The sequence below is a fragment of the Lactuca sativa genome, chromosome 2 (genome assembly GCF_002870075.4).
Source record: "Lactuca sativa cultivar Salinas chromosome 2, Lsat_Salinas_v11, whole genome shotgun sequence".
Lineage (NCBI taxonomy): Eukaryota > Viridiplantae > Streptophyta > Magnoliopsida > Asterales > Asteraceae > Lactuca > Lactuca sativa.
The window spans coordinates 11,909,068-11,981,156 of NC_056624.2; the positions used below are offsets into that span (position 1 = coordinate 11,909,068).

At 40.5% G+C, this 72,089-nt stretch overlaps 1 protein-coding gene, 1 long non-coding RNA gene and 1 other non-coding gene across 4 annotated transcripts; 1 reads left to right on the forward strand and 2 right to left on the reverse strand.

The window, feature by feature from the left end:
* Positions 1-33,118: 33,118 nt before the first annotated feature.
* LOC111908489 (small nucleolar RNA R71) lies at positions 33,119-33,224 on the reverse strand. The gene has a single exon (XR_002855887.1). It is a non-coding gene; the product is annotated as a small nucleolar RNA R71 (small nucleolar RNA).
* Positions 33,225-50,632: 17,408 nt separating this feature from the next.
* LOC111908475 (cinnamoyl-CoA reductase 1) lies at positions 50,633-60,223 on the forward strand. Of its 2 annotated transcripts, none has more exons than XM_023904302.3 (7): positions 50,633-50,900; positions 51,012-51,155; positions 55,219-55,394; positions 58,526-58,711; positions 58,783-58,945; positions 59,320-59,527; positions 59,945-60,223. In XM_023904302.3, exons 2-7 carry the CDS (start codon positions 51,050-51,052, stop codon positions 60,111-60,113), a joined length of 1,008 nt encoding a protein of 335 aa, XP_023760070.1. In that variant the 5' UTR covers positions 50,633-50,900; positions 51,012-51,049; the 3' UTR covers positions 60,114-60,223. The 2 variants fall into 2 exon arrangements, with proteins under 2 accessions (XP_023760070.1, XP_042754915.1); XM_042898981.2 differs by having other exon boundaries at positions 59,320-59,489.
* Positions 57,880-58,462, reverse strand: LOC128132152 (uncharacterized). The gene is made up of 2 exons (XR_008230112.1): positions 58,330-58,462; positions 57,880-57,988 (listed from the first exon to the last, which is right to left on the reverse strand). It is a non-coding gene; the product is annotated as an uncharacterized LOC128132152 (long non-coding RNA).
* Positions 60,224-72,089: the final 11,866 nt, after the last annotated feature.

The window sequence follows — 72,089 nt, forward strand, 5'->3', positions numbered from 1 at the left end:
CCCTTCCGGTGCTGCCACTGCACCTTCACCAACTGAACCACCTTGTTCCTCAAGGTCTTCGTCTTCCGATCTATGATCTCTATGGGTTTCTCAATATAATTCAGGCTGCTATCAACCTGAATGTCCTCCATGGGTACAACTGCTGACTCGTCCACCAAACACTTTCTCAACTGAGAAACATGGAAAGTGTTGTGGATCTGACCGAGCTCTACCGGGAGAGCCAACCGATAAGCAACCCGTCCCACCCGGGCCAAAACCCTAAAAGCATCGATGAAACTGGGGCCCAACTTGCCCCTCTTCCAAAACCTGATAACACCCTTCCAGGGTGATACCTTCAGGAGGATCGTATCGCCCGCCTGGAACTCCAAGTCTGAATGCCTCCTATCGGCGTAAGTCTTCTATCGACTCTGCGTAGTCTGCAGTCTGCTACGAACCTGCTAGATTAGCTTTGTTGTCTTGAGCACCACTTCGGTGCTCCCAATGACCCGCTGACCGACCTCTCCCTAACAAATCGGGGTCCTGCACTTCCTCCCATAAAGCATCTCAAAAGGAGGTCGATCAATACTCGCATGGTAACTGATGTTATACGAAAATTCCGCTAGCGGAAGATACGTATCCCAATTGCCACCGAAATCTAGGATACATTCCTGCAGCATGTCCTCGAGGGTCTGAATCGTCCTCTCGCTTTGTCCGTCCGTCTAGGGGTGGAAAGCAGTGCTGAAATGTAGATGAGTACCCATCTCGTCATGAAACCGCTTCCAAAATCTGGAGGTAAAATGGACATCTCAGTCTGACACCACTGAAACGGGCACCCCATGCCGTACCACCACCTCTCGCACATAAATATTGGCTAACTTCTCAACTGATATGCTCTCCTAGATCGGTATAAAATGAGCACTCTTCGTCAACCGATCCACTATAACCCAAATCACATCCACTCCTCGAGCGGTCCTGGGATGCTTAGTAATGAAATCCATAGTGATATCCTCCTATTTCCACATAGGAATGTCTAACGGCTATATCTTGCTGTGAGGTCTCTGGTGCTCCACCTTAACCTTCCTGTAGGTCAGGCATCTTTCCACATACCAGGCCACATCTCGCTTCATGCAGGGCCACCAATAATCGGGTCTAAGATCTCTATACATCTTGGTTTTCCCTGGATGGATGGAGAATCGAGACTTATGAGCCTCGTCCATCAGCACTTGCCGTACTCCACCCAAGTACGGAACCCAGACCCTCCCATGAAGGGTCAACAATCCTTGACTATCATAGTCAAAGGAAGCTACTCGTCCCACGATCCTCTCACACTTCTGCCTCTCCTCCTTGAGGCCCTCAGCCTTTGCCTCTTTAATTTGCTCCAGCAATGGAGTAATTACTGCCATCCTCAAACAAATGCCTATGATCGGGGCCGCTACTGCCTTGCGGCTCAGAGCGTCGGCCACCACATTGGTTTTCCCTGGGTGATAAAGGATCTCACAATCATAATCCTTCAACACATCTAACCATCGCCTCTGCCTCATGTTCAAATTCGGCTGATCCATGAGGTACCTCAAACTCTTGAGATCCATGTAAATAGTATAACGGACCCCATAGAGGTAATGTATCCAAATCTATAGGGCAAACACCACTGCCCCCAGCTCCAAATCATGTGTAGGATAGTTAGCCTCGTGAGGCTTCAACTGTCTCGAGGCGTAGGCTATCACACGGCCTCGTTGCATAAATACTACTCCCATACCTGTGATTGAGGCATAACAGTATACCACGAAATCCTCTACTCCTTCTGGCAAGGTAAGAATCGGTGCCTCGCACAATCTCTGCCTGAGAGTCTCAAACGCCATCTGCTGCTCAGGCCCCCAACGAACGCCACCGACTTCTTGGTCAGTCGAGTGAGCGGTACTGCTATCTTGGAGAAATCCTGGATGAGTCTCCTGTAATATCCTGCCAAACCTAGGAAGCTCCGAATCTCGGATGGAGATCTTGGGGCCTCCCACTGCATCACAGTCTCTATTTTGTCCGGATCTACCAAAATACCCTTCTAGTTGACGAGATGACCAAGGAATTGCACCTCGCGCAACCAGAACTCGAACTTGGAGAACTTTGCGAAAAGTCTCTCCCTCCTCAAAATCTCTAGCACCTCTCTCAGATGCTCCTCGTGCTGCTTCTGAGTCTTGGAATACACCAAGATATTATCTATGAATACTATTACAGACCGATCCAGCATCGGCCTGCACACGCGGTTCATGAGATCCATGAATGCTGCTGGAGCATTGGTGAGCCCAAACGGCATCACCACGAACTCGTAATGACCATATCGGGTCCTGAAAGCAGTCTTCTGCACATCCTCGCCTCTAACTCGCATCTGATGATACCCGGAGAGTAAATCGATCTTGGAAAACCAAGACGCTCCCTGCAACTGATCAAACAAATCATCTATCCTAGGAAGTGGGTAACGATTCTTCACCGTTAACTTATTCAGCTCTCGGTAATCTATGCACATACGGTGCGATCCGTCCTTTTTCTTTACAAACAAAATTAGTGCACCCCAGGGCGAACTGCTCGGCCTAATAAAACCCTTGTCTAGCAGCTCTTGTAGCTGCGTAGATAACTCCTACATCTCCGGGGGAGCCAATCGATACGGTGCCTTGGCTATCGGAGCCGCACCAGGGATTAGGTCAATCCCGAACTCAACCTGTCTCTCAGGAGGTATTCCTGGCAAATCCTCAGGAAATACATTCGGGTAGTCCCGTACCGCCGGAACATCATCAACTATCGTCTGACCCTTCTCACGGGCATCTAGAACATAGGCAACATAGCCGACACAACCCTGCTGAAAATAACGCCTCGCTCTCGCCGCTGAACAGAAAACCGGTCCGCGTTGTGGCCTCTCGCCCTGAATCACCAACTCTCCCCCACTGGGAGTGCGGACTCTCACTAACTACAGGTCACAATTTATCACCGCCCCATTAGGGCTCAGTCAATCCATGCCTACTATGACTTTATTCCCTCGCAGGGGAATAGGGACCAAGTCCACTGAAAACGGCTCCTCGAATAACTGTAGAGAACATCCTCTATGTACCCTTGCGACCCTAACGGTCCTATCAGCTGCTATCTCAACTTCAAGTGGACAATCTAGCTCTCCAGGAGCTCTACTGAACCTCTTGCTAAGCGCAAGAGAGACGAATGATCGGGTAGCCCCCGAATTAAACAATATTGTAGCTGAAATGTTGTTCACGGAGAACGACCCTATACAAAACATATAACCATAAGGAACAATCAATAATAAATACGGATATAAGGGAAAAATAAATACCCCTCACCACGTCAGGAGTCGCTCTTGCCTCCTCTGCTGTCAGCTAAAAAGCCCTAATCTTTGCCACCGGCGCCTCAGCTCGGCCCTGACGGCCATCTGTAATCCTCAAAGTAGCAGGAGCAGGTGCTGGCACCTTTCCTGCAGTAGCCAAACTCGGACACTAGGACTTTTTATGTCCCCTCTGATTGCAATGGAAGCAAATTAGATCTGATGCTGCAACGACGACAGTAGTGGCTGTACAATCGCTGCTCATATGCCCGGTCCGACCGCACTCTTAGCTGCCGGTACTCCCTGCCTTGCACGCCCCATCGTGCAATCTCCCACACTTGCCACACCAAGCGTGGCTCTGCTGACTCCTAGCTCTGTGATCTGAACCCTTGGGCTTTTTGCCCTCACTCCCTGTACGTGGAGCCGCCTTCGATTTCCTCTTTTTCTCCATCTCAAGGTCAATCTCTCTCTCTCTCTCTCTCTCTCTCTCTCTCTCTCTCTCTCTCTCTCTCTCTCTCTTTCTCTCTCTCTTTCTCTCTCTGTCTCTGTCTCTATCTCTCTCTCTCTCTCTCTCGCCCTAGCAATCATGTCATCCAGTGTTTTACAGCTGGACCGGCTCACAAACAGGCGGATATCACTCCGCAGCATCTCATGATAACGAGCCTTCTTCATTTCCTCATAAGCCGCGTACTGAGGAATAATAAGAGTCCTCTCCCTGAACTTGGCGGTAATATCCGCCACTATCTCTGTAGTCTGGATAAGATCCTGAAACTCGCGTGCTAACTACTGCACCTCAATAACCGGTGCAAACTCGGCTTTGAATCTGGTAGTAAAGTCTGCCCAGGTCATGGCATCCAAGGTTGCATCATCCCCGATGGCATGACCAATCTCTTCCCACCAATCCCGTGCCATGTCCTTCATAAGACAGGACGCCAATCTGACCTTATCCCCATCGGGACATCTGGTAGTGCGGAAGGCGTTGGCCACGGCTGCCAACCATCTAGTGCTCGCTATGGGGTCCCGTGCCCCGTGATAATCTGGAGCCCCGCATGCCCGGAACTCCCTAAAAGTAAGTGTGCACGACCCCATCATGGCCGCCACCTCAGCACGGAAAGTGCTCAACCTCTCGTCCATCATCTCCAAGATACCCTCCTTGATCGAACCGAAGATCACAGGAGTCTGCTCAAGTATGGTGCGAGTAATCTCTGAAGAGAGAAACTCCCTAGTCTGCTCATCCAACTGCCCGGTCTCCGGGCCTGATCCTGATCCCCCTGCGGCACCTGAACTGCCGACTGCTGGTCTAGGGCGTAGCACCACCATTCTGAAACACAACATAATAAACGTCAGGAACACTGGTATATCTCGAGGGATCACTACTACCATAAGTTTCTTGGTCTCATCTCAGTTTTTCCTCGATTCAAGTACGGATCCTCTGCTTCCAGTAATATAGGCCCCTACTACCTTCCACATCTATCCTTACCTTCCTCAAGAACAACCTCGACTCCACCAAGTCACTATTACTGCTAATAATCTCTGCTACTCCCATCCTATGCTTGACCTAGGGAATTATCTGACTATACCTGATGCAATCCTCAACTGCTGAAAGCCTCCTTGTGATGCCAATTAGCCATCACCTGAATACCATCACATGCGGCGAGGCTCACATAATCCTTCAAGTAAAAGACTCATCCCTACAACGGTTAGACTCAGACAAGAGCTACGCAATAGGGCTAAGTCTAGCACTCTGAGACTATTCAACCTTGTTCACATGTGACATGACGCATTCACCTAATGGCTATCTCCCATCACTTAGAGTCCCACAAAACACAAAGCAATCAGCATTCAGACATAGGAGACTACTCAAGCAATTCTATCCTCATAATGAGAAACTATACTAGTATACAATGCTAAGTTCATATTATCAGGCATAACCTAAACAGGCTATCCTACTACTGACTACTCCATGTTAGCATGCAATTCTTATAAAGCTGAAACACATAAAGCAGACATATTAGGCATCCTCCTAGATCCTTAGTTCTATACTAGCATGCTGTTCTACTGATACTGAAACTGAACTCAACATTAACTATTACATACTGTTGTATGGGTAATATGGGAGTACTTACTTGAGCTCGGCTGATCGCATGCACCACACCCTTTTCTCTTTTCAAAGTCTTTATCTTTCAAAATTCTTTTTACTTTTCTAAAACTCTTTTCTTTCGAAAAACATTTTACCATTTCCTTAGTTTGAGTTCAGACACACCCGGAAGTGTGCTCGAATCCCTCAAACCAAGGCTCTGATACCAACTTGTAACGACCCAAAACACGACCCAATTTTTTTAATAATTAATAAAAACATCATGTCAATATCATAAAATAAAACTCGTACGTCAATATCTCAAAACCATAGCAAAGTATTATGAGAAAACTATATCAAGACTGTATCAAATCATATCTATGACAAGCTAAAACAATTCACAGGATAAACTGAAGTTGTGGTGTGTGTGATGCCATCAACCCGAGCTCTTCCCTTTACATGCGGAAGTACCTGAAACCAAAACTGAAACTGTAAGCACAAAGCTTTGTGAGCTCCCCCAAGCTACCACATACCATACAACAACATATAAACACATATTGGGCCTTGTCCACTGCATCGGACCGAAGTCCGGAAACTGCATCGGACCGAAGTCCAGAACTGACTGGGACCTTGTCCCCTGCATTGGACTAAAGTCCGGAGCTAACTGCATCGGACCAAAGTCCGGAACTGACTGGGACCTTGTCCCCTGCATCGGACCGAAGTCCGGAACTAACTGCATCGGTCCGAAGTCCAGAAACTAACTGAGCATTGCATAACATAAACATATCAAATATCATGAACACATAAACTGAATACTGCATCGGGCCGTTGTCCGGAACACATAACACATAAATCCTGCCTGAGCCACGAAGGCGTCAAACATACTGACTACTGCATCGGACCGAAGTCCAGAAACTACTGCTAGCTAAACGGGCTGACATTGTGGCCTTAGAACCGTTCCTACTAGAAGGAAACTCGCCTCGTACACTGGCTACTAAATGAACTGCTCTGAAAACCGACTGTTGCTGCTCCAGTAGCTCCCCGGCTACAAATTCCATAAATACACTCAATCAATTACTGATAACTGTACTGAAGGTAAAATGACTATTTTAACCCTGGTCAAAGTCAACCTCCAGTTGACGGGACTCGCCGAGTCTAAGGAACTACTCACCTAGTTCTGTCAAGCAGATTCCATACAACTACATTTGAATCCGCTCTATGGTTCCTAACTCGCAGATCTGAAATCTTGGAACCATCTGAACACGTAAAGTTGCTAACTTTACGTGTAACTACGAAGGAATGAAGCCATCCTACTCAAACACAACTTTACTCGGGAAAACTCATCCGACTCACCGAGTTGCTCATACAACTCGTCGAGTTCTAAGGCAAACTTCATCGGACTTGCCGAGTTGTTCTTCCAACTCGTCGAGTCGACGGCTAACTTCATATAACTTGCTGAGTCACCCTGTGGACTCACCGAGTTCATTCAACCCTTTTTCCATACAGGTCCGATCTGAGCCATGTAACTGCTACAAATCATGGATCTAGACTTCTAGGTCATGTTTTTCACGTAAAGTTGCTAACTTTACGTGCATGCATGGCTTTAAAGGCTTCATATGACCAAAATAATCTCTTAATGAGGTTCTAGGCTCAATGGGGACTTTAATCACAACCACAACGAAAACTTTATACTTCTATCATGCTATAAGTGTCCAAATCTGAGGTATAACCCGACCACAAGGCCTAATCACAAGGGAATTTGGGGTTTTTGGGGTTTAGGAACCACAGTTTAGGAACTACATAGATCTATATGATCAATAAGAAAGGTGTAGAATTTAATACCAGAAAACATGGCCAATAGAGTGTATATTATGAATCTACTTCCTCTTCCTTGAACTCTCCAACTTTCTCCTTCTCCTTCTTACTCCAAAGATGCCTTTACAAGCAATAAACACACACACACACACACACACTAAGAAACAGCTAAGGTTTGATAAAGAATGCTCTGAGGGTGATGGAGGCCGAAATGGGGGCTATAAGGACGTTTAAATAGGTTGCAAACCCTAAGAATTAGGGTCTCCTCCTGATTTGCCTACTCGTCGAGTCCATGCGTGGACTCGCCGAGTAGATCACTTAGAACCCGTATCCAACTCGACATCTACTCGGCGAGTTAGGGCTACAACTCGCCGAGTAGCTTTTCCTAAAAGAGCATTTAATCAAAATAAATACGTACCAGGAATGGGGCGTTACACCCTTATAGCCCCATCTCAGCCCCCATCACCCTCAGAGCAATCCTTATTGAAACCCTAGCCTGCATTTGTGAGTTTGAGTGATTTGTTGCCTTGTGTAGGGACTTTTGGTGCACTTTGGAGCAAGTGGAAGAAGGGAGAAGTTGAAGAGGTCAAGGAAAGGGATTTAGATGTAGGACACATTCATTTGTGGTCATCCATTCTGGTAATAAAGTTTCCATCTTGGTTATTTATCTATTAGATCTTGTTTGTCCCTAAATTGTTGCTTTTAAGCCCTAAAACCCCAAATCTTGAAGAGAAACTTTATTGTTGGGTTATACTTCAGATCTGGACTCTCATTACCTCCTTGAAGTGTTAAGTTTCGGTCATAATGGTGATTAAGGTCCCTTTTGAGCTTAGAACCCATTAAGAGCTTAGTTTGGGCATTTAAAGCCTCTAAAGCTATGCATGCACGTAAAGTTTGCAACTTTACGTGATAAGCATGACCTAGAAGCTTAGATTTTTGGTTTGGAGCCGTTGCATGTCTCAAATTAGGTCTGTATGGAAAAAGGACTGGATGTACTCGGCGAGTAGAATGATGGACTCGGCGAGCCCTATGAAGATAGCCGTGGACTCGGCGAGTTGGATGAGCAACTCGACGAGTCCGATGGAGATTGTTGAGGACTCGACGAGTTGTTCTCCAACTTGGCGAGTCAGATGAACTTGGACTTAGTATGTATGCATCGGGGAAGAACGCGTCGAGTCTTCGCTAAGCTCGACGAGTAGGATCGGGTGTAGAACTAGATCAGATGAAAGGGACTCGACGAGTCCGGTCAACCAGGAAGTTGACTTTGGCCAGGATGTTGACTTTGATCGGGGGTAAAATAGTCATTTTACCCTAAGATTAGTTATCGGTGTCTGACTTAGTGTTTATGGAAATTATAGCCGGAGGGTCCCGGTTCAGCAGCCAGGCGCTCAGCAAGCAGACTTTCAGTAGCTACTTCGAGGTGAGTTGCCTTCCAGTAGCGGTGGGTCTAAGGCCACAATGTCGGCCCACTAGTAGGAATTGTATGATTAGCTAATTGTCTCTGTGATATTCATCAAGGGTTGTCACTACCTGTGTTATGTTTATGTGTTTGTACGATATGATGCTATGTGCTAGCGATAGTAGGGGAGATAGTCCCAAGGTTACCGGTCGATAGGTCCGAAGGGGCAGTCATGCCCAGCCATGCTAAATAGATTATGTGATACGTGTTATGTGGTAGTGGTAGGGGTGAAATAGTCCCTAGTATCCGGTCGAAAGGACCGAAGGGGAGACCAGCACCCAGATATGCTAGTTAGTATCCGGTCGAAAGGACCAAAGAGGAGACCAACACCCAGATATGCTAGTCAGTATCCGGTCGAAAGGACCGAAGGGGAGACCAGCACCCAAATATGCTAGTCATTATCCGGTCGAGAGGACCGATGGGGCAGGTCGGGCACCCAGATACGCCTGACAATATTTGTATGTTATTTGGTTATTTGGTATGCGGTAAGTTGGGGGAACTCACTAAGCTTCGTGCTTACGGTTTTTTGTTGTTGTTTCAGGTAAATCTTCAGCTAGGGGGAAGGAGCTAGCGCAGTAGTGGCATATCACACACAAGCTCTTGTTTTTCCGCACTATGAGACATTCTGGGATTTGTACTCTGATATTATTATGATTTATGTTATGGTTTACAAAGTGCAGGACATTTCTTATTAAATGATATGGTTGAATGGTATTTTGTTACTAACGTTTTTGCAAACCACTTAATTAAAAATGAAATTTTTGGACCATAATTCTTGGGATGTTACACCAAAACCGACTGCCTTCGATTTCTATTTATAGGGATAATTTTTCGATTTTCACATCGTGAATCCTTATTTCACGTCGTGGGCTTGGTCAGACATAGCTCATTGCGTTCTTCATCCGTCCACTTGCTCCGTCAGGCTCAAGAAGGTTCCAGAAGTCATTTCACTTCGTGAATACTGTTTTCACGTCGTGGTCTCTGACACAACTTTGGGGTTCGCACCCCGAACTTCAGAAATTCATAACTTTTGTATACGAGCTCTGTTTTCGATGTTCTTTATATCCACGCGTATATGAGATTATGCTCTACAACTCTTTTTTAGACTCTATCGGCTAATTTTGACTTTAATTTTTATTATATTTATTTTTAGTAGGCTGGGACAGGAAAACTCCGTTATAAACTCATAGCTTCTTCATTTGACATTCGTTTTCGTCTGTATTTTTATCGTTGAACTACTATCGACGAGATCTTCGATTCTCGTTTAGATTGTTCCGACTAAAAAATCACTTCATCGTAAATTCACTATTTACGTCGCGTTGTGTCGTGCCATTTCTGTTGCGAAACTTCGACAGTTCATAACTTCTTCGTTATAACTCGGATTTAAACATTCTTTATATGTACGGAACCCTCGTAACTTATACTACAATTTAGTTAAGATTACTCCTTCTGAATAATCTTCCATAAAAAAGTCGCTTTTGATGCTTATCATCTCTAAATTGACTAGCCCGGATATACTCACATTACAATTTGCCTGAAAAGCACAACGTAGCCATGAAGGGGTCACTACATGAGGTTTGAAAGTGAATCTCCAGTGTTTTGTTGCCTTGTGATTATGATGTTAACTTAAGTTGGGTAAAGGTCGCGGTGCATAGACCGTTGAATTTGACTAGCAGACCTTTAACCATTGACTTTAACCAGTTGACTGTTGAGCAATCTGACTTTGGGTCAAACTTTGATGGATCCGAGCTACAAAGTGAGGTTTGATTTCTGTTTGATTTAGTGTAACAACGTAATTTTTCAAACAAAATTTTCATTTTTAAAACTCATAAAAACTCATATATTTCATTTCACAAAATCACAAGTTTCTCAAGCCAACATAAATCCACAAGAAAGTCAAATCCCAGAATCCTCAACATAATCTCAAACAGTTGTGTACAATCATGCCGGTGCCTTCCCGCAATCCTCGGAGGTACCTGAAACGCATATCACATAACAAGGTAATCATAAAGCTTAGTGAGTTCCCCAAAATACCACGCACACACATAATTAGCCACTCGAGGCTATTGCTCTGTAAGACCCTTCGGTCAATGTGTATCAGTGGGACCCTCCAGTCCCACAGCTCGTTGGACCCTATGGTCCGATCTAAGTAAGAACCCTTCGGTCTTACTGCTCGTTGGACCGTCTGGTCTGGTCTAAGTGAGGACCCTCCGGTCTCATAGTTCGTTGGACCCTCCGGTCCGGTCTAAGTATCTCATAATATAGCACACAGTACAAATCACACAGAAATACATAACTCAAGCAAGCACATAAGACCCTCTGTTCACACATAATTACCACTCTAGGTAAGGTATAGTGAGAAGACTCACCTCGTAAGAACTCGAATAATCTCGAAGTCAAATCACCGGTCTAGCCTCCACCTAATACACATAATAATTATCCCTAATTAATAACGTTCCTCATAAGGCTAGACTAACCCTTCCATACACTCACAGAAGGGTAAAAGACCATTATACCCCTCCATGGGCGTAATAGACCACATGTTGAACGAACCCTAAAAATCAACCGAAAGTCAACGACAGGGAGTATGCTGCGCGTACCAACTCCCTACACTGGGCGTACTCGGCTGCCATGTAGGCATCTGGGATACTCGACCCTTACGTTGTGCGTACTGGGATTACGCGTAACCTACGTCCCAGTTTCATTCTCCTCACGTTTTTGGTCTTAAACAATTATGATGTTGGGCTATAATTCAGATCTGGACTCCCTACTGTCTCTTAGTCCATAAAGTCGGTGACTTTAAGCCTTTGCATGGCTGAATATGTCACAAACACTCAAAACTCTCATCCCCTTTCCTCATGAAACTCATAACTCATGCATGGCTTACTCCTAACGTCCAAGATTAGATTTTTATGACTTTACTCCACAAAATACACTGAAAATGGATAAATCAAGGTCTCTGGAGTGTATTATCTCATAAAGTCTCCATCTTTTGGGACAAAACCCTAAAATACTTCTTATGAATGCACCAAACAAACAATTGAGAAAGCTTGAAGCTTTATACCTTTATGTGAAACCTTCTTCACAGCTGAGCTCATATCCAACTCCTGGGGCTCTCACTCCTTCTTCTCCAAAGCTTCCTCTTTACTTCAAGAACAAAGATTACACCCACAAGCTCTCAAATGCACTCTCCAGTTATAAGGACAAAGATTTAGGGTTAGGAGGGTTTGGTGTCTGGGAATGGTGTCTAGGAATGAGGTCATCATGTCCTTTAAATAGGGAGCTCATTAACAATTAGGGTTTCATTCTGGGCCTAGTACGCCCAGCGTACCCACTGGTACGCCCAACGTACTAGGTGGCCTCCGCGTCACAAGCATGCATTCGAGTACACTGAGCGTACCCTCAAGTACGACCCACGTACTTGTTTACCACCTTTTCTCTAATAAGGGCCAAAATGGACAAGATCTCAAAAGATCAAAGTTTTACCAGATATACCTAGACTTGGGATGTTACAATTCTCCCCCACTAGAACCAGACAACGCCCTCGAAGTCATGCTCTGCAAATATTTCTAGATGCTGCTCCCGCATCTCTGATTCCGGCTCCCAAGTTAGCTCAGACCCCCTCCAATGTTGCCATTGGACCTGAACCAGAGGCACTTCCTTGTTCCTAAGAACCTTAATCTTCCGACCCAGAATTTCGATCAGCCTCTCGATGTAATTTAGGCTCGCATTTACTTGAATGTCCTCTAGTGGTACCACTGCCATCTCATCGGCTACACACTTTCTCAATTGGGATACATGGAAGGTGTTATGGATCTGGCTCAACTCCGCAGGTAACTCCAACTGGTATGCTACTCTACCCACTCCGGCGGTCACTCTGAAAGGACCGATGTATCGGGTCCCCAACTTGCCCCGCTTTCTGAATCAGATCACCCCTTTCCATGGGGATACCTTCAGGAGCACAAAATCTCCAACCTAAAATTCTAGTTCGGATCGTCGCCTGTCTGCATAACTCTTCTGACGACTCTGGGCCATCAGTAACCTCTATCTAACCTGCTAAATCTGCTCGGTAGTCTTTAGCACTATCTCTGTGCCACCTATCACCCTCTGCCTCACCTCTCCCCAGCAAATGGGATTCGGACACCTCCTCTTATACAGAAGCTCAAACGAAGTCATACCAATACTCGAATGATAGTTGTTGCTATAAGAAAACTCCGCCAATGGTATGTAGCTATCCCAACTTCCTTCAAAGGCCATGACACATGCACACAACATGTACTCAAGCATCTGAATCGTCCACTCGCTCTACTCATCCATCTGCGGGTGATACGCAGTGCTGAAATGCAAGCGTGTGCCCAACTCCTCGTGAAATTTCATCCAAAACCTAGAAGTGAAACATACGTCGCGATTCGACACTATCGAGATCAACACTCCATGCCGAGCTACCACCTCTCTCGCATAGATCTCGGCTAATCTCTTTGCAGAATAGCTATCACCAATAGCAAGGAAGTAAGAACTCTTTGTCAGCCTATCCACAATCACCCAAATCGCATCAACTCCACGTGCTGTTCTCGGTAGTTTGGTGATAATATCCATGGTAATCTGCTCCTATTTCCACTAGGGAATCTATAAAGGATATATTGGACTCTACGGTCGTTGGTGCTCTGCTTTGACCCGACGGCAAGTCAAGCATCTCTCAACTACCCACACAACATCCCTCTTCATACAGGGCCACCAATAGTCCCTCTTCAAGTATAAATACATCATATTGGCCCCAGGATGGTCGAGAACTTCGATCTATGTGCCACCTCCATCAGTATACGCCAAGCTCCGTCCGTATAGGGCACCCAGACCTGCCCTTGGAAGGTCATAAGTCCTAGGCTCTCCGTCACAAACTCGGACGCCTGCCCAATCACTCACTCTCTCTTGCGGTATCCAGGATTGGGATCATCACTGTCATCCTCATACACATGTCTCGTATCAACGCACTCTCTGCTTGATGACTGATGACATCGGTTACCACGTTAACCTTGCTCGGATGATACATGATCTCACAGTTATAATCTTTCACCACATCCAACCATTCCCCTGACGCATATTTAGGTTAGGCTGGTTCATGAGATACTTCAGACTCTTTGGTCCGTGTATAAGGTACACCGAACCCTGTATAAATAGTGGCGCTAGATCTTGAGGGCAAACACCATAGCCCCCAACATTAGATCGTGGGTGGGATATCTCGTCTCATGAGGCTTTAACTGCCTCGATGCATATGCTATCACGTGCCCTCTCTGCATCAACATCGCTCAAACCCAAATATGAATGCATCACAGAAAACCAGAAAGTCCTCCACTCCCTCGGGAAGGTCCAACATCGGGGTTTCGCACAATCTCTAGTGAAGAGTATCAAATGAGATATGCTGCTCGGGACCCTAAGTAAAAGTAACGCCCTTCCGGGTCAACCTGGTGAGTGGAACGACAATCTTAGAGAAATCCCTAATAAATCTTCGATAGTAGGCGGCCAATCCAGGAAGCTTCTGATCTCGATAGGGGATCTCAGCACCTCCCATCTCATAACGGCCTCAATCTTAGCCGAATCGACGAAAATCCCATTCTGATTGATGAGGTGTCCCAGAAACTGGACCTCTCATAACCAGAAATCACACTTGGATAATTTCGTATAGAGCCTCTTCGATCTCAACACCCTTAGGATCTCTCTCAAATGCTCCTCATGCTACTCTTTGGGTCTCGAATACACCAAAATATCGTCGATGAACATGATCACCGGTTGATCCAACATAGGCCTACACACCTAGTTCATGAGATCCATGAACGTCGCTGGTGTGTTGGTAAGTCTAAAAGGCATTACTACAAACTCGTAATGCCCATAACGAGTCCTAAAGGCCGTCTTCTGAATATCCTCCTGATGGACTCTCATCTGATGATATCCAGACCTCAAATCGATCTTGGAGAACCAAGACGCACCCTGCATCTGATCTTACAGATCGTCGATCCTCAGAAGTGGATAACGGTTCTTGACCATCATCTTGTTCAACTCCCGGTAATCAATGCACATCCGGTATGAACCATCCTTTTTCTTGACAAAAAGGATCAGCGCTCCCCACGGCGAGCTACTCGGTCAGATAAAGCCCTTCCCCAACAACTTAAGGAGCTGTGAGGATAACTCCTACATCTCAGGTGGCGTAAGGCAATAAGGTGCCTTGTTAATAGGTGCCACTCTAGGAACCAAATCAATCCGAGATTCCACCTGCCTCTCGGGAGGCACACCCGGTAACTCCTCGGAAAAACATCCGGGAAGTCACTCACTATCGAGACCTCCACGATAGAACTCGGTCTCTCAGCAGCAACTCGTGTATCTGTCACATATGCTACAAAACCCTTTCAACCCTATTGTAGACTCTGTATGGCTCTGGCAGCTAAGCAGAATGCTGACCCGGATCAGGTACCCTCGCCATACACTGTAAGAACTCCCCCACTAGGGTCTCTTGTGGTCAACAACTAAAGTTCGCAGTCGATCAAAGCTCCAAATCGACTCAACTAGTCCATTCCCACAATGATACATACATCACCCATCATGATCAGGACCAAATCTACCAGGAACTCAACACCAAAAATCTCGAGCAAGCATCCCCGAATCACATTAGTCGCAAACACCGCATGCTCATCAACTATGGAAACTCTCAGAGGTTGACTCATCGCCTCTCATTGGATACTGATGTGACGGCTAAAAGCTAACAATACGAAGGACCGACTCGCACACGAGTCAAATAACACCAAAGCGGGTAAAGAACTCACAAGAAAAGTACCTAAGTATATAACAATGTAAGCACAATATAACACGAGACAGAATAAAATAATGAATACATATCAGCCATGACATCTGGTGCTGCGCGGACCTCCTCCGCTGTCAGCTGAAAGGCTCTCCTGCGAACCCTCGGTACCTCGACCTTCACTAGCCGGCTCTCTGTAGCTCGTGTAGCAGCAAGGGCATATCCCTGTGTTGATCCCTGTAGCAGTTATGGACACTCGGCCTTCCGATGGCCGGTCTGGTTGCAGTGAAAATAGACCGCAAACCCCTTGGGGCAATCCCTCGCAATATGCCCCTCTTTGTGACACTTGTAGCAACACCCGCTCGACATACTCCCTCATGACTCTTGCCGTACTTCCTACAAGTGTGGCCCTTCTGGACTCCATATCTCGAATCAGCAGGCTTAGCCCGCTTAGCTGCCGGCTGAGACTGTGCCGGTCACTGATCCCTCCCCTGAGACTCCGCCTCCACCCTGGCCTGAGTCTCCAACTCAATCTCCCTCTTTTGGGCATTTTCCTGAAGCTCAAAAAATGACCGATACGTAGAGTTCACCACAAATTCTTGAATATCCCTCCTCATAATGCTCAAATACTGGCTCATACATGTCTGCTCGGTAGACACGTGCTCAGGGCAAAACATCTCCCTCTCATGGAACATCCTCGTAATCACTATCACTAACTATGTCCTCAGCTTGAAACTCCTGGGCCAACCGCTCCCTCTCCACCGGGGGAACATACTCATCTTGAAACATTACAATAAAGCTCTGCCATGTCACTGCAGTGAGCTCTGCAAACGTGAAGCTGGTTGTCACAAACTTCCACCAGCCCTTCGCCCCCAAGCGAAGCTGGTTCAGCAGGAACCGTACCCTCAAATGCTCCGGACATGAGCATGTGTAAAAACACCATATCATCGCGACAATCGGATCCTGAGTCCCATCAAACTCTGGTGGCTTCGTGTTGCTGAATTCTCTATACAACAACGAGTCACCCCCTGTCGCCTGACAGCAGCGACAGCTGCGGTGGCTGTAGCAGCAGCCACCTCGGTAACAGCAGCATATCACTCATCAAACGTCTCAATCAAAGTGGTCTTAATAGACCTAAACAGCTCCGGGATGGCCTCTCGGATAGCTGCGGCCACCTCGTCGTGAATCATCCGACGAATCTCATCATCGCTAACTCCAATGATCTCTAGAGTGTGATGCATACCCACCATGATGTCTCTGAAACATAACACAAAATAATCAGAGGCTCGATAGAGAATCCTCAGACTCGATCACTCTCTCCTACTTGTTCCTTAGCACCCCCAAGATTCTTACTTGGACTACGCACTGATTCGGTGTTTCCAGTGGTACGGATCTAATACTACCTTTCGCACTAAATCTGTGTTCATTCCAAGTCTTCCTCCTAGGATCCTAGTTCACATGTACTCTATATCTCGCCAAACATAGACTACTCTGTTAGTAGACCTCTCATATGCTCCTCTCTACTACCTACTCATACTCGAAGCAAATCACTGGTAGTAGTAACCCCTAGGCTAAGGCATCACAAATCAGGCCACTCTAGTCCTAAATTATGAAATACCTAGCCTACTCTCTAGCATGCATAATATATCTCATAATATCTCATAAATATCTCATAAATATCTCATAACACAGAAAGTGTTTTTTAGGAAATCATCATTCGGACTTTGGCTGATTGTACACACTGCTCTTTCTCGTTTTTCTCTTAGAAACTCTTACTCGTTTTAAAAAAATCGTTTCTTTTGAAATTTTTTCTCAAATCCTCAGTTTGAGTCCGGACATGCTCGAAGGTGCATCCGAATCCCTCAAACCAAGGCTCTGATACCAACTCGTAACAACATAATTTTTCAAACAAAAATTTCATTTTTAAAACTCATAAAAACTCATATTTCATTTCATAAAATCATAAGTGCCTCAAGCCAACATAAATCCATAAGAAAAGTCAAATCCCAGAATCCTCAACATAATCTCAAACAGCTGTGTACAATCACATCGGTGCCTTCTCGCGATCCTCGGAGGTACCTGAAACACATATCACATAGCACGGTAAGCATAAAGCTTAGCGAGTTCCCCAAAATACCAGGCACACACATAATTAGCCACTCGAGGCTATAGCTCTGTAAGACCCTCCGGTCAGTATGTCTCAGTGGGACCCTCTAGTCCCATAGCTCGTTGGACCCTCTGGTCCAATCTAAGTGAGGACCATCCGGTCTTGCTGCTCGTTGGACCCTCTGGTCCGGTCTAAGGGAGGACCCTCTGGTCCCATAGTTCATTGGAACCTTTGGTCCGGTCTAAGTATCTCATAATATAGCACACAGTACATATCACACAGAAATACATAACTCAAGGAAGCATATAAGACCCTCTGGTCACACATAATTACCACTCTAGGTAAGGTATAGTAAGAAGACTCACCTCGTAATAACTTGGATAATCTCGAACTCAAATCACCGGTCTAGCCTCCGCCTAATACACACAATAAGTATCCCTAATTAATAACGATTATCACAAGGCTAGACTAACCCTTCCATACACTCACAGAAGGGTAAAAGACCATTTTACCCCTCCATGGGCTTAATAGACCACATGTTGATCGAACCCTAAAAGTCAACCGAAAGTCAACGGTAAGGAGTACGCTGCGCGTACCAACTCCCTACACTGGGTGTACTCGGCTGCCATGTAGGCATCTGGGATACTCGGCCCCTACACTATGCGTACTGGGATTACGCCCAACGTACGTTCCAGTTTCACTCTCCTCACATTTTTGGTCTTAAACAGTTAAGACATTCGGTCATAATTCAGATCTGGACTCCCTACTGTCTCTTAGTCCATAAAGTCGGTGACTTTAAGCCTTTGCATGGCTGAATAGGTCACAAACACTCAAAACTCCCATCCTCTTTCCTCATGAAACTCATAACTCATGTATGGCTTACTCCTAACGTCAAAGATTAGATTTTTATGACTTTACTCCACAAAATACATTGAAAAGGGATAGATCAAGGTCTCTAGAGTGCATTATATTATAAAGTGCCCATCTTTTGAGACAAAACCCTAAAATAATTCATATGAATGCACCAAACAAACAAATGAGAAAGCTTGAAGCTTTATACCTTTATGTGAAGCCTTCTTCATAGCTAAGCTCAAATCCAACTCCTGGGGCTCTCACTCCTTCTTCTCCAAAGCTTCCTCTCTACTTCAAGAACACAAGATTACACCCTCAAGCTCTCAAATGCACTCTCTAGCTATAAGGACGAAGATTTAGGGTTAGGAGGGTTTGGTGTCTGGGAATGGTGGCCATGAATGAGGCTATCATGTCCTTTAAATAGGGAGCTCATTAACAATTAGGGTTTCATTTTGGGCCTAGTACGCCCAGCGTACCTACTGGTACGCCCAGCATACTAGGTGGCCTCTGCGTCACAAGTATGCATTCGAGTATGCTGAGGATACCCTCAAGTACACCCCGCGTACTCGTTTACCACCTTTTCTCTAATAAGGGCCAAAATGGACAAGATCTCAAAAGATCAAAGTTTTAACAGATATACCTGGACTTGGGATGTTACATTTAGGTTGTTTGTTTAGTTGATTCTTTTGAGAACTTGTGTGAGTGTGTGATTTTAGCTCTTCGTATTTAGGTGAGTTTTCTCACAATACTATGTGTGTCAGTATTTATCATTTGTATGATAAGACAAAAGTATTGTTAGTGTAGGATTATAAAAGTAGTCTAGATTAACTTTGTGTGTATGTTTAGTGCTTGATTGTATGATGCTTATATTAATCATGTTTGAGGGGTTGATGGTGGAAGGATGCTACCTTATGAACCTAGATACCTACTATTGATTACAGAACGATGCTAGGATGTGAGTTAATTGTTGATGACATAGCAGTGTTTGGATATGAATCAATTGTTGATGACAGAACGACGATAAGATGTGAGTCGAATGATGATGATGGAACGATGCTAGGTCGTGTGTTGGGTGGAATGACACTAGGTCATAAGCTATTTTTTGTATGCAGTGTATGTGTATTGAAGTATGTGGGATCTTGGGAAACTAATTAAGCTTTGTTCTTACAATTGTTAATTAAATGTTTTTAGGTAAGTTACGGTGTCATGGTGTAACGTCCCAAAATTCAAGCCCGGAAATTTCATTTTTGAATTAAAAATTCCATAAACATTTTTACCAAAATATTGTCAAATAAACAACACATCAGAAAATCATATTGTTGTGTCCCAAACCATAGTGTCAAAAGTAATTAAAATTAGAGTACAAACCCTGAGTGTGTGTGTGTGATGCGATGCTACACCGCTGGCTCCTTCCCCTTCGACAAAGAGGCACCTAAAACCAAAACCAAAACTGTAAGCATAAAGCTTAGTGAGTTCCCCCATCATACCACATACCATAAAATATCGTCAGTATCTTTCAACTGGTAACCCTCATCGGTTTCTTTCAACTGGTAACCTTCATCGGTATCTTTCAACTGGTAACCATCACTGGTATCTTTCAACCGGTAACCAACATCGGTATCTTTCAACCGGTATCCATCATCGGTATCTTTTAACCAGTAACTAGGGACTATTGCACCCCTACCACTAGCATACAATCAGCAGTTCTAAATACCCCTTTTTGGTGGGCCGACATTGTGGCCTTAGACCCACCCATACTGGAAGGTAACTCACCTCAATGTCGTGCAGTGTTTGAATTATCCTCGGTGCACAAGTCGACTCCCTTCGACTCCTTGATCCCTACACGACAACCTTCAAGTCAACACACAACACGTACAACCCTAAACAGGGCCAGACCAAGTCAACTTCAAGTTAACCCGACTCAGTGATTTGGGGCGTCAACTCGCTGAGTCCCTCACCCTTTACACGTCCTCATCCATGACCCGACTCGTTGAGTTGGGCCATCAACTCGACGAGTTCCTCTCTCATATGAACATTGCATGAAACTCATCCGACTCACCGAGTTGATGTACAACTCGTCGAGTCCACCTTCATCTGATGAGCAAGTCTTGTCCTTGACTCGTCGATTTGATGAACAACTCGTCGAGTTCATCTCCAATCTTAAGGAGATTGCCTTGGACTCACCGAGTCTGTTCTAGCACTTGTCGAGTCCCATGAACTTCAGGTCTAAAATTACGTTCAATGCATTGGGTAACTCTTCTGTCCCATCAACCTGAATGTCCTCTAAGGGCACCACTATCGAGTCATCCGCCAGGCACTTTCACAACTGGGAAACGTGGAAAGTGCTGTGAATCTAACTGAGTTCGGCTGGCAGATCCAGCCTATACGCCACCTTGCCCACCCGGGCTATAACCCTAAACGGTCCAATGTACTTAAGTACCAACTTTCCCCATTTCCTGAATTGGATAACGCCCTTCCAAGACGACACCTTCAGGAGAACCATATCTCCGACCTGGAATTCCAGGTCTGATCGGCGCTTATCGGCATAACTTTTCTGCCGACTCTGAGCAGTCTGAAGCTTGATCCGGACTTTCTGAATCCTCTCTGTCGTCTTGAGCACTACTTCGGCGCTCCCCATTACCCTCTGGCCAACCTCACCCCAACATATTGGGGTCCTACACTTCCTCCCGTACAACATCTCGAAAGGAGGATGATCGATACTCGCGTGATAACTATTATTATAGGAGAACTCCACCAAAGGGAGGTAGGTATCCCAACTACCTCCGAATTCTAACACGCATGCATGCAACATATCCTCCAGATTCTAGATGGTCCGCTCGCTCTGACCATCCGTATGAGGGTGAAAGGCAGTGCTAAAATGCAAACGAGTACCCAGCTTATCGTGAAACTTCTTCCAAAACCTGGAAGTGAACCGCACATATCTGTTTGAAATCACCGACACTGGCACCTCGTGTCATGCCACCACCTCCCTGATATAGATGTCGGCCAGCTTCTTGGCCGAGATGCTCTCCTAATTTGGAATAAAATTTGGTCAATCGATCAACGATGACCCAAATCAAATCCACCCCTCGCGCGGTCCTTAGAAGCTTTGTGATAAAATCCATCGTAATGTCCTCCCATTTCCACAGCGGAATGTCCAACGGCTGCATCTTGTCGTGTGGCCTCTGGTGCTCGGCCTTGACCTTCCTGCAGGTCAAGCACCGCTCCACGTACCATGCTACATCCTGTTTAACGCAGGGCCACCAATAGTCCATGCGAAGATCCCTATACATCTTCGTCGCCCCGGGATGAATGGAGAACCCAGATTTGTGTGCCTCCTCCATAAGAACTTGGCGCACACTCCCGTGCGAAGATTTGTGTGCCTCCTCCATAAGAACCTGCCCCACAATCTGCTCGCTTTTTCGATGTTCCTCCTTCATGGCCTCCTGCTGGGCCTCCCAAATCCGCTCCAAAAGCGGAGTCACCATGGTCATCCTCAGACAGACATCCCTTACTAGCGCTGCCTTGCGGCTAAGCGTGTCGGCCACCATACTGGCCTTTCCCGGATGGTAAAGGATCTTGAAATCATTATCCTTTACCACATCAAGCAACCGACGCTGCCTCGTATTCAGATTTGGCTGGTCTATGAGATACCTCAGGCTCTTTGTGGTCCGTGTAAATCGTACAACGAACCCCATAGAGGTAATGACGCCAAATCTTGAGGGAGAACACAACAGCCCCCAGCTCTAAATCAGGCATCGGGTAATTCGCCCCGTGAGGCTTCAGTTGCCTCAAAGGTAAGAAATGACATGCCCTCTCTGCATCAATACTGCGCCCAAACCCAAGATGGACACATCACAGTACACGACGAAAGCCTCGTACAATCTTTGTCTCAATGTCTCGAATGCAACCTGCTGCTCAGGTCCCCAACGAAAGACCACGACCTTCCTTGTTAGCTTGGTCAGGGGCACGACTATCTTGGAGAAATCCTGGATGAATCTCTGATAGTAGCCGGCTAATCCTAGGAAACTCCGAATCTTAGATGGAGACCTCGAAACATCCCATATCATCACGGCCTCCACTTTGACCGGATCTACCGCAATCCTGTTTTGGTTGACAAGGTGCCCAAGAAACTGCACCTCGCGCAACCAGAACTCATACTTGGAGAACTTAGCATACAAATTCTCCCTTCTCAAAGTCTCGAGAACCTCTCGTAGATGGTCCTCATGCTCGTCCCGCGTCTGGGAATAGACCAAGATGTCATCGATGAAAACTATCACGGACCGATCTAACATTGGTCTGCACACACGGTTCATGAGATCCATGAACGCGGCGGGAGCGTTGGTGAGCCCGAAAGGAATCACCACGAACTCATAGTGGCCATAGCATGTCCGAAACGACGTCTTCTGTACATCCTCCTCTCTGACCCTCATCTGATGATATCCTGAGCGCAGATCAATCTTGGAGAACCAAGATTCTCCCTGTAACTGGTCAAAGAGGTAATCAATCCTCGGGAGTGGGTAACGGTTCTTCACCGTTACCTTATTCAGCTCCCGATAATCTATACACATCCGATACGACCCGTCCTTCTTCTTCACAAACAAAATCGGGGCTCTCCAGGGTGAACTGCTCGGTCTAATGAATCCGTTGTCTAACAACTCCTACAGCTGTGTAGATAACTCCTCCATCTCAGGAGGAGCAAACTGGTACGATGCCTTGGCTATCGGAGCCGCACCATGGACCAGGTCGATTCTGAATTCCACCTGCCTCTCTGGAGGTACCCAGGGCAACTCCTCGGGGAATACGTCCTCAAACTCTCGTAATATGGGCACATCGCCCACCGTCTCCCTACTCGCCTCCCGGGTATCCATAATATAGGCGACATAACCTATGCACCCCTGCTGAAGGTAGCGCCTAGCCCTCGCTGCTGAACATAAAGATGGTTCTCACTGTGGTCTTTCGCCCTGAACAACCAGCTCTCCCCCACTAGGGGTCCTAATCCGCACTAACTGTTGCGCTCAGTCGATCACTGCCCCATTGGGGATCAGCCAGTCCATACCAATAATGACCTTGTTCCCCAGCAAAGGTATGGGAACCAAGTCCACCAGGTAATATTCCTCGAACAGCCTCAAAACACAATCCCGGTAGACCTCTGATGCTTGTACGGACCGGTCATCTGCAATCTCGACCTCTAGAGGGCAATCCAACATGCCTGACGACTCCGGAAACTTCTTGCTAAGCGCAAGAGAGACAAATGATCAAGTGGAACCCGAATCAAACAACACCTGTACTGGGATACCATTCACATGGAATGATCCTAAGTGTAACGATCCGTCTCTGGTATGTTGTTTTCATGTTATTTATTTAGAAGTTTCAAGAGGGACTCGGCGAGTCTATTGCCAGACTCGTCGAGTAGAGACGGGATCTTGAGCAGCGTATAGATCGGCGACTCGACGAGTCCATATTCGGGACTCGGCGAGTCCGCCTGCCAGGTAGAAACCCTAAATCCCCGGGTTTGCACCCTAGTTAAACCATCTTATGAGTCCCAAACTCGTCTCCTTCACCCTTAGAGCATCATTTAGCAAACCCTAACCATTCCCTTGAGTATTTGAGCATTACTTGTGTGAATCTTGAAGTTTTGAAGAGAAAAAGGAGGCTAGATCCAAAGGAGTAGAAGAAGATCCAAGATCTTGCACCACTACAGAGCTAATTGAGGTAATAATCGGATTTCCTTCTGTTTCTATGATTGATTCTCCATTATAAGCACATTTAGTCCATTTTATCCATTTCTTAGCTTGTTTATAGTAGAGAGATCACATTGGGTTGATTAGCCTTCGGATCTAGCCATGTTTTAGTTCCAAAAACGTAGATCTAACACCTTTATGGAGCCATTTTTGCATGATAACCCTAGATCTACTCATTTAAGTGCCTTTTCAACCTTTAAATCCCTTTTCATGCGTATGTACACGTAAAGTTGGAAACTTTACGTGGTAAACAAGCCTTAGAAACTCAGATCCATAAATTGTATGCAGTGGTTTTGAGCAGAATCGAGTTTTTAGTAACTGCATGCATGCGACTCGGCAAGTCGTTCTTCGGACTCGAGGAGTCGAGCAGCGAGTCCCCGATCTTTCCCCTTTTGAGTGATTTCGAGTGGGGACCAGTGAGTAGTAGAATGGACTCAGTGAGTCGGAGGTTAGACACAGTAATGGAGGGACTCGATGAGTTGTTCATACACCTCGGCGAGTCTAAGGCAATCTTCATAGATTCGAGAACAACTCGTCGAGTTGTTCATACAACTCGGCGAGTCGGATGCAGATAGCCTGAGTTCTAGAATCGAAAGGGAACTCGTCGAGTTTATGCCATACTCGACGAGTAGCAGCGAACAGAGTTGAGAAGTGAGAGTAGGGACTCGACGAGTTGGCAGCCCAACTCGGCGAGTCAGGTCAACTGTAAGTTGACTTTGACCAGGAGAGTTTACTTTAGACAGGGGTAAAGGAGTCATTTTACGCTAGTGCAGTTATTAGTATTTGATTGAGTGTATTTGTGGAATTGTAGCCGGGGAGATACCGAAGCAGCAGCAGATTGCTTCCAGAGCCATACACTCAGCAGCCAGATCACGAGGTGAGTTTCCTTCCAGTAGGAACGGGTCTAAGGCCACAATGCCGGCCCGTTTAGCTAGTAGTAGTTTCCGGACTTTGGTCTGATGCAGATTTTAGTATGTTTGATGCCTTCGTGGCTCAGACAGAATTTATGTGTTATGTGTTCCGGGTTACAGCCCGATGCAGTATGCAGTTTATGTGTTCATGCTAGTTGATATGTTTATGCTATGTTATGTTCAGTAGTTCCAGACTTCGGTCCGATGCAGTCACTTCCAGACTTTGGTCCCATGCAGTTAATTCCGGACTTCGGTCCGATGCAGTTAGTTCCTGATTTCGGTCCGATGTAGGAGGAAAGGCCTCAGTAGTTCCAGAATTCGGTCCGATGCAGAGGGCAAGGCCCTGGTTAGTTCCGGACTTCGGTCCAATGCAGTTTCCGGACTTCGGTCTGATGCAGTGGGTAAGGCCCAGTATGTGTTTATATGTATTGTATGGTATGTGGTAGTTTCGGGGAGCTCACTAAGCTTTGTGCTTACAGTTTCAGTTTTGGTTTCAGGTACTTCCGCAAGCAAAGGGAAGAGCTCGGGTTGATGGCATCGCACACACCACAACTTCAGTTGTCCTGGGAGTTGTTTTTAGTTTTTCATAGATGTGATTTGATATAGTCTTGATACAGTTTACTCATAACACTTTGCTATTGTTTTTGAGATATTGACGTACGAGTTTTACCTTATGATATTATCATGGTGTTTTTTAGTAATTATTAAACAAAAAAAATTTGGGTCATATTTTGGGATGTTTCAAATTGGTATCAGAGCCTTGGTTTGAGGGATTCGGATACACTTTCGGGTGTGTCTGAACACAAACTAAGGAAACGGTAAATATTTTCAAAAGAAAAATGTCTTTGAAAGTCGTTTTTGAAAAAGAATTTAGAAAGAAGAAGAGTTTTTATAAAAGGAAAATGGTGTGGCGTATGCGATCAATCGAGCTCAAGTAAGTACTCCCAAATTACCTATACAAGTTATGTTATGATTGTCAGTTTTAGTTTCAGTAGAATAGGACTAAGGATCTAGGAGGATGCCTTATGTGCCTGCTATATGTGTTTCAGCTTTACAAGATTTGCATGCTAGTATTGAGTAAACAATAGTAGGATAGCCTGTTTAGGTTATGCCTGATAATATGAGCTTAGCATGGTATGCTAGTACAGTATCTCGTTATGAGATAGGATTTGATTAAGTAGTTTCCTGTATCCGAATGCTGCTTGCTTTGTGCTTTGTGGGACTCTGAGTGATGGGAGTTAGCCATTAGGTGAATATGTCACATCACATGTGATCAGGGTTGAATAATCCCAGAGTATTGGATTTGGCCCTATTGCGCAGCTCTTGTTTGAGTCTAACCGTTGTAGGGACGAGTCTTTTACTCGAAGGATTATCTGAGCCTCATCACATGTGATGGTATTTAGGTGATGACTAATTAGTATTACAAGGAGGCCTTCAGCAGCTAAGGATTGGTTTGAATAGAGTCAGAGATTTCCCTAGGGCAAGCCTAGGATGAGAGTAGCATAGATCAGTAGTAGTAGAAGGGACTTGGTGGAGTCAAGGCAGTTCTTGAGGAAAGTACGGATAGATGTGGAAGGTAGTATGGGCCCATACTACTGAAAGCAGAGGATCCGTACTCAAATCAAGGAAGACTGAGACAAGACCAAGAAACTAGTATTGGTATCAATGATCCTTTGAGATATTTCAGTTTTCTGATGTTGCTATGATTTGTTTCAGAATGGTAGTTTTGCGTTCGAGGCCAGCAGTCGGCAGCTCAGGTGCCGGAGGGGGATCAGGATCAGGCCCGGAGGTCAGGCAATTGGATGAGCAGACTAGAGAGTTTCTTTCTTCAGAGATTACTCGTATCATACTGGACCAGACTCCTGTGATCTTCGGTTCGATCAAGGAGGGTATCCTAGAGCTGATGGATGAGAGATTGGGCACCTTCCGTGCCGAGGTGGCGGCCATGATGGGGTCGCGCACACTTACATTCAGGGAGTTCAGGGCATGTGGAGCTCCAGATTACCACGGGGTGCGGGACCCCATAGCGAGTACTAGATGGTTGGCGGATGTGGACAATGCTTTCCGCACGAGCAGGTGTACCGAGGGGGACAAGGTTAGATTGGCGTCCTGTCCTCTGAAGGACAGGGCACGGGATTGGTGGGAAGAGGTCGGACATACCATTGGAGATGATGCAGTGCTAGATGCCATGACTTGGGCTGATTTCTCCACCAGGTTCAGGGCGGAGTTTGCACCGGTTATTGAGGTGCAGCAGTTAGCCAGAGAGTTTCAGGACCTCACCCAAACTACAGAGATCGTGGTGGAGATCACCGCCAAATTCAGGGAGAGGGCTCTTCTCGTTCCTCAGTATGCAACCGATGAGGAAATGAAGAAGGTACGTTATCATGAGATGTTGCAGAGCGATATCCAGCAGTTTGTGAGCCGGTCCAGCTGTAAAACGTTGGATGACATGATTGCTAGGGCTCGGGAGAGGGAGATTGACCTCGAGATGGAGAAGAAGAGGAAACCGGAGGCGGTTTAGGGTATAGGTAGTTCGGGCAAAAAGCCCAAGGTTTCAGATCACAGATCCAGGAGTCAGTAGAGCCACGGTCGATGTGGAAAGTGTGGGAGATTGCACGATGGGGTGTGCAAGGCAGGGAGTTCCGGCTGCTACAAGTGCTGTCGGACTAGGCATTTGAGCAGGAATTGTACGAACCCTGCTACCACTATTGCAGCATCAGATCTAATTTGCTTTCAGTGCAATCAGAGGGGACATAAAAATTCCCAGTGTCCGAGTTTAGTTGCAGCAGGGAAGGTGGTTGCACCTGCCCCTGCTACATTGAGGATTACAGATGGCCGACAGGGCCGAGCCGAGGCACCAGTGGCAAAGAGTAGAGAGCTTTTCAGATAACAGCAGAGGAGGCACAAGCGACTCCTGATGTGGTGATGGGTATGTATCTTCCCTTCATCTCTATATTATTATTGATTATTGCTTATGGTTACATGTTTTGTATAGGGTCGTTCTATGTGAACGACATTTCTGCTACAGTATTATTTTATTCGGGGGCTACCCGATCGTTTGTATTGCTAGCGCTTAGCAAGATATTTAGTAGAGCTCTAGGGGAGCTGGATTGTCCACTAGAGGTCAAGATAGCAGATGACAGGACCGTGAGGGTCGCCAGGATGCATAGAGGATGTTCTCTTCAGTTGTTCGACGAGCAGTTTTCGGTGGACTTGGTCCCTATTCCCCTGCGAGGGAATAAGGTTATAGTGGGCATGGATTGGTTGAGTCCCAATGGGGCAGTGATTGATTGCGAGTTGCAGCTAGTGAGGGTTCGCACTCCCAGTGGGGGAGAGTTAGTGATTCAGGGCGAGAGGCCACAGCGTGGACCAGCTTTTTGTTCAGCCGCGAGGGCGAGGCGCTATTTTCAGTAGGGTTGCACCGGTTATGTAGCTTATGTCTTGGATGCCCGGGAGAAGGGCAAGACGACAGTTGATGATGTTCCGGTAGTGAGAGACTTCCCGGATGTATTCCCAGAGGATTTACCTGGAATACCTCCTGAGAGGCAGGTCGAGTTTGGGATTGACCTAATTCCTGGTGCGGCTCCGATAGCTAAGGCACCGTACCGGCTATCTCCCCCTGAGATGAAGGAGTTGTCAATGCAGTTGCAGGAGCTGCTAGACAAGGGTTATATTCGGCCGAGTAGTTCACCTTGGGGAGCGCCGAACCTGTTTGTGAAGAAGAAGGATAAGCCGCACCGTATGTGTATAGACTACCAGGAGTTGAATAAGGTAACGGTGAAGAACCGTTACCCCCTCCCGAGGATAGATGATTTGTTTGATCAGCTTCAGGGGGGCGTCTTGTTTCTCCAAGATCGATTTATGCTCCGGATATCACCAGATGCGAGTCATAGGTGAAGATGTGTAGAAGACTACTTTCAGGACCCATTATGATCATTTCGAGTTCGTGGTGATGCCTTTTGGGCTCACTAATGCTCCAGCCGCGTTCATGGATCTCATGAATCGCGTATGCAGACCGATGCTGGACCAGTCTGTGATAGTATTCATAGATGATATCTTGGTGTATTCCAAGACACAGGAGCAGCATGAGGAGCACCTGAGGGAGGTGCTAGAAGTTCTAAGAAGGGAGAGAATTTTCGCAAAGTTCTCCAAGTGCGAGTTCTGGTTGCGTGAGGTGCAGTTCCTAGGTCACCTCATCAACCAGAAGGGTATCTTAGTAGATCCGGCCAAGATAGAGGCCGTGATGCAATGGGAGGTCCCGAAGTCTCCATCCGAGATTCGGAGCTTCCTACATTTGTCAGGGTATTACAGAAGATTCATTCATGATTTCTCCAAGATAGCAGTACCGCTCACCTGATTGACCGAGAAGTCGGTGGTGTTTCGTTCGGGGCCTGAGCAGTAGGCGGTGTTTGAGACCCTCAGGCAGAGGTTGTGTGAGGCTCCAATCCTTACCCTGCCAGAGGGAATAGAGGATTTTGTAGTCTACTGTGATTCCTCAATCACGAGTGTGGGAGTAGTATTGATGCAGCGAGGGCATGTGATAACTTACGCCTTGAAACAGTTGAAGCCTCACGAGGCTAACTATCCTACCCACGACTTAGAGCTGGGGGCGGTGGTGTTTGCCCTCAAGATTTGGAGACATTACCTTTATGGGGTCAGTTGTACCATCTACACGGATCACAAGAGTTTGAGATACCTTATGGATCAGCCGAGTCTAAACATGAGGCAGAGGAGGTGGTTGGATGTGCTGAAGGATTATGATTGTGAAATCCTTTACCATCCAGGGAAGGCCAACGTAGTGTCCAACGCCCTAAGCCGCATGGTGACAGCAGCCCCTATCAGAGACTTATGTCTAAGGATGACAGTGATTACTCCGTTGTTGGAACGAATCAGGGAGGCTCAGGTTGAGGGCCTCAAGGAGGAGAGACAGAAGTGCGAGAGGATAGTGGGCCGAGTAGCTTCGTTTGATTATGATAGTCGGGGGTTGTTGACCCTTCATGGGAGAGTGTGGGTACCGTACGGGGGTGGAGTACGGCAGGTGTTGATGGACGAGGCTCATAAGTCTCGATTTTCTATCCACCCAGGGACGACGAAGATGTATAGAGATCTTCGAACCGATTACTAGTGGCCCTGCATGAACCGGGATGTCGCCTGGTATGTAGAGAGGTGCCTGACCTGCAGGAAGGTCAAGGAAGAACACCAGAGGCCTCACGGCAAGATGCAACCGTTAGACATTCCCGTGTGGAAATGGGAGGACATCACCATGGATTTTATCACCAAGCTTCCCAGGACCGCACGTGGGGTAGATTCGATTTGGGTAGTAGTGGATCGGTTGACGAAGAGTGCTCATTTCATACCGATCCAGGAGAGCATATCGGCGGAGAAGTTAGCTGATATCTATGTGCGGGAGGTAGTTGCACGTCATGGAGTGCCGGTATCGGTGGTGTCAGACTGAGACGTCCGTTTTACATCCAGATTCTGGAAGCGGTTTCACGACGAGATGGGTACTCGTCTCCATTTCAGCACCACTTTCCACCCTCAGACGGACAGGCAGAGCGAGAGGACGATTCAGACTCTCGAGGACATGCTCCGGGCATGTTTCCTAGACTTCGGTGGCAGTTGGGATACGTATCTTCCGTTAGCGGAATTTTCGTATAACAACAGTTATCATGCGAGCATTGATCAACCTCCCTTTGAGATGCTTTATGGGAGGAAGTGCAGGAGCCCGATTTGTTGGGGCGAGGTCGGTCATCGAGTCATTGGGAGCACGGAGGTGGTGCTCAAGACGACCGAGTTGATTCAGCAGGTTCGTAGTAGACTGCAGACTGCGCAGAGTCGGCAGAAGAGCTATGATATTGCCATATTTATACTTATTTTTAGGCAGTATTTAAGTGCATTTTTATTAATAAATTGATAATATGTGCAGAATAGTGATACTTATGAGTTTTAATTGATATTTTCAGTCAATACAAAGGATTTTCGAAGAGAGGGACCAGAGGTGACAAAATAGGGAACATGGGAGGCTTGGAAGACAAGAAAATAATAATTTCATAATAAGAACTTAATTCACGATGTGGCATGGGTGTTCCAGAAGATAAACATCGCGACGCAGAGGATTTCCTTGAAGGATACGTATTACTTACAGCCCACGACGTGGCGCATATGGCCACGACGTGGCGTAGGTTTTTGAGGATTATATAAGTTCTTCTATTATTACGAATAAAGGAACTTTTGGCAGAAGAAAAGGAGTTCCAGGAGACGTTTCAGAGAAGAAGGAAGGTCCTGGAAGAGGGATTTCAACACCAAAAGAAGTAAAGTTTTATATTTAGTTGATTATAAACATGTTTTTCATTAGTTTTAGCTGTGTTAGTTTAATTACTATGATGAGCAGCTAAATCTAGCTACTTTTGCTTAGCTAGATGAAGCTTTGAACTTATGAATAGTTATATGTTTATGGATTAATTTAAGTTGGTAAGAGTTGCTTGTGTTTGATTTGTATAACCTAGCATGTTATTATTTGCTTATCTAATTGCTAGATTGCATGTTCTGTGTAGCTTAGTGACCATGAAACTACATGAACTTGTTTACCTAATAATTTAGTGAACATTGAATTGTTAGAGCTAGGATTGACCAATCTTAGTTAGTAATTAGGCTAAATAAATCTTAGCTGTGCTAGAGAACGTGAATTGTGATCATAATTGCGTTTATACAACAAATCTTACATAGCATATCTACATTCATAATTAGTTCTGTGTTTAATTATGTGTGAACATACATGGTTTAACATGAATTAGTTACTTATTGGTAAGATAGAACTAAATTACTAATATAACTAAAACCCAACTTAATAACCCATAATCATTAGCTAGCCATAAGGAAGAAGTGGATTCAACTAAGCAAGAGTGTTTTTTTATTAATTTGATTAAGTTCATCTGATCTTGCAAAATCAGATAAAACCCCCTTATTAAATTTATTAATAAATTAGGTTAATTTAATAGTAATTAGGTTAATTAGTAACACCGTTCCCTGTGATCGACACCCGACTTACCTAAGCTATATTGTAATCTGACTAGGTACACTGCCTATAAGTGCATAGTTAGTCTTAGTTTGTTAGGTTATAAATATTAAAATTAGTAGGTACTTTTGTGCACATCAAGTTTTTGGCGCCGTTGCCGGGGAACGGTGCAGATTATTAGTTTATTTAGTTGCATTAGATTAATCGTTTTTTTTCTTAGGAATAAAATCTGCAGAAAGCTTAATTGGTTAATTATTTATCTTAGTTTAATTTTTGTTCTGTTTGTCACAGAGTTCACGACGTGAGATTTAGTATACTCACGACGTGAAATCTGAGATTTCATTTTTAGTTTTTCTTATTTTAGTCCAGTTTTACGTTTTAGTTAGCAAGTTGCAGGAGTTAATGACCAGAGGTTCAAACACACCATTGGTGCCACCACTAGAAGATCCCGAGTCTGCAATTCACAAGAAAAAGACGCCCTTGCAAGAATTGAAGTCAGCCTTCTCTAGGAAGGCAGGAAAGAAGACAGGAGAGTCAAGTTCATCAACGAAGCACGAGAGCAATCTTGAGCATTTGGATCATACAACCGTGCAAACCGAGTACGAAAGCGACACCGAGCCAGAATTTGAAGAACACACGACTGAACCCGAGAACGAGCCAAGGAACGAGATGGCAGATATTGAAGAAATGTCCATGGGAGCTTACAAAAAACGGATCCGAGAAGATGTGGGTCCCAGATTAGTCCAACCCGCAATACCTGCCAATGCCACATTCGAGCTGAAGGGACACATATTAACTGCGCTGAAGGACATCCCATTTTTCGGGAAAGACCATGAGGATGCTTTTAAGCATCTAGATGAAGTCAATGACATTGCAGATTACTTCAATGTCCCAAATGTCAACAGGAACACAGTCTTGCTTAGGATGCTGCCAGTCACTTTCAAAGGAGCTGCTAAGGAGTGGTTAAAAGCACTCCCACCGGGTACAATCACCACTTGGGCTCAAATGCGTGAGCAATTCCTAGATCAGTTTTGCCCACCATCCAAGATAGCCAAACTCAAGAAGGCAATAGCCAACTTTGAGCAACAGCCGGGGAGTCACTGTACGAAGCATGGGAGCGGTACAAGGGCTTACTCAGAAACTGCCCGCAACATGACCTAAATGTGCAGCAAGAGATGTCAATTTTTTATGATGGGGTCAATGTGATGACAAGACAACTCCTTGATTCTCAAGGACCGTTGACAAGGAAAAATCCAAGGGAGGTCAAGGAGCTAATTGAAGAATTCGCGAAACACTCCCGCGAATACCATAACCCGAGGCAGGATGGAAGCAAAGGCGGTGGAGGGGCCCAAACTGAAGAAATTGCAGCTGTCATGGCCATGCTGAATAACATGGATCGCAGGATAACACAAATGGACCAGTCGATACACGCCATAAGAGTGGGGTGCGAGCGATGCAATGGTCCACACTTGACCAAGGACTGCAACGTGGATGAATTTGGGAATAGAAAAGCTCAAGTGTGCTACTCTAATGGGGATAAGTTTGAAGAGGACTGGATGAAACCGAAGAAGGAGTGGTTGCCATATGAAGAATATAAGAAGCAAAAAGAAGAGAAGTATAGGCAGACAAGTCGAGGCCTCTATCAAAAGGAGCAGCAACCAGCCGAGAAGAAACCCGACCTAGAGACCATTTTAATGAAATTTATGGAAGCATCGGAAAAGTAACACGAGGCCACGGATTCTGCTATTCTGGAACAACAAACATTGATAAAGAATCAGCAAGCCTCCATCCATAACCTTGAATTACAATTTGGTCAACTAGCATCCCTAGTTCATGAAAAATTGTCCCCGAAGAGTCCCGAAGTACAGAACCAATCTCATGTAATGGCCATAGACACCGAAGAAGAAGCTATCTCGAAGTTCCTGGAAGCATTGGACGAAGAACCACGAACGCCCGATCAAAAGAAGAAGAAGATCAAGATCGAAAATCATGAAGCTGCTAAGTTCCAGAACTCACGATGTGAACCTTATATGTTCACGACGTGGGCCCGTCATCAACAGAAAAATTCTGCAGACAGTTCGGTTTATGAGCCGAATTTGCCTTTTCCTTCCCAAGCCACCCTTAGTCCACTAGAGAGAGAGCATAGAGAGTTTGTCAAGCATGTGAAAGAGATCCCGATTAATACCCCTTTTGTCAAGTCCTTATCCAAAGCTCCCGAGAATCAGAAATTACTGCAAGACTTGATAGACACTCGAAGGCAATTAAACAAGCAGTCTACAGTGATTTTAAGTGAACAAACTTCAAAAGTTGTGTTGGGAGAAACACCAGAAAAGATGGGGGATCCTGGACGCCTCACTCTTCCATGCGAGTTTGGGAATAAAATGAAGGTTAATGCTTTAGCCGATTCTGGGGCTAGCATTAATCTAATGCCTTTTTCATTTTATCAAAAATTGGAGATTCAGAAGATGAAGGCTACAAAAATGAAGATTCACATGGCGAACCGTTCGGTGACACAACCCCGAGGCATAGTGGAGGATATTTTGGTGAGAATTGGAAAATTTATTTTTCCAATAGACTTTGTAGTATTGGACATGAAAGAAGATCCAGATGTTCCGATAATCCTAGGTCGGCCATTGCTCAACACTGCTGGTGCCCTTGTTGATATCCGCGAGTCGAAGCTCACTTTGAGGGTTGGAGATGAACAAGAAGTCTTTGGAAAAAAAGATGACTTTCAAGAAAATAAAGAAGAGGTGTTCACAATTAATGAAGAGAATGAACTAGACGAATTGGAAAAGCTTATGGAAGAAGAGATAAAAGTAGTTCATCAAGTCAAAATGACAAAACCAAAGGCATCTGTTCCACATTGGATTGAAGTCATAGCTTACAAGAACCCGCCTTCTTGGGTAAGCAAAGAGGATGAGGAAATAACAAGTGATGAAGAGGAGGTCACTTCAAGAGTAACAAGGCCGGTGGTGAAAGCAGAAGAGAATGATATAAAGTACGAGGAGGAAACCAAGGGCACAAAACGCAAGCTTGAGGAAAAGGGAAAAGCTAAAAAGGAGAATTCAAAGAAGGCGTATAAAAGGAGAGTTCAAGCTTACAAAAGGCGGTTCAAGGAACAAAAGATCTTGGTGGAGGACTCTTCCGAAGATTCAACGTAGAAGGCACGGAGTCCAGCTCAAGACTCCAAGAAAAAGAAGCGCTTCTCGGGAGGCAACCCGAGTTTGGTTTGCATTTTCTTTTTAAAAATTTTCTTTTTTTTTTTTTTAAGTAGGAAAGACATCGATTCATCATCTATAAAAAACGGTAACAAGTAGAAAATTAGCTGTAGGGAACTTTAAATAATGATTGATATGCAAATTAATTAATTAATATGATAAACATTATTGAGACTTTTGCATCTGGCAGTTTCCACGACGTGGGCATAGCCCAGCCACGTCGTGGGAAAAAGGGAATGCGTGACTGAGGAAAAAAACAATTTAAGTTCCACGACGTGGGAATAACCCGCCACGTCGTGGCCCTTAAAAATCAGGGGGGACCAGTTGTTAAAACCCTTTGACTGATAATTCTCATTCCCACTTGTGAGGCTGCCGCACGAACGGAAACATTGTAACCCCACAACTAATTTCGTATTCTACTGCTAATTTCCTTGCAAGATCTTGCCAATTAATCTATTTGGTACGTGTTTTCCTTATTATTTTGTAGCAATTCTTCTAATTTCAAGTTTTCATGGTTAGGGCTTGTATGATTCACGAAATTGGTTGAATCTAATGGTTAATTTTAGATTAAATATACCTTTAATGGCCATAGGAACAAACCCCAACCATTGATTTTAGTAGAAATCGCATGCAATTAGATCGACCCACAAGTTGTGAACGACGCGACCCACGACGTGGCACAGCCTGGCCACATCGTGACTTCTGTCAAAATATATAAACTGTTTAATGTGTTGGTTGTTTGCTGTTTTGGTTTGTTCTGATTGCAGAAATGGGACCACGAAGAGCTGTTCCGCAGGAAGAAGACCCGATAGATGTCGCAAGCATACATCCTTTATACCAGTTTCCTCAAAACATTCCCCGACCGTTGCTAACAACCTACGAGAATCGGCTTGGATGGTTATACAACAGGGAGTTTGCAATAGCCCCGATTATTGATTGGGGATGGCTAGGTGGAGTGGGCATGGTAGCAGAGCTGGGACGTTATTGGTCAAAGACTTATGTTGGAGATCAATTTTCGTTTACTTGTCACGGGTGGAGGAATTTATTCACCATTCAAGAACCCGTGTACCGGGAATTATCGGTAGAATTTTTTTCTACCGTATGTTTTGAAGAACGCACCCTTGATGCCACCTACAATAGAGCACTTGTTTTTCGTTTGGGTGGTGTATATCGTGAGTGTAGCCTTTGGGAATTTGCTTGGCGCATGGGGCTCTATACGGAAGTGGAGACGCAATCTCCGTTTTTTATCCCTTTCTTGCTTGGATGTGTGCGGAATTTTGCTCCGGGTACCTTGGATGTGCAGTTTTGGAGGGGCATTTCTAACCATGAATACAACACTCGTGACTCGAGTGAGTCACAAATTCGGAATCCTGTTTTCCGATTTTTGCACCGCCTCATCACGTTTTCAATCAATCACAAGCATCATGGTGACAAGGTCCCCATCCAGAATCTATTTTATTTATGGACTCTTATTACCCCGGGGGTTTGCTGTGATTTGCCTTATATGTTGGCAAGGTTTATGGGGAAGAAAGCGGCCAATTCTAGGCCTGGGAGCCCGATTACTGGGGGGCATTTGGTTACTCGCCTGGCTAGGTCATATCATATTTTGACCCATGACTTTGTGAGGAATCTTACTCGATTCTCGGATACCAACTTGACCATTCAAGTCTTGGGTGTGATGCGAGCAGTGGTGAATATCGGGGGTCGTTTTATGATACCACCAATAGATGACGAGGAAGAGGAGGGGCAGCCGGGACAGCAACCACCCGTTAGGCCGAGGCGTCGAAATGTGCGGGCTAGAGGCGAGGTCGAGTGAGAGCGTGCTGCTTCGCAGTATGTGCAGGGAGTGCCCACCGACCCTTTTCAGAGTTGGGTTGGAACATATTTGGATAATCTACGGGGTCATGCAATTTACCATACCCAGCTTACCGAGGGTATTTATTCACATTTGGGTGTGACCCGACCACCTGCTATGCCACCGTAGTATCCCTATTTTCTGACATGGGAGGAGTTATGGCGTCCGCAAAATGATGAGGCAGGACCAAGTGGAGCACAAGATCAAGATGATGATTGATTTCATTTTATTTAGTAGTTTTTTTTTGTTTTTTTTTTACTTTGGTGTGTGATGTAAAACCTTATTAAAACTATGATGTTACTTTTTGTTTCTTTTGGGTTGTTCTACCTTTTCAGATTAGCGTTGGAATTCTAAGGAGCATAGCCGGTTATCTTTCGAGTCGTGTTTGTCTAGTCAAGGAAGCTTTGAGTTGTGAGTCCGATCCCACAATTCAAGATAAGTATGGGGTATATTAGGAGAGAGGTTCTAATTGGGACATATATTTGCATAGAAGTGTCGGACACCAGTTAGCCATTGGTCAACGCTGCTAGAGTAAATAACGCCAATACGTCATTTTCTACTGATGCTTAGTTCCACGACGTGAATTCCTTATGCCACGTCGTTGCACGCTTGCAGTTTGTAATAGTTCAGCATTATGGTGTTCGTAGTTTACACCCGAATCACGACGTGTCCAGATATATGCCACGACGTGATCCAGTATATCATTGCCATATTTTTTTCATTATCAATACCCACTTTGACGAATTGAAGTTCGAGTCTTGTTCTACACCGAGTTTCTATTTTTGGAAGTCCAATTCCGCATTTTCCACACTTTTCGAGATGCTCATGCCGTTATTCCAGGGGAGTCTGTTCCTTTTTCTCCCTTTTCTTTAATTTTGATTTGTTTTTATACATACAATGAGGGCATTGTATGAAATAAGTGTGGGGTAGGGGTAGAAAAACTGAATTGATAGGAAATTTTGAAAATTCAAAATTTTTATTAATTGAATCTAGTAATAATAATTTGAGCTATAATTGCTAGAATTATGTGGGATGATCCGATGAATGTTCAAATGTTTAGTTGAGCCAATATACGTTATAGTGCATTTGTGGCTTCCCTTATTTTAGTGAAATCATGGAACAAAAACATAACCCCGCTCGGTTTGAAGGATGCAATATGTTTAGCAGCCTAAACCTGAAATGTATCCAGGAAAATTATTATCATTAACCAATAAAGGTTGAGGTTGAGCGCCTCTGCTTAAGCATGTAGGTTTTGAGCGGAAAAAGAGAGGTACATGTAAAAAGAAAAAGGAAAAAAAAGAAAGAGAGAATTACGAAAAAGTTTGGAGAATTTTGGAGCAAATAAAGTGAAGATCAAAAGATCAAAATTCTGAAGAAATCCAAAAAGTTGAAGATACCAGAAATCAATTCAAATAAGGTGTTGAATTCAAAGAAATCGAAGATCAGAATGTCAGAGAAATGAAGAATTCAAAGGAAGCTCCATAGTGGTATCATAAATTGTAATTCTAGATTATGTATGCTTAGGTTGCTCAACTAAAAATACCTTGAGGTTAGGAGGTTTTCTGAGGATGGATTCGGAGGGTTGCATAAAATGAGCATTGTTCGGAAAAAGTGGGCAAGTGTTTATGAAGATTGTGAGTATTTAAAGTATGGGGGGTACTTTAGGAAAATTTTAGACACAAATGCATGCGTTGAGGTCTTGGCATAATGGCTGAACTAGAGTCAGATTGTTCTGTGTAGTGTTAGTAATTAAGAATTAAGTGTAAATTTGCTTGAGGGCAAGCAAAGCCTAAGTGTGGGGTATTTTGATATTTCCATATTTATACTTATTTTTAGGCAATATTTAAGTGCATTTTTATTAATAAATTGATAATATGTGCAGAATAGTGATACTTATGAGTTTTAATTGATATTTTCAGTCAATACAAAGGATTTTCGAAGAGAGGGACCAGAGGTGACAAAATGGGGAACATGGGAGGCTTGGAAGACAAGAAAATAATAATTTCATAATAAGAACTTAATTCACGACGTGGCATGGGTGTTCCAGAAGATAAACATCGCGACGCGGAGGATTTCCTTGAAGGATACGTATTACTTACAACCCATGACGTGGCGCATATGGCCACGACGTGGCGCAGGTTTTTGAGGATTATACAAGTTCTTCTATTATTACGAATAAAGGAACTTTTGGCAGAAGAAAAGGAGTTCCAGGAGACGTTTCAGAGAAGAAGGAAGGTCCTGGAAGAGGGATTTCAACACCAAAAGAAGTAAAGTTTTATATTTAGTTGATTATAAACATGTTTTTCATTAGTTTTAGCTGTGTTAGTTTAATTACTATGATGAGCAGCTAAATCTAGCTACTTTTGCTTAGCTAGATGAAGCTTTGAACTTATGAATAGTTATATGTTTATGGATTAATTTAAGTTGGTAAGAGTTGCTTGTGTTTGATTTGTATAACCTAGCATGTTATTATTTGCTTATCTAATTGCTAGATTGCATGTTCTGTGTAGCTTAGTGACCATGAAACTACATGAACTTGTTTACCTAATAATTTAGTGAACATTGAATTGTTAGAGCTAGGATTGACCAATCTTAGTTAGTAATTAGGCTAAATAAATCTTAGCTGTGCTAGAGAACGTGAATTGTGATCATAATTGCGTTTATACAACAAATCTTACATAGCATATCTACATTCACAATTAGTTCTGTGTTTAATTATGTGTGAACATACATGGTTTAACATGAATTAGTTACTTATTGGTAAGATAGAACTAAATTACTAATATAACTAAAACCCAACTTAATAAACCATAATCATTAGCTAGCCATAAGGAAGAAGTGGATTCAACTAAGCAAGAGTGTTTTTTTATTAATTTGATTAAGTTCATCTGATCTTGAAAAATCAGATAAAACCCCCTTATTAAATTTATTAATAAATTAGGTTAATTTAATAGTAATTAGGTTAATTAGTAACACCGTTCCCTGTGATCGACACCTGACTTACCTAAGCTATATTGTAATCTGACTAGGTACACTGCCTATAAGTGCATAGTTAGTCTTAGTTTGTTAGGTTATAAATATTAAAATTAGTGGGTACTTTTGTGCACATCAAGCTACGCCGACAGGAGGCGTTCAGACTTGGAGTTCCGGGTAGGCGACATGGTCCTTCTGAAGGTCTCACCTTGGAAGGTTGTCATCGGGTTTCGAAAGACGGGCAAGCTGGGCCCCAGGTTCATTGGTCCTTTCAGGGTTTTGGCCCAGGTGGGTCGGGTTGCTTATCGGTTGGATCTTCCAGCAGAGATTAGCCAGATCCACAACACTTTCCATGTGTCTCAGTTGAGGAAGTGTTTGGTGGATGAGTCAGCAGTTATTCCCTTAGAAGATATTCAGGTTGATAGCAGCCTGAATTATATTGAGAGGCCGGTCACGATTCTGGACCGGAAGACAAAGACCTTGAGGAACAAGGTAATTCAGCTAGTGAAGGTGCAGTGGGAGCACCGGAAGGGGTCTGAGTGGACGTGGGAGGCTAAGGATGAGATGAGAGAGCACTATCCAGAGTTATTTGTAGATTCAACCGTAGCAGAATTCGAGGACAAAGTATGAGTCAAGTGGGGGAGAATTGTAATGACCCGTCTCTGGTATGTTGTTTTCATGTTATTTATTTAGAAGTTTCAAGAGGGACTCGGCGAGTCTATTGCCAGACTCGTCGAGTAGAGACGGGATCTTGAGCAGCGTATAGATCGGCGACTCGACGAGTCCATATTCGGGACTCGGCGAGTCCGCCTGCCAGGTAGAAACCCTAAATCCCCGGGTTTGCACCCTAGTTAAACCATCTTATGAGTCCCAAACTCGTCTCCTTCACCCTTAGAGCATCATTTAGCAAACCCTAACCATTCCCTTGAGTATTTGAGCATTACTTGTGTGAATCTTGAAGTTTTGAAGAGAAAAAGGAGGCTAGATCCAAAGGAGTAGAAGAAGATCCAAGATCTTGCACCACTACAGAGCTAATTGAGGTAATAATCAGATTTCCTTCTGTTTCTATGATTGATTCTCCATTATAAGCACATTTAGTCCATTTTATCCATTTCTTAGCTTGTTTATAGTAGAGAGATCACATTGGGTTGATTAGCCTTCGGATCTAGCCATGTTTTAGTTCCAAAAACGTAGATCTAACACCTTTATGGAGCCATTTTTGCATGATAACCCTAGATCTACTCATTTAAGTGCCTTTTCAACCTTTAAATCCCTTTTCATGCGTATGTACACGTAAATTTGGAAACTTTACGTGGTAAACAAGCCTTAGAAACTCAGATCCATAAATTGTATGCAGTGGTTTTGAGCAGAATCGAGTTTTTAGTAACTGCATGCATGCGACTCGGCAAGTCGTTCTTCGGACTCGAGGAGTCGAGCAGCGAGTCCCCGATCTTTCCCCTTTTGAGTGATTTCGAGTGGGGACCAGTGAGTAGTAGAATGGACTCAGTGAGTCGGAGGTTAGACTCGGTAATGGAGGGACTCGACGAGTTGTTCATACAACTCGGTGAGTCTAAGGCAATCTTCATAGATTTAAGAACAACTCGTCGAGTCGGATGCAGATAGCCTGAGTTCTAGAATCGAAAGGGAACTCGTCGAGTTTATGCCATACTCGTCGAGTAGCAGCGAATGGGGTTGAGAAGTGAGAGTAGGGACACGACGAGTTGGTGGCCCAACTCGGCGAGTCAGGTCAACTGTAAGTTGACTTTGACCAGGAGAGTTGACTTTAGCCAGGGGTAAAAGAGTCATTTTACCCCAATGCAGTTATTAGCATTTGATTGAGTGTATTTGTGGAATTATAGCCGGGGAGATACCGGAGCAACAGCACATAGCTTACAGAGCCATACACTTAGCAGCCATATCACAAGGTGAGTTTCCTTCCAGTAGGGATGGGTCTAAGGCCACAATGCCGGCCCGTTTAGCTAGTAGTAGTTTCCGGACTACGGTCTGATGCAGATTTTAGTATGTTTGATGCCTTCGTGGCTCAGACGGGATTTATGTGTTATGTGTTCCGGGTTACAACCCGATGCAGTATGCAGTTTATGTGTTAATGCTAGTTGATATGTTTATGCTATGCTATGTTCAGTAGTTCCGGACTTCGTCTGATGCAGTCAGTTTCGGACTTCGGTCCGATGCAGTTAGTTCCGGACTTCGGTCTGATGCAGTTAGTTCCGGATTTCGGTCCGATGCAGGAGGCAAGGCCTCAGTAGTTCCGGACTTCGGTCCGATGCAGAGGGCAAGGCCTTGGTTTGTTCCGGACTTCGGTCCGATGCAGTTTCTGGACTTCGGTCCGATGCAATGGGCAAGGCCCAGTATGTGTTTATATGTATTGTATGGTATGTGGTAGTTTCGGGGAGCTCGCTAAGCTTCGTGCTTATAGTTTCAGTTTTGGTTTCAGGTACTTCCGCAAGCAAAGGGAAGAGCTTGGGTTGATGGCATCGCACACACCACAGCTTCAGTTGTCCTGGGAGTTGTTTTTAGTTTTTCATAGATGTGATTTGATACAGTCTTGATACAGTTTACTCATAACACTTTGCTATTGTTTTTGAGATATTGACGTACGAGTTTCACCTTATGATATTATCATGGTGTTTTTTAGTAATTATTAAACAAAAAAATTTTGGGTCATATTTTGGGATGTTTCACTAAGCAAGGCACATAATATATTAAAATCACAGCGACATCACATAAAAACATAAAATAAGAAATCATAACCGTCACCACATCAGGTGCAACGCGTGCCTCCTCGGCTGTCAGCTGAAATGCTCGACTCTGAACCACTGGAGCCTCCAACTTGGCCTTTCAGCCATCCACAACCCGTGCTGTCGTTGGAGTCGGCGTCACTGTTGCTGCTGTCAATCTAGGGCAATTGGCCTTTTTATGGCCCTTCTAATTGCAATGAAAGCAAATCAGGTAAGATATCTAAATCGTAGGAGTAAGTGCAATACAGTCTCTGCCAAAATGTCCACCCTTGTCGCACTTATAGCAGCCTGAACCTGGCCCAGTGCGACAAGCTCCCTCGTGTGACCGACCGCATTTCCCACAACATTCCCGCCCTGACTGGCCTTTTGGCCTACCATCGGATCCCTTGGGCTTCTTCCCCGAAGCCCCCATCGTCAGCCCCTCCACTGCCTTCCTCTTCTGGATGTTCTCCAGATCAATCTCCCTTTCCCTAGCCCTAGCAATCATGGAATCCAGGGTAGGGCAAGCTGAGAAACTGACATGCTCTCAGATGTCAGCTCGTAGCATGTTATGGTAGCGGGTCCTCTTCATATCCTCATCACCCGCATATTGAGGCACCAATAATGCCCTCTACCGGAACTTGGCGGTGATCTCCGCTACAGTCTCCGTAGTCTGTCTCATATCCAAGAACTCCCTGGCCAGCTGCTAAATCTCCACAGCTGGTGCAAATTCCGCCCAGAATCTAGTCACAAAGTCTGACCAGGTCATAGCCTCAACAGCCGAGGCTCCCAGAGAGTCACCAACCGACTCCCACCAATCTATGGCCTTGTCTCTCAAACACCCTGCAGTGAAACGGACCTTCGACCCTTCCGTGCAGAAGCTCTTCAGATGCGCAGAATCGATGTTTGCGATCCATCTCCTAGAAGCAATGGGGTCCTTCACCCCATGGAAATCTGGCACACCACTCCCTCTGAAGTCCTTAAAGGACAGTATGCGTGGCCCCGAATGAATGGTCGCCAAGTCACTCCTGAACGCCCAGAGGCGATCCTCCATCAGCTTAATGATCCCTTCCTTGATCGACCCGAAGATTACCGGCGTTGCATCAAGGATACCCCTCGTGATCTCGAACGCGATGAACTCACGTAACCCATCATCCACATGCTTGGATCCTGCGCCCGAGCCCGATCCCGACCCAGATCCTGAACCTCTTGCTCTTTGTCGCGTGACCACCATTCTAAAAATAAACATACGATTGTTAGGGTCACATATACCTTTTAGAGGTCTCACACACTTTCCAAGTTTCCAGGTTCCATCTAGGCCTTCCTTGATTCGAGTACGGGTTCTCTGCTTTCAGTAGTACGGGCCCATACTACCTTCCACATCTACCCGTACTTTTCTTCAAGGATTGCTTCGACTTCGCCAAGTCCCTTTTTCCGATACCCTTTCCACTGACCTCATCCTGGGCTTCCTTAGGGCAATCTCTGACCTACTCCCCGCCATCAGCTGCACTAGGAGTCCCCACCACCTCCCCTAACTAGCTTGCGGATACTGTTACATATCCGCTCCTTAGTTAGTTGGAGCTGGTTTGAACCCCCATAACACAAAGCAAGCAACATTCGTTCATTGAGTAACCAAACCAGGCATAACCTACACATGTCATCCTACTGCTGACTAAACAGTCCTAGCATACAGCTCATACAACATGCATATAAGGCATCCTCCCTAGACCCTTATCCCTAACTAGCATGCATTTCTTATAATTATATATCCGGCACACAAGGCATCCTCCTAGATCCTTAGTCCTATTCTAGCATGCAGTTTTTTGAATCAAAACCATATAACATAACATAGCAAGTATGGGTATCTTGGGGAAAACTTACTTGAGCCCGGCTGGTCGCATGCATCACACACTTCGTCTTTCTTAAAATCCTTCCATTTAGAATTTAGAAAACCATTTTCCTTGTAAAAATCTTTTAGTCCCTTAGTTTGAGTCCAGACACCCCTGAGGGTGTGTTCGAATCCCTCAAACCAGGGCTCTGATACCAACTTGTAACATCTCAAAATTCAAGCCCGAAAATTTCATTTTTGAATTAACAATTCCATAAACATTTTTACCAAAATATTGTCAAATAAACAACACGTCACAAAATCATATTGTTGTGTCCCAAACCATAACGTCAAAAGTAATGAAAATCATAGTACAGTCCCAAAAACTCCTTGCGGAAACCATGAGTGTGTGTGTGATGCGATGCTACACCGCCGACTCCTTCCTCTTCGACGAAGAGGCAACTGAAACCAAAACCAAAACTGTAAGCACAAAGCTTAGTGAGTTCCCCCATCATACCACATACTATACAATACCGTCGGTATCTTTCAACCGATAACCCTCATCGGTATCTTTCAACCGGTAACCTTCATCGGTATCTTTCAAACGATAACCATCATCGGTATCTTTCGATCGGTAATCAACATCAGTATCTTTCAACTGATATCCATCATCGGTATCTTTCAACCGGTAACTGGGGACTATTCCACCCCCTACCACTAGCATACAATCAGTAGTTATAAACATACAGTCAGACATTTCCGGGTACTGACCTACCCTTGGGTCCTAAGGACCACTATTAGGGAAACTAATACCTACTATACACATAACATATCATCCAGATAAATCTCATAACCAACAGATAACCAGACCAAGATAATTATCACAAAGACCATTATCTTCTAAATACCCCTTTTTGGTGGGCCGACATTGTGGCCTTAGATCCACCCCTACTGGAAGGTAACTCACCTCAATGTCGTGCAGTGTTTGAATTATCCTCGGCGCACAAGTCGACTCCCTTCGACTCCTCAATCCCTACACGACAACCTTCAAGTCAACACAAGTCCAGTCAAAGTCAACTTCAAGTTAACCTGACTCGTCGAGTGCCGTCAACTCGCCGAGTCCCTCACCCTTTACTCGTCCTCATCCATGACCCGACTCGTCGAGTTGGGCCGTCAACTCGACGAGTTCCTCTCTCATATGAACATCGCATGAAACTCATCCGACTCGCCGATTTGATGAACAACTCGTTGAGTCCACCTTAATCTGATGAACAAGTCCTGTCCTCGACTCGCCGAGTTGATGAACAACTCGTCGAGTTCATCTCCAATCTTAAGGAGATTGCCTTAGACTCGCCGAGTCTGTTCTTGCACTCGTCGAGTCCCATGAACTCCAGGTCTAAAATCATGTTCAATGCATTGGGTAACTCTTTCTGTCCGCTTACAACCCTTCTAACACTCAACTGGGTTCCTTTGACCCTCAACATATATGGGGCTCAAAGCCTCGGACTCGTCGAGTCCAAGAACGGACTCGCCGAGTCGGTCACGTCCACACTCTAAATCCTCGATTTCTGATGTACAACCTTTGATCAAAAGATAGATCCAAGCTTCTCCAATCGATCTAGCACGTAAAGTTACAAACTTTACGTGCTTGCATGGGACTTTGAGCTCAAAAAGACATAACACAAGCTCCTATGGTGCATGGGACCTTTCATGGGTGCAAAAGCCACCCAAATCTGCCTAGTGACTCCTTTAATGATGTGATTCCGAAGCTTTAACCCCCAACCATGTTTACAAACATGGTTGGCCACCAAAAATGGCTTATAAAAGCCCTAAATCTCCCTAAAGAGGGATCTAACAAATGAATGAGCAAGGTTACAACTTTTTACCTTCAATGAGCTGTAGAAGGTGCACAAACTCAGGTTCCCTTGGTCTCTACTTGCTTCCTCAAGCTTTTCTCCTTCCTCCTTAAGACCACAAGCACCAAAATCCACCAACAAGGCTTAGATTGCTTCAATAACATCTAGGGTTTCAATGAGGGGTGTTTTGGGAGCATAAGGGACGTTGTGGTCGACATAACATTGCTTAAATAGGGTGCAAACCCTCGGATTAGGGTTTTGTCTAGACATCGTCTACTCGTCGAGTCCATCGCTTAAATCCCACGTCCCATCACACTTCTACTCGACGAGTTGGTCCTTCAACTCGCGGAGTCCAATGCCAAAAATGCATAATACTTAGATAAAAATAAAAGAAATGCATACCAAGAACCAGGTGCTACACATGGGGAAGGGCCCAACGTGACTGTACCACATCTGTATTGACGTTGATTTTATAATTTCGACTTCCATTGTTTTTGTGATAGTTTTAATACAGTTTTATGATATGTTTTTGAGATGATAAAACTATTTGGTACCTCAGTCTTTTATGAAAAAATGGTTTTAGATATTTTACTTATGTCTTTTTAAAAGAAAATTTTCGTTTGAAATTTGGAAGATTACAACTTGGTATCAGAGTCTTAGTTTGAGGGTTTTGGAAAACCATTATGTGAGTCTAAACTCAAAATGAGATTTAAAAGATCTTATAAACCTTTTTGAAAAGTAATTTTTTATAAATTTTTTGAAAGAAGTTGGTTGGGTAGAGAATGTGGAGTCGTTCTCATTGCATGTCCTTGTCTGATTCTTGCTTTGAGTCTGTGAACATTGTTCTCCAATATAACTTACATTTATAAAAAAAGAAATATGTGATACATGCAGTTAGTCGATGCTAAAAAGAAAGTAATTCCCAATATATCCATATTTATTATATATGATGGCATATCAATTATTAGAAATGTATGCTAGAATGTAGGATAAGGATATGCTCAATAATTTCATGTTAGAATTGTCTGAATAGTAGGGATGCCTTGGTGCCTTATGTGTTGCTTGCTTTATGATACTCGAAGTCCATGCTAATATTGATATGGTGTTAAGTGTATGCTAAAAGGTTGTATGAAATTAGGATTAGATAGACTTAGAATTCTACCTTATTGCATGTTCTTGTTTGATTAGGGCCTTAGGTTGTGGAATTTATTTGAATGTTTATCTCATTCTTGATTACGTACAACTATGTAATCATAAGATGACCTGTTGATATTACCGACATTAGCAAAAACGTATTCCATGATGAGGACCGTATGGAATCCTAATGTATAACGTCTGCATTTTTGGGCTAGACGTTTAAGGTATAATAATAATAATTATATATTTTATTGAACAATTAAAATCGTTGATTAGAGTAATTGTTTTTCATATGTTTTGTGAGACATAAATATTTATCGTATACATGTTAAGTGGACAAATATTAGGATTATATAATATTTGTAGAAAACCTTAATATAAAATTTATCGTTGAAGCGATAAAATATATTTAGGATAAATAATCTTAGTGAAAGTTGTAATAGTCGTAATCATGAGCGTGTGGATATAACGAACACTTAAATATGACTTCGTATGAGGAAGTTATGAATTATCTAAGTTTCGTGTTCAAACTGATACGACTACCTGTGTCATAAAAAGTGAATTGAAAATAGGTTGCTAATTAGCCTAAGTGGTCTAAACGAAAATTACAGTAATCATAATTAGGAAAACATTCATATAAAGAACGCTTAAATCTGACTTCTTATAAGGAAGTTATGATTTTTCGAAGTTTCGAGTGCGACACAAAAATAGAAATAAAAATTAGTTGATTGTTAGCCAAAATAATCTAAATAAATGTTGTAGTATTCTTCAATATGAATTTGACAATATAAAATGTAACATCCCGTTTCGGAAAAAACCTTAAATCCGAGAATATATTTTAAATATTATTTTATTCCGATAAATGAAATTTAAATAAAGGGTTTGGTGAGGAATGGTACTTTCGGGGTTTGTTGTATAAAGAATATTTGAGCACGCGGCTAAGGATAAAACATTTGGACTTATTTTGTAGTTATTGGGCTTAAATTGAAAGGATTTTGGTAGCTAAGGGCTGAATGGTAATTTATGGATCAATTTTGAAAAAATTTGGAAAGGATGGACCAAAAGCATGTTTTGGCTTAATAGTTTGAAAATGGACGGGATAAACCCGTCACCTCCTCTTATTCAAACCCTAACCCTACTTCACTTCTTCAGTCACCACCTTATCACCTCTCATCCTCTAGCCGCCGCCGTTCCATTGTTGAAGCCGGAAGCCACTGCTGCACCGCTGCTAACGAAAAAAAATTAAAAAAAATACGAAAAATATAAAAAACGAAAAATATATAAAAAACAAGTTTAGTTTTAACTAAAAGGTAAAAAATAAAAACGTTAAAAAACATAAAACCGAGTTTTGAACATATAGTGTAATTTTTTGCAAGCTATAGAGACCAAATTTGAACTTTTATGATTGATTTTGCAAAAAAAAAAAAATTAACAAAGTTAACCATAAAAATCGTTAAAAAGGCTAGAGTGATAACTGTATGTCCCATTTGTAGCCAGAGTAAAAAAAATTAATAACTTTTCTCAATTACACGTAAAAATATTATGGCTTTTATGGTATTTTCCTTAACAACGTCATTGATATATTTATAAAACATATATTTATAAAGATTTCAAATATATTGTTGTATTACGAATAGGGTGCGAATATTCATCTGTTTATATATAAGACAAAGGTTGGATAAGTCAAAGGTGGTAGGAGTTATGTACTTATGAAAAGAATTAAATATATATAAAATAAATGGTTAATGTCATAAAAACCTTCAAGTTTAAAGGATTTTGTCGGTTTTGCCCAAAATTGAATTTTATGTCCGATTTTACCCTAACATTTTCCAAAAAGTGTTCGGTTTTACCTTTTTACCGGTAATAATAGGTTTTTCAGGTTATCATTATATTAAATTTGCAAAAATGCCCTTAAGTTTACCTTTTTTTTTGCATTTTTACCCTCAAGTTTATAATTTTTTTTTACACTTTTACCCTAAGTATTTTTTTCATAATATAGGTATTCATGTAGAAAAATCGTATTTATATATGAAAAAATGTTTAATTAAATATTGTATTTATATTTTTGTAATGTTATATATATATATATATATATATATATATATATATATATATATATATATATATATATATATGTTTGTTTGTGTGTGTGTGTTTGCAAGGTTATACCATTTAAAAAGATATATATATATATATATATATATATATATATATATTTACATTATTATATATAAATATGTATCTATACTTCTAAAAATATATTTATACTTAAAAATAAAAAAACATATATCAAAATACATAGTTACACTTCTTAGATTATATGTATATACTTATATAAACATGTTTATGATTCAACAAGTTTTTTTATTGACATGTATATTTTTAAATGCATAAAAATATGTACTTGTAGTTCTAAAAACGTTTTAATTTGCATTTTTTTACATCTTAAATGGTTTATCCAAGAAAAAAGCCATACATACACACACACACACACATATATATATATATATATATATATATATATATATATATATATATATATATATATATATATATATATATATATGAAGAAATAACATTAAAAAATGTAAATACAATACTTAATTAATAAATATAAATTTTCTACATGAATACATATAATATGAAAAAAAAATGCAAAAGGTAAAAGTGTAAAAAAAAAATATAAACTTAAGGGTAAAAACGTAAAAAACCATCAACTTAAGGGTTTTTTTGCGAAGCTAATTTAATAGTAACCTGTTATCACCGGTAAAAGGGTAAAATCGAATATTTTTTGGAAAATGTTAGGGTAAAAACGGACATAAAATTCAACTTTGGTCAAAACCGACAAAACCCTAAAAACTTGAGAGTTTTTATGACATTAGCCCTAGAATAAATTAGTCATTTTGGTTTACCAAAAAATGCACTTTGAGTACATTTTTTTTTTGTTTTTTTTTTTTTTTTGGGTATGATTAGTCCAAAATTGAAAATATTATCCAATTTTGATTACTCTAAAATTTAAATGCATTTGAAAATACTATTTTGCTTTCCTATTTTTTTTTTCTATCTTCTTTTACTCACTTAAATATTTATATAATTAAAAAAAAACTCCTAATAATCTCTCTTTTAATATTCCAGCGCCGTTCTCTCTTCTCTTTACTACCGCAGCTCCACTGCCGCCGGTGATGGAGTGTTGACGGAATCATCCCAATTATGACATCCCTTTCTCCAAGGTCAATCAAAATAAAAAAATAATCTGTTAATATAATAATATAAAATTTACAATTGTCAGTCACGATCCCAAAATTTGTATTTGTGTGCTTATAAAAATCCTCTTTAAACAGTGGAAATATACACGAAAACCCAGAGAGAGAAGAAAGAAATGGAGAGAGTTTGTGTAACAGGAGCAGCAGGTTATATCGCGTCATGGGTTGTCAAGCTTTTGCTCTCCAAAGGTTACATCGTCCATGGCACTGTAAGAGATCCAGGTAAGATTTTTCATTCGAATTCCTTCTTTCTACTATGTATTTACTTTGATTTTGGTTTTAATCAAACTTGTAATTACTTGATTGTTTCCCTTTCTGCTGAAAACGGATGAATATTGTTTATGATACCTTAGGCGTTCGATGTTCATTTACTAGCTATTTCCTACTTTCCGATCGAAATTTTTTCACCAACCGACCTTTATTCATCCTCATTCATCGTCTATTCGCTGGAATCCTCTTGTTCCTAGTTAGGGTTGTTGTTTATGTTGAAAAATTAGGCGTTAAGTGCTTGGGATCTGTCTTCGATCGCCTGCAGATTATGCTAAAATTTGGTGATCGAGTGAAAAATTAGGCCAAGAAAGATTTGCCTTGATATTGATTTGAATTATTTTAAATTATAGTGCTCGTGTTGAACAGGATGAACCATACTCCATACAATAATTTTTAATTTAAATTATAGTGCTCGTGAATTTTGTTAACAGATTAAAAAAGAAACATGTCAAGCATTTCACAAATGTGGAGTTATGCCTATGGAAGTATGGAGTTATTTTAATATATTTTGATAAAAGTAGGCCCACAATGAGCTGCTTCTATGGACTTTTGTTTAATTAATTTACGGGAGAATAATGATATCCACATTTTTCATTTTTGTAGGTGCCTCTTTTTAGCACAAAGGATTTCTTTAAATAAACCTAACAATTTTCATTTTTATTTTTAAGGATGAGCATGCTTTTTTTAGGCTCACTATGATTTTCTTACATGACAGAGTTACTTGACCTAGTTTCCGTAGGGGTAGTGGCTATCAATTATATGATTGAATGAGGCTCAAATTGTAAAATTTTGGGCTTCATTTTCTATGAAAAAATTGGTCCCTTCATATGTTTGGAACACTAGGTGAAAATGCTGATGACTAATAAAAAAAATAATGTTTGGTAAAAATCATAAGATAAACTAGACATGAAATATAAAACACCATAAAATTATATGTGAAAAATAATTCAAGATTACGAGACAAATACATAATAACTTGATAGATTTTGAAATAGGACGTTGAATGGAACAAAATATTATGATTATTAGATCAATAAAAATACAGTAATATTCTTACGTAAGGCACTAATTCTTCATACTTATGAAAAATCCTAGATTAAAATTAAATGAAATGGTAATTTGAAAACATGAAAATTTATGACCATTACTTCTACATGAACGATTATACATTTGTACATTAAGAGGGTATTTGGGAGTGCTTATCAATAATGATAAACATTTTTTAAACTTATTAGCTTATTAACTTATAGCAGTATCAAAACATAATTTTTAATAAGTTTCTATCTAAACACTCGTTTTAGCTTATACATGCATAAAATTAGTAATAAGTTAAAAAGCTTCTTAAATAACCTTAGCTAAAGACCCTCTAAATAAGATGAAAATTTGCAAGTTTTTCAAGTATAATGTTTCTTCACGACTTATAGAAATAGAAATTTTAAAATTAGTATCAAATACAGGCATCATTAACTCTAAAGAAACCAACTACTACCCAAACACTTTAAAAAGCAAGCAAAATTATAAATCGTCAAATTTCATTTTTTTTTCCCAAGTGTAAATTCAAATATCATCTCATTTAGTTTACACTTATTACATGGCTTGCGGAACATGACTATACAAACATAGTGACATCAAGTTGACCTCTTTATTTTGTTTACAACCAAATATGTTATATAAACACTTTGGACCTAAGTTGAACCATTTAAATTTTAAAATGTAAATAAAAAAATCAGATCTAACTAACAAATTACAAAAAAAATAGTTGTTCAAAGTTTTTTGTTTTTGAAAGAGATTTAGTTGTTCAAAGTTAAAACAAGTACAACTATAAATACAAATCAACGGTTTAAGGGGAAGAAACTTTTTATAGTTAATAAACAGTATACTAAGAAGAATTTTAGAAATACTCCATAAGCTCGTTTAAGTATTATTATGAGTAGCCTAAATACTTAGATGATATGTTGCATTATCAAACATTTAAAACCTAAAAAATCTCGAAAAATAAACTAGTTGCAGCATGTTAAACCTATTGTGTGTGTGTTTATGTTATGTACACTTAACCTCTTTATTCAATAATGTTCCATTTTACTCTACATTATATTTAACCTTTCAAGCTTTATTAGTTTTTTGAATAATTTTTTTTTCTTCATTTTAATCTCCATTATTAAATATTCATATTGGTAATGGTCATGGTATTTCAATCAGTTTTTATTTATAAGTATATACATAATAATTTTATCAACACTTTTACTTGGAAAAAAAGCCTTGGCATATTACATCTACTTAACTACCTGCATGTTGAAGTATATTAATTATATTTAATATTATATCAAAGAAATTTTTAATTTTATAAATATTACACGTGCTAAAAAGATACTAACAAATTAGATTAGGGGACTTTATAAAATATTTCATAAAGATGAGGGTAAATTAGTAAATTTAAAAAAAAAAATTATAAGTGGGCAATGATTGGAGAACATTTAAGTTAATAACTTTTTATTTGATATAGTTAGTACTGGAAATGTGATGTGAACAAAGCAAACAAAAAACAAAAACTTTATACATGAAGTTGATAATCGGAGGTTCTCTAAGTTAACACTTTTACATCCATTTTTAATTTTTTTTTTCCATCTTGTACAATCCATTTTATTATAGTTGATCATGTTTATTTAGGTGGTGTTTGTTTTTTGTCTGCAGATCTGCGAGATGTCTTCTGTCTGCACCGCGCAGACGACGCGCAGACATTAGTCTTCGCAGACTGTTTGTTTTTTTGAAGACTGCAGACCTAAAAATGTCTGCGCGCCCTCTTCTTGGCGCAGATGTGGACCAGAGTCTTCTAACATCTTCAGACATCTTCTAGCTTAAAAAACATATATATCTTTATTTTTTTTAAGTTTTTTTTTTAATTTATATTTTTTCCAACTTTATTAATGATAAACAATATGAAAAAAAATTACAAAACTTAAAAAAAAAACATTTGACGATACAAACATGATATTTTTAACAAATTTATAAATAAAAATTTATTATAATAATAGTCGTTGAAGTTGTTTATATAAATATGAAAAAAAAAATCATAATATATTCTTATATTTTTTTGCCAAAATTTTGTAAAACTTTATTTAATAGAGTATCATCAATTTCTCAAGAAAATATTTATCGTACGTTTTTAATAGATTTATTTGAAAAAATCGAAGTTTATTTCCATCTATTTATGTATCAAATTCTTTGATCACTAATTATAATGTTTAATTATAACTTTACAATCAAAGTTGTTGGTTTTTATCAAATATGTATATGAATTAATACCATTTTTATTTTTATTTTTTATATAATAATACATAAAAGTTGATCCAGATTCGTTATATATTTATAAGAAAGTCGTAAAAATATATAAAAAATTCGCTTTGAAGTTTTAAAAACTCAGTTTATTTAGATTTCAGTTTATTTTAATAGCCCGCAGATGTTAAAAAAACAAACAGTCTTCTTTTTTCAGACTGCAGACGTTTGGTCCACCTCTTCTACTGCAGAGGTTTACAGATGTGGTCCGCAGACTGCAGACATTTTGCCTCAGAAAAAACAAACAGCACCTTAGATTATGTAATACCACAAAATCACTTTTAAAAGGTGCATTCAAATTTTGCTATGGATAAAAGTGGTAAATTAACTCAACATTTACATAAATTTTAACAAGTCAACCTGGTACAAACTGTACAATTGTATAAACTAAAATTAAAACGTGTGAGATATGTTCAAAGTTGCATAAACTATATTCAAGTTAATAACTTTAAAAATGTTTATTAAAACATTTGGCTCAATATATTACTCATGAACTTTTAAGAATAGATAATCATGAGTTGATGGGATGATTTAAGCCAACATTTTTTTAACGTAACTGAGGTCCATGTTTCAATTTGGGGGCGCAAACCCACACTAAACATTTGATTTTAGAATATTAAACTTTACACAACCTATAATTGTATTTTTAAAATTTTCTTAAAAGGCAACTTATTTTTTTCAGGTAATGAGGAAAAAAATGGTCATTTGAAGAAACTCGAGAATGCTGGAGAGAGGTTGCATCTCTTCAAGGCAGATCTGTTTGATTATGAAGGCCTTTGTGCTGCATTTGCTGGTTGCACTGGGGTTCTTCATATCGCATCTCCTGTTCCTGGTACACTTAAGTTTGATGATCCTCAGGTAACCTTTTTAAGTGTGGAAATGAATCAACTTGGGTTGTGTGCCATAGGTTATGGTAAAATAATTTTTTTTAGCTAAAAAGGAATGAGGCAAACAGGTTAAATATCAACAGCAAATAACGTACTTAGATGTGTATACATATATTATATATATATATATATATATATATATATATATATATATATATATATATATATCAAATGGCGTTACATTTTCATTTAAATTCAAGTGTATTGACACTAATGACGTAAAAGAGAAAACACGAGGAGCAATGTATTTCTTTCGTACCAATATAAATGCAATAGTTACCATATTGTAACACCGTAAATTTCAAGGCAAAATTTTCATTTAATTAATCAAATTAATATTAAAACACTTGTTTAAAATCTCATACACATTTGAATTACAAAAACATAGTTCCATTTTCACTTAGTAGAAAACCAGGATCCTCCAGAATACAACCCTTTCTTTGGTGTGTACAATCGAGCCGGTGCCATCTCGCGTTACTGAAAGAACCTAAAACAACATAACATGAAACACTGTAAGCACGAAGCTTAGTGAGTTCCCCAATATACACCTTACGCACATACGCCTTTCCAGGCCCTGACCTTCCGGTCCACTGCACAATGCCTTCCGGCCCATGAGATAATCGCCTTCCGACTCATAACGTATTCGCCTTCCGGCCCATAACATATTGCCTTCCGGCCCAAAAACATATACGGCACATAATACATTTACTCTAACACATAAAGCACATATATCATATATCATACCTGACCTTTCTGTCACATAACACTTTGCCTTCCGGCCCATATAAACATGCATATCACGCGTAGCAACTAACTTTCCATTTATAGCATATATACATAACACATAACATATTCGACCTTCCGGGTACAGTATAGTGAGAAGACTCACCTCGTGGATGCTGGAAGTTAGCAACTCCTGAAATCACTTGCACCTGATCCGCCGAGCTACAAGCTCCCTATAACAATATATCTCTTATTAATTTTATCTTCCACGTTAACTGACCCTAAGAAATCACACACAGGTCAACTCTGGTCAACGGTCCACGGTCATCTCGACTGGACTCGGCGAGTACCCTGGCGACTTGGCGAGTCTAGTCGTCCTCACAAATTCCTGGATGTTCCCTTTCTACTCGTCGAGTATCTCTCTTGACTCGACGAGTTTCTCGTGGAAGAATCGCGGGGCCACCCCGACTCCACTCGCCGAGTCTGAAGAACAACTCGACGAGTCCCAGCTATTCTTCAAGCTACTCGCCGAGTCTGCTCATCCGACTCGGCGAGTCCATGCCATGCAGTCGATCAAACTGCTTCCTAAGATCAGAATCGTCCCGACCAATCATAGGTCTGGTCCTCCTAAGCTGGTCCATCACAAAAGGCCTTCATTTAGGTGCTCATGCTACACCCCAAGACTCATAATTCCCATGTTAACCTAAGGCATAAGGATTTCAATCCAAAACCTTCACCAATTCCCGAAATGCACAGACCTGGGATCTTCTGGACCTCCAAGGGTCCCAACACAGGGTTACAATCGTTTGGGGGACAAGGGTAACCATTAATCTAATCACAAAAGGGTTCCTTAAACCCTAATCCATGCACACATTCACATAACAGAATATAATCTGGAATGTTACCTGAATCATGCCCTCTCTTTGTCCCCAAGCCTCAAAACATGATTCCCTTGTTGTTCCTTTAGCCAAAACCTTCCCCTTCTTGAACAATAACTTCTTCAAAATCACCAATAGCCTTCAATCCTTGCTCTAGATGCCCCCAACCGATTTAGGGTTCTTCTCAGCAGCTAAAAGGAAACAACGACGGCCAATGATCCCATTTATACGTCCCCAAACCTGAACGGCTAGGGTTTACGCTAAACAGCGCAGACTCGCCGAGTCCCTATCTGGACTCGTCGAGTCCAGTCGCGAACCCGCGACCAGATCTGCGATCCTACTCGCCGAGTCCCCCCTTTAAAACACCCCAAAATGTGATTTAACAATACTTTGAGATTTCGGGCTGTTACACATATTTAACAAATGACACATGGAGGTCTATTGTAGACCAAATTAAATTCTAGTTTTGTTGCGGGGCAAAATGTTAAGTTTAAAACAAAAGATTTACGAGTAAAAGGCCTTTGATCTAGCGGTATAAGAAGTGTTGGAAATGTGTCCTTCCCCAACACGTTGAGGGTTGAGTACTATGGTGGAGAAAAGGTGTAAATTTAGGAGTACCATTAAATGGGTGTGTGTGAGTTAGTCGTTTTGAAAAAGAAAAAAAAAACCCGAAAGGTTTACCTAAAACTAAATATCACGTTACTCATACTATAGACAACCAAAAAAATTGTTGTATTTATTTTACGATTAAAGAAGTATATAATCCTTTGTTTAGTATTCACTAACATATACTTTGTTTGACAAATATAACTATTACAATAACATTTTTCATGACTTAATTATTGTCGTCGTAAGTTCAACGAATGATATACGTACACTTTTATCAGTCTGGGGAGCTTTTAAAAAGAGAATTCACATCATTTTGCACCAAAACTATTTCTTGACTTATAATTGTGACCTACATCTAAGGTGCTGTTTGTTTTTTTAAAAAAAAACCACTTCAAACCACTTATTGCTGCACCGCGCAGCACACGCGCAGCACTTGGCCATTCGCAGCTGTTTGTTTTTCAGAAGACTTGTGACTTAAAAACTGCTGCGCGTGTGCTGCATGGCGCAGCACTAAACCAACTGCTTCAAACCTCTTCACGCATTAGTTTAACTTACTGCAGCAGTCTGCAGACGTTAAAAAACAAACATAATTTTTATTACATGCTGCAGCCGTTTGTTCCACCTCTTCTGCTACAGAGGATTGAAGAGGTGGTCCGCAGACTTCAAGCAATTTCTCTTCGAAAAAACAAACAGCACCTAAATATTTGAGAAAGAAAGTGATGGCACATTAAGAATTCAGAGTGGGCAATTTTATAAAAGTTAGGACTTAATGGTTTCCCCAAACATTCTTTTTCAAGTCATGTTCATATTAAGTTTGTTAAATAAAATCTTAAATACGCTTGTATAATGACAAAATTGGTAGGACCTTATAATTATTCTTGTATCATTACAGACAGAAATCCTCGATCCAGCTATAAAAGGAACACGAAACGTATTGAATGCATGTTTGGAGGTTAAAGTAAAAAAGGTCGTGGTTGTGTCCTCGATGGTTAGTGCTATGTTAAATCCTGAATGGCCACAAGGCCTTGAAATGGATGAAAGTTGTTGGGCAGATGTAGAATATTGCAAAACTAACGAGGTACCTATTTAATTAAACCTATTATTTATTATGTTAATAATATATTTGACATTTTTTACTATTGATTTTAGAGATGGTATGCTTTATCCAAGACTCTAGCCGAACGTGAGGCTTTGGAGTATGCCAAAAAGGTTGGATTGAACGTTGTGACTATTTGTCCATCGGGTACCATTGGGCCAATGTTACAATCAACAGTAAACGCTAGTAGTTTGCTTCTCTTGAGCTACATAAAAGGCAAGTGCTTTTGTTTGTTAACAGTTAGCATGTCGTTTTGGCTTTCGAACTCATTATACTTTAAAAATAAAATAAACCAATTTCGAAGTGAAAGTTGTAATGGATGCAAATGTCGTAGAAGAGATGGAGTGTGAAAAACATTAACTTTTGCATCTAAAGTGAAAATCATAGAAATAAATATTAAAGTCCAATAAACTGGTTTTAGAGTTCATAAAATCAGTTTCTAGTAGCATTAACTAACTATGAAACTAAAAATTAAAATTTTTATGACATATAATTTTAACAGATGTTTTGTGATGAAACTAAACATTATGAGTTATAAGACATAATTCAACAATATAGATGTCATGATTTTGTTCATTATCTCTTTGAAGATCTCGATGGAAGAAGTGATGGAACAAAAAAGACGGATGATGCAGAACGGGCTGTTGTAGATGTGCGTGATTTGGCCAATGCAATTGTCTTGTTGTATGAAAAACAAGAATCCGAGGGGAGGTATATATGCTCTTCATACTCTCTTATGACAAGGGAGTTTGTTGCAAAGGTGCAAAACATATTTCCTGACTATGATTATCCCAAAAAGTAAGTTTTTTTTTTTTTAGCATTTTATGGTTTTAAATATACCATATCATTTATATGTAAATATCTTGGGTGTAACTCCTATTATGACTATGTGGGGTCCATCGATGCTTGAGTTTTCTACAAAAAAAATATTTTTCTAACAACCCCCGAGTCAGCCTACACTTCCATGTCCCAAAAAAAAAAGCTAAATCCATATTTTCACTTTGAAAATTTGTTTATTTAACTAGTACAAGAGTCATAAGCCAAATTCATATTTTCACAACAGCGTGAAAGGTGAGTAGCATAAGAGTCATTGCCCCAAATTAGGCACATTACATGTATGAATTTCTTCAAATATAATTTACCTTTCTTTTATATGTTTTTGAGGTCCTCATCTCAGGATCATTGTGGTGATAAATTTTGCTTGTGGAGTTACAGTTTTACAGAACCAAACAATGCTGAACGTGCGATATTCAACACGAAGAAGTTGTTAAATTTGGGATGGAATTACAGGCCATTGGAGGAAACCATTGTAGACTCAATCAAGAATTATGAAGAAGCCGGTTTATTGAATACGGATGGCATATCCCTTAACATAAAGTTTTGAATCTTCTCACATCTTTATGTTCGAATTCACAGTTTTATAGCGTGCCTAAAAAAATAAATGAAACAATATCCTTATTTGTATAATAACCAAATAACCTTTTGAATCCTAAACCATAGGGTGGATGAGCATGGGACATTTTTTTTTTTTTTTTTTTTTTAAATATTGTAGACTTCTTCTAGATTATAGAGAAAGGTTAGTATATGACTTCTAAAGTCTTAATAGGATACATGTGAAAATAATTCTATTTTTGTTTACTGTTTCTACGACTTTCTCTCCAATTTTGAATCATTCCTATAAATTGTGAAATTCAAAGCTTAATCATTTGTATTTATTTTTAAATGTCCAAAGTGGAGACTTGAGTAGTTTCTTAACTAGAAGTGAATTAAGGGAAGTAGCTACAAACATACATTTCCATTGACGATCTAGTCTTATTCAATAATTACCATATTGTACAAGAAACACAACACAATTGAAAATTATATTGTAATTTGTAGTTAACAAAGTCACCAGCAATAAACATGAACTAGTGGGGATGCCCTTGATTACACGGACCGAAATTGTAAATAATGAAAATTATAAACTATAGGAACTGAAATTATAATTTCTGAAAGTGAAAACTAGACAGACCAAATCTATAGGGACTAAAACTATAACAATTTTCAATTTACAACTATAGGGACCAACCGACCAAAACTCTAATTAATGCAAATAATAAACTGTAAGGAGCTAAATGTAATTATTGAAAAGGATAACCACAGGGACTAAATCTGTACTTATTGAAATTTAAATGTAATTATTAAAAATCGGTTCCGGTTTTTAGACCCAGTTTACTCGGATCCGATGGACCCAAACCCGAATTACCCGGAACCCGGATAAATCCAATTTTTAAACCCGGAACCCGAACCGGTTTTATATATTCCGGTTCTAACGGTTCCGGTTCCAGTCCGGTTTTCCGATTCTAAATCTCATCCCTACTTCTATCGGCAGGTAGAGATGCACACGAAAACCGGATTTGGGTATAGGATCCGATCCGATCCGGAAAATCGGTTTTGACAAAACTGGATCAGATTAAACCGGCGACCAGATTCAAACCGATTTGGCACTTCAGACGTAGCTTCGGATTGGACCCCGGATCAAAAACCGGATTCGACTCAAACCAGATCCAAAACAGGTTTCAAACCGGAGTTTTTTTTTTTTGAGCGCTAAAAAACGTGTTTTTTTTTTTTTTTTTTAAATTTTTATTTATTTATTTATTTTGGTATCCATTGGAACCCAAAAAAAAAAGGCTAGTTTGCCTTTTCTTGACTTTTTTGGCCCTTCTAAACATATATAAATACTTGCCATTTGCCACATTTCCATTTTACAAAAATTTATACTACTTTATACTTCTACTTTCATAATCCTCCAAAAAATGAGCTCGAGAAATTCTACCGTGGGTCAAGGTTCGGATGCAATGGTGGTTAAAATCTTACCAACCACTCGGAGTAAAGATGTGTGGGGACATTATGATTTGTGTTTGTTGTCGAACGGGAAGGAAAAAACAAGGTACAAGCAATGCGAGATGTTTTTGGGAAAAGATGACAGTAGTACGTTGATGAGTCATACAATAAACACGTGTATGGTTGTAAAAGGTCAAGGCGATCCGGATCAACCAAATATTACTCCCGACGGGTCAATCTTTATTTACAACAATGATAACATTCGTGAAAGCTTTTGCAAGTTCGTGATTCAAGAGAGTTTGCCTTTCAACCACTTTGACAAACCACGATTAACAAGGATTTTGCGAGAAAAAATGCAACCACAATATCGGTAAGTCACACTTCTCTTAGACGTGACGCTTTTAAGTATTGGGATATAGCCAAAAAAGATATGCAATTGAGATTTTTAAATATTAAAACCATTGTTTCTTTAACTTGTGATGTTTGGTCTTCTACCGGAAGTTGTCCCAAAAGCTATCTTGTCGTCACAGCACATTGGATAGGTCTCTCTACTTGGGTAATGAACAAACGAGTTATTGCTTTTGAACTTTTTGCGCATCTTCACATGGGGGCACGATTATTTGCAATTTTAGTAAGCGTTATAGAGACTTATAGTTTACGCGACAAAATCTTCTCTATTTCGTTTGACAATGCAAGTAACAACACTGCCGCCGCAAAAAGATTAATTGCAAAATATAAACCTATTTTGGATGGCTCGTTTTTTCATACTAGATATGTTTGTCACATTATTAATCTTATGGTATAAGATAGTTTTAAAATGATAGATTCGACGATTGAAAAATTCAAAACTGTGTTAACTAGAGTGTTTGGAAAAAATAAAGCTACAATGAAAAAATATCGAAAGTTTGTCATTTCCACTAACGTAACTCCATATAGTCTTCATTAGGATGTTGACACTAGATGGAGTTCAACATGCATGCCGTTTGAAAGTTTAACACGTCAAAGAATCGCTTTGCAATTATTTTACGACACAATTTCAAAAGGAAAAAAACCTGGTTTTAGATTTTGATTGATTTGATGGAAGAGTTTGTGGAAACGTTAAAAGTTTTTAAACAATCAACCACTTTTGTATCGGGCATGTATTACCATACAAGTCTGTTGTTACTAAATGAATTATGGTTGATGTCCGCACAATTGGAGTGTTTTGAACAAAGAAGTGAAATATTTGTTTTGGTTACGAGACCAATGAAACAAAAACTAATAAAATATTTCAAAAAAATGCCACCACTTTTTACTTGCGCCGCGACATTAAACCCAGGTATCAATGTTACGGGTGTAGAGACTTTGATTACCAAAATTTCTATGTTTTTAAATTTGCACAAAGATGACTCAAACTATATCCGCAACCAAATACACACTTTTAATAATACTTTTACTAATTTGTTTGACGTTTACGCTACAAAATATGGCAATATGTCAAACAATTTTGCAAGTGTAACCGACTCTACTAGTGGTGCATCGGTAGTGTTGGGGGTCGAACGGATTTTCATATCGACCTCTATAACTACCTTTCGGAGGAACAAAACAAAAGAGAACACACATTAACCCCTAGTAGCGAACTTGAAATATATATGGGGTCAAACTTTTTTAAATTCATGAGTGCACCACAATTTAAAATTTTGGATCTTTTGGCTTTGTGGAGAGAAAAGGAAGCACAATTTCCTATTCTCTCCATCATGGCCCGTGATTTACTAACCGTCTAAGCTTCCATGGTAGCTTTGGAATCCGCTTTTTCTTTTAGTGCTAGAGTTTTATCAAAGTTGAGGACGAATCTTACCCCGGTTGTGGTAGAGGTTTGCATTTGCTTGAAGGATTACTTGGATTCGGTGGAACGTATACAACACTTGGCATCACTAGAAGACCTACTAGCATAAAATGTTGAACCGAAGATCATGGATGAAGAATATGCACAAGGCTTAACAACACCTCCGGAAGACGAAGACGATGACGATGAAGATGAAGACTAAGATGAAGAATATGATATTGATGAGACCCCCAATTATTTGCATGGTGGTTGAAGAATATTTTAGTGAAGGCGACACGAAGTGGAATACCACAAAAACTATTTCTATTCGGCTAAATGTTATAATGCCACATTATTATTATTATTAGTTAACTAGTTTGAAAACTCTTTTTAATTCGACGTTTGATGTATGTTTTAACTATTTTAATGAACATATGTTGCAGTTTGTGTTATATATGAGGTCCAAAAATGTTTTTAAAAAATGGAAAGATCGGATCAGATTTCGGATCGGATCCTAACCCGGTCGAATTAAACCGATTCGGATTCAGGGGAGGAAAAACCGGTTTCAAACCGGATCAGATTTTGGCTTAATTTGGATCGCCTTTCACGTCATCAAACCGGATCGGATCAGACCCGAGGTTTGTGAATCTCTATCGGCGGGTTACTTATTAATAAAATTAAATATAATCTATGGTTTAAATATATTTATAGTTGCTGCTATGATTAATTAATTGTAAAAAGTTTATTTGCTTAAGATTTTAATTTTTATCATTGTAATTATTTAAAACATCAAACATTGTTTTTGTTTTTAAAGGTAATAATATAATTTTTATATATAATATTACTTTTAACTATTGTTGTTGTAAGTTATTTAAAATAATGTATTTGAAAACTATTAATTATTTTAAATTGGTTTCAGAAATTGAACTTTTTTAAAATTTATTTGATGAATATTGTTAGTTTCTTTGATTGTAATTACTTAAAAGAACAGACATTGTTTTTGTTTTTAAAGATAACATTATAAATTTATTTTATATAATATTACTTTTAACTATTCTTATTGTAAGTTGTTTTTATGCTAATTATTTGAAAATTCTTAATGATTATAAAAAATAGTTTCATGGTTATTTTTATTAATTTAGGATTACAATATATGTATAACACTATAATTTATAACTTTTAAATATTTATAAGGTAGTTTCTCGATTGTTTTTCAAGTTTAACTGAAATTTTGATTTAAATGAACCGTTTAACATTATACTGAAATTAATAATTTAAATATTTTGCATAAAATCATAAATTATAAAAAGTTATGACTTTAAAATGACAGTTGTTCACATACATTGACATATCTAAACTAATAAATTGACTATAATATGTTAAAAAACTTAAAGTCATAATTTTATAAATAGAAGTAAAATATAATATTTTAATATTGTGGTTAAGTGAATTTATGATTAAAATTTGGTTTTTGCATTCATTTAATATTATTAACCAAATTATAATAACTATTAGAAAGAAATTGAAATTTCATGGAGGTTTTAAATACATGTGATGCAAGTAAAAATATCTCTTTTACAAGTATATATAGATATATAGATAAATATTGATATAGATAAAGATAGTAATATTAATGTTTCCTATTACATTCTTCTTTCTTTTCCTACGAAAAATGAGCATCTCAGCTCGGTAAAAAAATTCATGCTTCCATTACTAGATTGATATGAAACAGACCCTTATGTTTTTTCTATAGAAAATTTTATGGTACATGGATTCATTGTACTTTTACGATACAAACATGAGAACTACTAAGTCTTTTTGTCGCAATCATAAGAAAACTAACTACCATCCCTACTGTTATGTCTAGTCCTAAATGGTCATAAGGCCATGAAATTGGCGAAAATTGTTGGACCAACATAGAGCACCCAAACCTCTATCGAATGAAAGTTAATGTGGGAGAAATTATGCATCAAATGTTGGTTATTTTCATCACCAAAACATAAAACGCTGAAGCATAATTTTGGATCTTTAATCTCAAATTTGATTAAAAGAAAACTTAAACATGAAAGAATGATTACATACCTGATTTCATTATGATCTTTGGATGTGAAGAACTAGGATTGAGTTTTTTCAGTTGATCTCAAGAGCTCTCTCTAAAATACTTCAGCAAAACTTAAATGAATTTACATGTGTATTTTCGTGTGGGTTGATTTGATCATCATCACATATATTTATAGATGGATATAAACCCTAATGTGAGAGATGGAAGGGATCTTGAGGATCTTGAGTCAAACCGGGAACTCAACCCACAAGGTAAGTTAATATTCTATAAATTTATATTCTTACCATAATAACTGGATTTAGTAATATATTGTACATATTTATGAAGTGGTCCCATAATTATCCAACAATCTCCTACTGGACCACGAATATATAAATGTATGTATGACTGTATAAGTGTTTTAATGAATGTTATTATAACATTGGTACCCTTAAACAATCTCGTCCACTAATCATAATAGTATAGGATCAAAGCGACCTTCGTTACAATTTACGTAACTAAACCTATCAATGGTCACATATACATATATAACTAATGACATAGATTAAACATGATGTGTGGTTTTAAAATCTAAATAGATTTCCGACGAGTTCCTCTTTAGATTAAAGTGAGTTCAAACTTCAAATAAGTGCAACTAATAATGGAGTTAACCGAATTCTTATTTGTATATAGAAAAACATAATTGTTCTTAAACAAAACATAAAGCACCATAAAACTCCCACTAAAACCAAATATCACACCAACGTGTGTAGTATGCTCATGAAAGACCTAGGGAGGTAATCCCTTTATGAGCGGATCCGCTTTCATGGAGTTTGTTCATATGTGCTATGTATATTTCCATTTTGCACTATTGTGTTAATAGAAGCAAACTTGATGTCAATATGCTTTGACTTAATAAAAATTCTGTTGTTGGAATATAATATTGCTGACTTATTATCACAACTTTAGTGGTCTTTCAATACCAATAATGTGTAGCATCGTGACAAATTTCCGCACCATATTCCATGCTACAAATTATGATGCCATTATGGAAGAAGGTACCGAAGTCTATTCCATGAAATATCTTATCATGCAAAAATTTAAAAGTATCCCGATATGGATCAGTAACTATTTTGGCATCTAATAAAATCAGATTCATAATAAGAATGATCTCCCAAACATCTGATTTCCTATGATTGAGCATATAGCCTTTTGTTATATATAGATATCTTAAAATCCATTTGGCTACTTTCTTATGATCCAAACTTAGTTTGTGTAGATATCTGTCCAAAACCAGAAAGATAAATTTACTCCCACTTAATCTGTGATACACAAAATCATCTACTATGTTTACCTCAAAACCAAATGAGATAATAAATTGAAGAAAAATATGGTACCAATCATAGGATATCCAAAGTTGAGGTTGTTGAGTTTGTGTATTCAGAATAGGAGATTAAATAACATTGTCGATCATTAATTCATAATATGCATACTATCGAAAGCAATAATAGGAATAAAGATTGATTCCTGCTTAAGGACAATGTTTTAACCTTGTTTCTCCCCCAAACTCAACATCCTCAAAGAATGTTGCTCTATCCAAAATGCAAGGTCAATATCTATGCAATTGAGAACTAACATAATGCCCTCATTCAATTCCTTAAAGTTAATCTCATTGATTACATGAATCATAAATGTGATTAATGTTAATAGATATAATACCATAATTCAAACATGTGGAAATCTATTTTTATGCTCACTAATCTATAAACCATAATCAATAAATTCAATTTATGACATCTTTAAAAGGTATCGACACAACATTAATATCAAGTTTTTGGACTATAATACTAACTTGCAAGAGATATCATTGTTTTAGAGATAAACATTGACAATAAATAATGTCAATTAACAAGCAACTCTTTGGATTGACTTATTAATCACATGGAACCAAAAAATTGTCACATGTTTTATGTTTATTTGGCCAAATATCAGTCTACATTTGGGTCGGCTAATACCTGCATTAATAAACAGATAAACTATAAAATTTGATAATAATAATCGACAATAAATCATGCCAATTAATAAGACCCTCTTTGGATTGACTTATTAATGACATATAACCTAAAAATTGTCATCAAAGATGTGTTTATCCGACCAAATATTAACCTACCTTTGGGTCGATTAATATCCGCATTAATAAACACAAACTATAAAATTTAAGTTCTTTGTAAATTAATTTTCACAAATAAGATCACTTTTGTGATATATTGTGTCAGCTAATTTACCCTTAAAATAAATAACATGTCATATCTTTGATTTATTGATAACCAAAAATAAAAGACAACCACACATGAAATGGTGTCAAAAGTTGTTACCAAATAATTTCTTTAAATGCCCGAAAACACTTTGAGCCAATTAGATTATGAAGACAATAACATGAACATAATTGTATTAAAGAAGACAACAATAAAATAAAATCAAATCTATAATAATGTAATCCCCATACAATTCATATAATTGTATGTGCTAAAAATTTATCCTTATGAAATCCCGAAAATATATATTAAATAAAAAAATGGATTCCATAACTCCTTCAAATGTCAACCCAAAAAAAATTTAATCCCCATATTTTTAAACGCGCCGAATGAATTCACGAATAAAATAAAAATATCAAAATCTATTTGATCAATTCCTTAGATAAACCAATAATAAAATATATTAGGTTTTTTTTTTAAAGAATATTAAAAGATCATAGAAACACCTAATCGGAATTAAGTGGGGTTGAAAAACAATCAAGACTTTAGAATCTGCATAACTTTAAATTGTTTGAAAATAATAAAGTCAAATTTATTTGAACAATAAATCCTCAACACATCCGATCATCCAGAATTAAACAAAATCATTAAATCTCGACTTGTTATGGTCAATTACAAAATCAAATAAACAAATATGGGTTTAAGGCAAATATAAATATTAACTTTTTGGTTGTAATCGAAGGTGTACGTAGGGGCAAGAATTTGACATATTCAACAATACAACTATGATATAACTTTGAAAGAGTAGGAAACAGAATGAAGGAGTATATATTAAATACCGAAAGCAATTAAAAAAAATTGCGATCTTGATAAAGTGCAGAAAATAAACTCATATAGTCACGAGATGGTGATTTTGGTGCATGAGAGATGAACAAATATGTTTCATCGAGGACCAAGCATTAATTTTTTTTTTTTCTAGTAATAGATTCGAATAGGCTCTGATATCAATTGTTTAATCTCAAATATGATTAAAAGAAAATTTAAACATGAAAGAATAATTACATACCTGATTTATTATGATCTTTGAATGTGAAGAACTAGGATTGGGTTTTTTCAGTTGATCTCAAGAGCTCTCTCTAAAATACCTCGGCAAACCTTAAACGAATTTACATGTGTATTTTCGTGTGTGTTGATTTGCTCATCATCATATATATTTATAAATGGATATAAACCGTAATGTGAGAGATGGAAGAGATCTTGGGGATCTTGTATCGGATAATGTGATTATCTTATCGTCTATTTTGTTTATCTTTATCACTTATCGATTCCTAGTTTTCAGCCTAGTTGTTTCTTTTCTATTTAAGCATGTATTGTTATTCAACTCAATTAATGAAAGTTACGTAATTCCCTGATACCATTGGAATTTTAGATGGTATCAGAGCAGGTCTCGAAATCTCAAACCAGATCCCTTTCCATTATCAAACCTTGAAGAATGGCAGGAGATCAACCCAAAACCGGTTCCGGTACAGGGGAGAGTTCCGGTACAGCAATCGATCACAATTCTCCTTATTACCTTCATCCCTCGGACTTCCCGAAGCAACTCCACGTGAATGATGTTCTCACAGACATCAATTATCCCGACTGGTCACAAGAGATGGAAAATTTTCTTCTAGCCAAAAACAAGATCGAGTTCATTGACGGGACTATCAAGAAACCAGAAAAGGGATCTCCGAACTACATGTCTTGGATGCGATGTGATGCGATGATTAAAGGGTGGCTTACCACTGCAATGGAGAAGAACATCCGCAACAGCGTGAAGTACGCGAGCACTGCATCGCAAATATGGGCAAATTTACTCGAAAGATTTGGCAAAGAAAGCTCTCCCAGAGCATACGAACTGAAGCAGAAAATTGCGGCTGCTCGACAAGACGGGGCTTCCGTATCAATATACTACACAAACCTTCGATCGTTGTGGGACGAGAATTCGTCTATTCAACCTCTTCCTCGCTGTTCGTGCGACAACTGCTCTTGCGATATCGGGAAGAGGATGGACGAGTTTCAAGAAAAAGAGCGATTGTATCAATTTCTCATGGGTCTCGATGCCGATTTCAATGTCATCAAGACCCAAATTCTGGCAACCAAACCCACACCCATCTTGGGTACCGCCTATCATCTTGTGGCGGAAGACGAGAGGCAAAGATCAATTTCAAACGACAAAAGAGCTCAACCCGAGTCTGCTGCGTTCAAGGCTTTTCAAAAGAGAGATGGTAACTCTAACGTGAGCAAAGAGAGAAACTCTTCAAGGGCTGCTAAAGACAGCAAAGAAGGTAGAGAAAACGAGTTTTGCACATTCTGTGAAAAGAAGGGTCACAAGAAAGAAGGGTGTTTCAAGTTGGTGGGATACCCAGAATGGTGGCCCGGAAAGAAAGAAAAGGGAAAACCGAGAGCTGCATGTATCGAGCCGGAGTCAAGCCCGATACCTGAGTTGACGAACGAGCAATACCAAATGTTCGTAAAGCACTTTTCTAGCACCAACGGCAACAATGTAACAAAACGCGTTGCTAATATGACAGGTAAAAGGGGTAATGAAGATGATTGGATTGTTGATTCAGGTAGCACCGACCACATAACATATTTACTTAACTTGTTCGAAAATAAGAAGAGAACCTTTTTTGAGCCTCCTGTTGTCATACCGAATGGTGAATCTGCCTCTGTCGAAGGAAGAGGCGACTGTACTATCTCAGGGGGAGTAAAATTAAATGGAGTCCTATGTGTTCCAAAATTTAACTGCAATCTACTTTCCGTTAGTCGCATAAGCAATGATCTCCAATGTGCAGTAACGTTTTTTCCTGATTTTTGTGTAATGCAGGGGTTACGAACGAGGAACTTGATTGGAGCGGGTAGACGCCATGGAGGGTTGTATCGAATGGGGATGACCAAGGGTAGAAAGGCTATGGTGACTATCGCAGACACTTGGCACAAAAGACTGGGTCACGCTTCAAAAGAGAAACTCTCTAGAATCGATTTAGCTGAAAGTAATTCTATTAATTTTAGTAACGAAATTTGTGATTCTTGTGCAAAGGCAAAACTTGCCCGGACACCTTTTCCTATTAGTTCTATTAAAACCAAAGAAGTTTTTGATTTGATTCATTGTGATATTTGGGGCGGGTATCGGGTACCATCCTACACTAAGGCCAACTATTTCCTTACCATTGTTGATGATTTTAGTAGGGCTGTGTGGGTTTTTCTTATTAAGTATAAAAGTGATGCCAGTAAGTGCCTTGTTGATTTTCACAAAATGGTGAAAGTACAATTTGAGAAACACATCAAAAGAATTAGATGCGATAATGGTGGAGAATTCACCTCCAACTTTATGCTTCAGTTTTACCACGAAGAAGGAATTTTGCTAGAAACGACTTGTCCACACACACCGCAACAAAACGGTGTCGTTGAAAGAAAACATAGACATTTACTTGAAACAGCTCGAGCAATTCGTTTTGAAGCCAATCTTCCAAAAAGATTTTGGGGGGAATGCGTTCTAACGACAGCTTATATAGTTAATCGTCTCCCTTCCAAAGTTATTAAAAATAAAACCCCTTACGAAATCGTTTGGAACCAAAAATCTCAATACGATCACATGAGAATCTTTGGTTGTCTAGCCTATTACAGAAATACCGATACAAAGGGGGAAAAATTTGAGGAAAGAGGAAGGCCCGGTGTGTTCTTAGGTTACCCACAAGGAACAAAAGGATACAAAGTTTATGACATCAAAGCACATAAAATCATTATTACTAGGGATGTGTTGTTTTGTGAAGACGTTTTCCCATTCAGGAATGTTGAAGCCAATCAACACAGTGAAGATGAAGAACCGGTAAAATACCATGATGACACATGTTATGGAAAGCATCCAGCCAATCAAACATTGGAATCCATTCCCACAAACGAGTCATCTCATGACGACTTTAATGCTTCCGTTGATCCCCAAGACGAACATAGTCATGAGGATGTTCAATGGAGTGATCTCAATAGCGCAGAAACGAGTTCGGATATCGAGCCAACCGAGCCGACGAATCAAACCGAGCCCACAAATCAACCTGCACAAAATGATGAACCACAGAATCCGGATGTTACCAGAAGCACCAGAACGAAATCACAGCCACAAAAATTCAAGGACTTTGTTGTCAAACTTCCCCATTCGATCAACCACCAGCAGCCCGACTCCAATCGAGAAGCCTCAACGGTACACCCTATCTCTAATTTTGTTTCATATGAAAGTTTTTCCGAAAATCATAAAGCTTACCTAACGGCCATCACTTTAAATGATGAGCCACGATCTTTTAACCAAGCTTCTCAGGATGAACGTTGGCAACAAGCCATGCAACAAGAAATTCGAGCCCTTGAAAAAAATGGAACGTGGACTCTTACTGACCTACCAAA

Bases quoted from the DNA above. Each gene is read 5' to 3' on its own strand.
- LOC111908475 (XM_023904302.3), top strand. From the start codon at position 51,050: ATGGAGAGAGTTTGTGTAACAGGAGCAGCAGGTTATATCGCGTCATGG. The intron at 58,712-58,782 runs GTACCTATTTAA...TATTGATTTTAG, and splicing joins AATATTGCAAAACTAACGAG to AGATGGTATGCTTTATCCAA. The intron at 59,528-59,944 runs GTAAGTTTTTTT...GTGGAGTTACAG, and splicing joins GACTATGATTATCCCAAAAA to TTTTACAGAACCAAACAATG.